Raw genomic sequence first — 72,089 nt, forward strand, 5'->3', positions numbered from 1 at the left:
TTTCGAATTGTTGATATCATCTATTTGAAATTAATAGATGATATCACCTATTCAAATTAAAATTAAATAGGAGATACCACTATTTGCGAATAGGTTATATCACTTATTTGAATTTGTGATTTTATCTATTCGTTTTGAATTGGTGATCAAGGGAAGAAATTCTGTGGATGATTTTCTCCGGTTCAGCCTTAGACTGAATTCAATCAAAGCGCAATTAACGCTTATCTTTATATTACCCATGAGAGTGATACGAGACAAATGATGTCAGCAGTGTTGAGGGAAGGATCCAAAACTTTTACAGATTTTAAAATTAAAGCTTTAAAACTTTATTTTCAGAGACTTTCTTTTTTTTTTTTTTTTGGTGGTGGTGGGGGGGGGGGGGGGCATGATTTCAATATCCCGTGCTCAATAATAATACTAATAATAAATTTAAAATGAAACATAATAAATTAATTAAGATGTGCTATTTCCTTAATTATTATATCATTATTGATCAATTTCAATTCAAAACTGTGAAAATATAACCTTTGGTGATTGAAATTCCCAACTTTTTCACAGCATTATGAGAAAATCTACCTGTCTAATACGTATTGAAAGTTATTTTTTCAATACGACACATTCTTAAATATCGATACGTATCGATCTATCGATATATTGATACAGCCCTAGATATCACCTATTTGCTTACTATAATGTTATGTCACCTATTGAAATAAATGATAAATGAATAGGTGATATCACCTATTCGAATTGATGATATAAAACCTATTTTATTTGAATACATCACACCAGAGCTTGAACAACATATTTCCATACACTATGTGAATTTCACTTCATCCAGAGGCACTTTATGAAAAGATTTAAGATATCCTCTTTGGTATTAAATCATAGATATCTACATGTATATCTTTTTGATTCGAATCTCTCACTTATTTCCTCATCACACTATATATCCGAAAAGACATCGCCTTTTAGATTGAAATTTGACTTCATAGTATTCTCACTCTCCATATCCAGAATTTCAGCTAGAATAATCTCAATATTTGGAGATTAATTTTGATTGAGTAAAAAAAAAATAAATAAATAAAAGAATCCTCTCATCATCAGTGGAAGACATGTTTATATGGCTTATTGGTGAAAGAGAGTGAACATGAAATTGATGCAGCTCAAGTTTTATAGCCTTCAATGATTACTTCAAACTAATAAGAGTAGAATAGAATAGAAATTATTATGAAAGCAGGACCCAAGTGGGATTAACATATAAACACAACGAAGTCTATATAATAAGTGTTTCATCGGTGATAATATTTTCCAATGTTCTTCAAATATCAAATATGTTGACATGTGTATTATTTTCATTATTACGGATTAAAATAATCATTATCATCATTAATACAAATACACCTGACAAACAATACATATACTTGATACATCCAAGAGTCGGTGCTAAAGGATATAGACACAAGTCCAATAAGTCAACGAAAGAAACTTTGTTTACTTGAAAAAAGCAGGTAATGTCCTTTAACAGTTGAATGTTGCGTAACGGAGAGAAAACCCTTGAGTTCCGTCGATGTATTTGTTGAAGCACGTCACGAATACCAAAAGGAAACATCATCAATTTAACTAGGATACTATCCAGTTCTTATCACAAGGGACAGTTCTTTCTCTCACAGACTCCGAGAATGTACAGTTTCACGTCTTTCAGCTCACGAGTTATTTCTCTTTACATACTCAACATTTTCTATTGTTTGCGTTCACCTGTATGGAAGGGAATTACCGCCAAAAGTCTATTTATCTTGCTTTTATTCTAAAACCCTTGAGTTCCGTCGATGTATTTGTTGAAGCACGTCACGAATACCAAAAGGAAACATCATCAATTTAACTAGGATACTATCCAGTTCTTATCACAAGGGACAGTTCTTTCTCTCACAGACTCCGAGAATGTACAGTTTCACGTCTTTCAGCTCACGAGTTATTTCTCTTTACATACTCAACATTTTCTATTGTTTGCGTTCACCTGTATGGAAGGGAATTACCGCCAAAAGTCTATTTATCTTGCTTTTATTCTTATTCTGCCTACTTCTTTATTCTTTGTTATTATTGTAACTATATGTCACTTTATTGTTTTCATATTCGTCTTTATTACATTTCACTTTCTACTTTTTTTCATTCTTCATTTCATCCTTATTTCTATGTTGCTTTATTCTTGTAAATACGTTCTTTTTTCTTTTAAATTGATATAGTTTCTTTAATAAATAATTATGATCATCTCTATTACAAATGTAAATTCAGTCACGCAAACCATGAAGCGCATTCACGAAGACTAATACAAGTACTGTGAATTTAAAGCAGCATTATAACGCTAGGTGGCAGGGTGTTCGCTGCGAGTGTTAGTAAAATTAGGTACGCAAACTCGGGCCGTGGTTATTCGAGATTTTTCAATTTTCTGCCTTAATACTCTATCAATCGAACCCAAATTTTCAGGTTATGTTAGTTATAGTTTTATTTGTATACACGGTAAAATTGCCCCGAAATGTTTAATATTTTAGATTTTCTCGAAGATATTTGATTTCCAAATTTGTAAAATGGGAAGGCAGTATCAAACTGACATTTTTAGTGGGCTTTTTTTTGACAAAAAGCTAATTTTATAAATTATTCTGATGTTAAACATTATGTTTAAACTATTGATAACTTCTTTCAAATGTGTTTTTGTTGCTTTAAATAACACGTTTTAAGAAAAATCTGGGTCATTAAAACCGGACCAATGATGAAAACTCCAAAATAATTGTTTTTTCTGTCACCTGAAAAATATACATTGTAACTCTATTCAAGTTATTTGTTGGATGATTGAATTTCAGTTTTATTGATATAAAAAATATTAAATATTTTGATAATTACTAGTATACCCTTATAAATTGAGTTGTTTTTCAGGACCCCTATATATTCTTCCACTGAAATGAAATTTCTTTATTTCAGGATAATAATTGTTCATGCACAGTCGCGTGATTCTGGGGACCGGGACTAGTCTGATTTCGGCCAACCCATAATGCTCTGCAAAGTAGTGCGGAACGTCATGGGTAGGCGTGGCCGGAACCAGGCTAGACCGGGGCATACTAGAAACTTTCCCCGGTTTTTATGAAAATATGTATTAATTTTTTGTATAGAAATAGCACTTTTCAATAAAGAAATAATATCTCTAGTAAGCACACAGTGTTTGGCATCAGAATAACTCAAAAAAATTATTTTGTCAATGTCTCGTTTGGCAAAAAATACGTAAAATGTCGGCTTGATATTGCCTACCCATCTTAGCAAATTGGAAATCAAAAATCGCCAAAAATAATCTTAAATATTGAGATTTTCAAAATATAATTACATGAATATAAATATTGGCAATTTTTACAGTAAATACAGATAAAACTTAGAGACGTAGCATTGTTTTTGAAATGGACAGCCAGAGAAAAAAAATAACTTACCTATAAATCTTGACAAGCAAAAAAAAAAAAAACAAAAACAAAAACAAACAAACAAACAAAAAACAAAAAAGAGGAAAATTCTTCAAACTCGAAAATTCTATTTGGGCGGAGGGGGGGGGGGGGGGTCCAACTTCTTTCAGTACCAAAATTTACTCATACATCACTATGTACATGGCCCTATTTGACTAAACTGCAACAGAAAGTGGGAGGGGGGGGGGGAACCAGACTTTCAGTGAACATTTTCAGTAGTAAAAAGTTATGGCTAGAAAAATGTTTGGTGGCCAGCCCCCCCCCCCCCCGCTACCGGTGTCATATAGTGAGACATCCCCCATAGTGAGTCTTCACCCCGGAAGTCTGGCTATATAGTGAGACTCCCCCCGGGGGGGGGGATGACTATATAGTGAACCTTCCGCCCTAAACGACCATAGTGAGACTTCCCCTTCCGTGTTTGGTTTGGATTTTATTTACATCGACGATGTATATATTGCATATTTAGGTAATGATCTTATATATTTATATAAAAAAAGATGCATAGTTTCAAATGAAACAATATAAAAGTGTGCATTATAAATTTATCGTGCACAGCAGATTATTGTATTGTTCCGAGACGATTCTTATCAAAAGAAAAAAGACATAATTAGTTTAACAGTAAAGAGGTCATTACCCATAGAAACGTGCAGAGTACCTATGTTTACCTGCAGGGTTAAGATGTTTTAATTATAAAAATCACTATTAAAATGTTTTATTTTATTTATTCATATATTTATTTATTCATTCATATAGGACGGAGAACTTTTATCCAAACACTGAAAACGTTAGAATAAAAACATTGTTTTACATTAAAAAAAATATTCGGAAACTAAATTAAAGGGGGAAGTTTCGCTATGAAGGGGGAAGACTGACTATATAGTGACCCCCCCCCCCCGCAAGATTGGCTATATATAGTGAGACTTCCCCTGGAGAAGCTAGTGTTCTGGGGGAAGTCTTACCATCTAGCCAGCCTTCAGGGGGAACGACACCGGGTACATGCCTGAATTTATAACAAACATCATTTGAAAATTTGGAATAGATTGATAAAGTATTAAGGCAGAAAATTGAAAAATCACGAATAACCCCGGCCCGGTTTGCGTACCCAATTTACCAACACTCGCAGCGAACACCCTGCCACCTAGCGTTATAATGCTGCATTAAATTCACAGTACTTGTATTCGTCTTCGTGAATGCGCTTCATGGTTTGCGTGACTGAATTTACATTTGTAATAGAGATGATCATAATTATTTATTAAAGAAACTATATCAATTTAAAAGAAAAAAGAACGTATTTACAAGAATAAAGCAACATAGAAATAAGGATGAAATGAAGAATGAAAAAAAGTAGAAAGTGAAATGTAATAAAGACGAATATGAAAACAATAAAGTGACATATAGTTACAATAATAACAAAGAATAAAGAAGTAGGCAGAATAAGAATAAAAGCAAGATAAATAGACTTTTGGCGGTAATTCCCTTCCATACACCTGGGCAGATTTGGCAATAGAATGGAAAAATGGATCTCCCAAACAGCAGGAAATTTTAAAGGTAGCATTAAAAAGGATCATTGTCATAGCAAGACATTTGTCAAAGCCCATGGGCCATCACGCTCACCTGAGTAATAAATAATTATTAAATGGTACCCAAGCGCCTAAATGCAGCCTTTAGGCCTACTGTAAGGCCTGTGTCTTTAGCAATTAATTAACAGTTTATCAAGTTTATTTTATTCGCCCAACTCAAAGCACTGGTACATTAATCACATATATACAAACTGGTCAGAGACACACAATACAAAAACATGACAGACAAATTAGAGAGGGGAAAATATATCAAGGAGGACGGACAGCATCAAGCTTTTTTTTTAGGATAAACATACATTGTATATATGGTAGTTTTTTCAGTTTTTTTTCGGTTTGAATTGATATTAGTTCCATAAATTTAATGGCATTGGGTCTTTGAGTCAGAATTATACTTGGCCAGGTAATCTCTTCTTACATTAACTAAAATTTTACATTCTGGGATATAATGAAATTCATCAGTGATTTGAGCATTAATACAAAGTGTACAATTTTTTTCGGAAAGCGGTTATAACATATTCCAGTTTCTACGGGTAGATGCGGGTTTCTACGCCTACGGGTCTACTTCATGGAATTACGCTTGATGTTTGATGACCTTCTTATTTCGCTTGTCAAAGAAGCTTTGTTTGGTAATGTCCTCCTAAACTGAAATTGCTTCCTTAAGGCCTGTTTACACTACATGAGAATACATCTCTCTTGATAGGACTTACAGTAGCCTTGTTGTGCTTGATGGGAAAATTGATAGCAAGATTTCTTTCTGTAAAACTGCTTCGGTCCAATCATATTCCATGAGAATAATATTTTAACAAACTTGAATCTACATTTCGTGCATGGGGATGCTTGCATTTTAATATTATACATTTATTGCATGAATGTTCGGGAAATATGAAGATTTATTCAGCCAAGAAAAATCATATTCGGAACCCGAGGGGAGTATGATTTTTTCTTGGCTGAATAAATAGAGAGAACATGACCAGGGTGTGATACAGATTTTGTCTTGCATTGTTGTTTTTATTATATATTTGAAATTAGTGTCAAAAAATCATATATAAACTTGTAAATTAATTACTGAATTTTTAATAATTGAATGTATTCTGTTTTTGTTGATTTTCTGTTTCTCATATTTTTTTTCCAAAGGCAATGCATTCAGCGATAAGAAATGAAATAATTATAAATTAAACAAATAATTATTTTGAATAACATAAAATGTCTCATGAAATAAAATTACAATTTGAATAAACTTTGGAAAGAAATAGGAAAAGATCCGAGGTACTCCGAATGAAAAAATACATGTTCCGGAAAGGTGTGATAAGGTGCTGAAACAGGGTGTGTAATACAGGACGCGTGTCTGTGTTCATATCAGGGATGCAAAAATCCTGTATTATATAACAAATATATAATAAATCTTCATATTTCCCGAACAGTCATGCAATAAATTGTTTATTATACCGAAACAAGCCAAGTCCTTAAAAATAAACACAAACTTTCAAATCCGGCACCGTTCTCAAATTCACTTTCAGTTAAAAAAAGTTACTGAAACACTTTACCGAAGTTTCTTGGTCAATTCACAGACAATTGCCTGTGTCTTCTTTTTTTATTTTAAGCATCCTTATTTGAAAGAAGATCACTAATTTCGTCGCTGCTTGAGAGATGTAATCTTTCTACTATTGTAATTTTAGTGACTGACGTTAGCTGCTCTCGGGAGTACGATAAGTATATTGCAGGAAAATGCAAGAGGTCTCCGAAGAGGTTGAATATGATGGACAGAGAAATATGAAGTTTTATGGCCCTGTCACGTGACTGTCTAGAACCAGTCACATAACGTATCACATAACGTGTTGTATAGAATAATAATAATGAGGTATATGATAAGATTAATTGTGACCCTCTGTTTTTGAGATTTAAATTTTTATGGATTTCTTTGTAAAATACTTGTTACCGTCCTATCCTTAAGGCAAAACATTTTATAATAATGCTTGAAAATAAATGTGATTAAGTGCAGCCTTTGTTTCAAAATATATGTCCCCTAAATTGTAAATATTCCCATGTTAAAAATGACCAGTAATGTGGCAAGGTCATAGACGGTTTAAAAAAATGGGGGGAAAAACCCTATACCACATAGGGAATGCTCGCTGTATACATTACTGGAAAATATTCCATGGACATTGGGAAGATAACATCACATAATATTATGGATTATCTCCCTCAAGCAAAGCTCTGATCCTTCGACTTATTTGGCCACAGTCTTTGGCAACCCTTTTTTCAGCTCTTCAAAGTTTTTCTTTTTATTTAAAATATTTCGGATTTCCAACGTTACTGATGAGACATAATTTGTCGAAATGCGCATCTGGTGCATCAAAATTGGTACTGTATAAGATTTATATTGTAACGAAGAAATATATAAATATTATTTATGACATTTATTTGCTAGATTTTCATATAATGTACATTATTCAATTTTTAAAAATCTTTTCAGCATTTATTCTCGACGAATACGCGTACGAGTATGATTATATTTGGTAAGCGAGATAACTCATACCGTCTTAGATCTATGGTGAGATAACTCCTGTCCGCCACTCTGCAAGCGGTATCAGATCGGCCTAGCCTCAACCGTTTGCGAGAGTAATACACAACATTTCTTTGTCGCAATATTATTTTGGTGTCGCTTTAATTCATTTTTCATGAAAAATAAGACAATTTATAGAACCTCGCAGATCACACACGTCTTATGAGTTTTCCGAAAATCATTTCTGACGTCATAAATTGACAGATAATTAGAAAATGACGTCATAAATCTCTATAATCAAGTGCTTACGAAATGTTGCTTAGACTAGCATTTATTCTTATCATTCTACAATGTTTGGAGAGTACATCGGACTTAAATATTCATGAACTTCGACTTGTTGCTGATCATTTGAGGTATGAAGACTGTTTGAAACTAATTACTGCCCTCCACCACGAGGAATTTTTTGTGGACAAGGATAAAATAGAACCAGAAAATTCAAACAAGTCATGTTTATATCTGCTGTTGAAATGGGACAGAACAGAGGGTCGCGGTAAAACCTTTTATGATCTTCCGTTGCGTCTCAGACAGTTGGGACATGCTTCTCTCGCTGGAAAGCTGTCCAAGATAGTCTATCACGAGAAAGCTCTCAATCTGAAGAGGACATTTACGGACGACCCATATAAGGAGATGATTCATAAAAACTCGTTCATGCTGGACAACGACAACGTAAAGCGGAAGGTTCAAGCAGAAGTAGAAGGGAGGTCAACAAACTTTACTGTGGTGTTCTGGATAGCCTGTGGGACTGTGTCTTTTTTAATATTTCTGAGAATTTCACTTCGGATTTTCTGTCCTGGAGCCTTTACTACTTTTTGGAAGAAATTAGCTCCTGACACAGTGAAGGAAGGTTGTGACTTTTGCTGTGGCGAAATAAACCGATTTACCGCCAGAATCAAAAAGCACTATAAACGTTACGTGATAGGAATTCACATAGAAGATGAAATTTTGGACGAAGAGGTGTAAAATGGTATTATTTGATATTAAAACATATTACATTCTTTAATCTTTATTCTTAATTTATGAACTGCGTTTTGTTGGAATTTGCTTTTGCAAGTAAGAGATACTTTTCTTCAATTTATTCTTTTTGTTCTGAAAATTCTATCGTCGTTTTTTCTCTCTCTCTCAGAGTTTGCATTTTTTTTCATTGAGCAGATGTTCTAGAACTTGCTCTGGATGTTCTCTCATATAATAATATCATAGAACACATTTATACCATCATAACATAAAGATATATTTTAATGACAATAAAATCGTACAGTTTATTTGATATATTAATGAAAATGTCAGAAAGATATTTGTTTTATATTCATATTACTTTAGATCCTGAATTGTCGCCAAAAGAAACACATGGGTGTCAACAATATTTGAATATTCTGTCTTAAATATATCATCATCTTCACAAAGTCAAGGTTTTGTGATCCCGTTTCTGACAAAATTCGCTATATATAAACTTACACATTACGTAATGGTTAATTATAAACCAACCAATGAGAACATCTCTTTCAAATCCATCGTTTTCAAGAGGCTCAAAGCCACACTGAGCACATCTTCTGTGATTGTAAGGAGGAGGATAGGATCTTCCAAACATTAATCTCCGATATTTGAGGTGACTAGTCATAAATTCTACAATATCGACACTTTCCTTTATAAACACGAGTCATATTTGTTTACAAAACTTACCTACAATGAAGACTTTTTTTTGGTTCCAGTCCTAGACCGGGAACAAACATCGTCGGATACCCACGGGTGATTTCGTCTTTTACTTATCACCCATGGGAAAATTCGCTGAAATATCGTCGTTTAATATGCAAATTCGTCGATTATAGACAATCAGAAATTTGGAACTCTCTTATTTTGAAAATATGTTGTTTTTTTTTTTAGTTTGTTATTTATGCTAATATCGTGACACCCATTAAAATGTGCGAATTTTGTTTCAAAACGACAAAAGACAAGTCATAAAGGTCACTGGCATCAAATACCAGTCAGGAATAATATAGGAGTACCTTTCTCGAACTGCCAATTGCACCGGTGAGTTAACACCGGTGAGTGTTAACTTCGGAAAAGCTTTTGTTATTACCGAACGTACGAGGGGTGATCAAAAAGTTACTAATTAAATTACTTCCATAAAAGAAATAAAATTAGGTTTCAATGTTTATTATTTTTTAAAGTAGTCCTCTCCAATTTTAATGCAATCTGCCACCTTTCTGCCCATGCGCAAATCACGTGATCTAGGCGGTCACGTGGCATGCTCCGTAGCGTTCTGATCACAGAAGTTGAAAGATTTTTCCGAGTCAAGATTACCATGAAGCGCATTGAAGTGGTAAAATTTTCCGTTTGAATGGAACGTTTTGGGCTTTATTTAGAACGTTAATTGTCATACAGGCACGTAGCGTCAGGAGGGGGGGGGCGCTGCCCCCCCCCCCCCCACTTTTTTCCAAACATAACTTTTTACTATTGAAAATGTTCATTGGAAGGCCGGTCCCCCCCCCCACTTTTTGTTGGAGTATAGTCAAGTAAGGGTAATTTAGTATGTACTGTATGGTTCGGTACTAAAAGAAGTTGGAACCTACACCCCCCTCCCCCCCACGAAATCGAAATAGGATTTTCGAGTTTGGACAGTTTTTTTTTTCTTTTGCTTGTCAAGTTCTTTTCAGGTAAGTTGAATTTTTTTTCTCTGGTTGCCCCCCCCCCCTTTCAAAAACGATGCTATGTCCCTGTCATATAATAACACGCCCATTTCTTTAGAAATGATAAAGCGGTCAAATGGTTCACTCAAACACCTGTAGAACAGGTATTCTATAAATACAGTGGCCAATCAAATCGACAGTCTACATAAATACCGAGTAAACACGTGTTCGACAGATATATGTGTTGTGGTAACTCCAATAAACGATAAATTCATAATTATGTACAAATATTCGTTGCAATACGTGTTTTACGGAAGCGGGGTCTCTAACTCTCTCCTCTAGCTTTATAAAATCTCCATTACAGTGTAACTCATATTGCTAGTCGCAGAGAGTGGGGGTATCCTAAAGCATGCATAACGACGAATATTCGTTTTTCGTTTCTAAAGAAATGGGCTTGTCGTTATGTAGCAATTGACGTTCGATAAGAAACACCCAAACTTTCCACTCAAACGACAAATTTTACCATTTCAATGCGCTTCATTGTATATTTCTTACCATGCAAGTCATTTTTTGTAACAAGAATAGTCCATTTATCACAAATGGCCAAATCTCGACAATAAGATGGGTGGATAAGGATATCTTTTCCCAGAATGAACATGGTAACCATCAAAACCCGACTCCTTTGTCTTGGGTGCGTCGTTTATCAATTGTGGATAAAGTATGGCGTCTTCTTTTTATCATATCTGATATGTTTAACGTCTAAAGTAAACGATATTTAAGGGATTCAATAATTATAGTATTGTTCAGATATTCAACTATTTTTCTAACTGTTATTGGGGATCTTTCTTAACAAACTGCTCAACTAAGGACAAATATCTTCCCCAGCTTACTTTCACTGGGCACCAGAACAAACATCATTTTTAACCATCTCCCTTCCTACATTAAAACAATCAATCCAATTAACGATTGAACTTCTGGCAAGTCTTTTGTTTTCATAAACATTGTACAAATTATAATAATGCTACTGCAAAGGAATTTCCAAGATATACGTTAAACTTTAAAGCCGTTCGTTGCTCGAGTACGACAGAAGCAACCATTTATCTACATGTTGACGTCATTTTCACATTGTGACGTCCCAAACATGGAGCAAACATAACGTTACATCTGCTATTTATAGAACGTGTTTATGACTATATGTGTGCCAAATTTCATTTTGATCTGAATTGTGGTTTTGTTAATATAGAGATAGTTCGTGGACTTTTTGATCACCCCTCGTACATACGTAACGTAAACTGTGATTCGTTGATGTAACGTAAACTGTGATTCGTTGATTTGCCATCTCGATTCTGTGCAGCAGCCAATCAAATGACCTGCGCATATTAATTAAATACGATTTTGCCCAGGGGTGATAGGTAAAAGACGAGATCACCCGCGGGTATCCGACGATGGGGCACAAATGGAATGGTAGCTTTCTAACCCGACTTTTAAATAGCAACTTTTGTCAAGGGTTTGTGAACAATATCGCAAAACCTTGACATTTTGAAGATGATATATTTTTAAATATTTACATTCAGAGTAATTTTCTTCATGAAATTCATTGGAAATCTAGAACATTTAATACCCTATAACACACGCGAAACCTTGTCACTGCGCGGTAGAATACCCAGTGGGAACTACATATGTATATATGCATTTTCAATTCACCAAAACGTATATTGTTTCAACTCAATTTAAATAAAAACAACTTTCCTATGAAATTGTTGTAAAAGTATAACAAATTATACGTTTAAAATAAATTTTCATCCCCCCATTTGCATTATTTAACGTTCCAACGTCAAACGGCTGTTACGTCTATTAGGCATACCAGTTCTGAATGGCGCTAAATTCATATAAATGAAGATTAACGAAATGAAACAATTAATAAGAGAGAAAATTAAAGAATGTAAATATAAACATTGAATTCTTATTTGTGGATGTCGTCGGTCCTATAACAGCACCTGTCCGTGCCGACAAATTATCATACCGCGTAAACGCGGTATTCAATTTGCCGGCACGACCAGGTGATGTTATAGGACCGACAACATCCAAAAATAAGATGATTCATATCTGACTTGTAAATACTTAGTGGACTAAGAAAAATGTGATATATTGCTATGTTTGTACTAAACAAGAGTACACGTATTGCATGCTTTAGATTTTTATGAGGGTTGAGTTGTCATGGCCATTTTTAGACTCTCTAAACCTCTGCGAAAAGATCACTGTATAAAAATATAGGGAAATCCCGGAAATGCATTAACTTGTAGGTGGATGTTGACCACCCAACATTCTCGTATTGAAACTATTATTGTACGTTTTTAGTAAGAATTTTACAAATAAACAATGTAACAATGTAGATCTATTTATATACATGTTCTAAGGAATGAGGTTTGAGTATCGGTAAAACGATTTTATGTATGTCTCTCACTGATGGTACACCTCGATTTTCCTTCCGTATATATACGTATATATATATATATATATATATATATAGATGTGTTGGAGACAGTGATTATGCGATTTACGGAAGAAAGTCCTGTGATACATGCAATAATTTATATATGCAGCAATATGAAAAATTTTAAGGAAAAACTAAGATCATATACTAGGCCAATACTATTTGATTTATGACCAATGGATGACGTGGTCGACTGTTTCATTCGAAACAATTCTGCAAATTATCTTAAACGACACAAATAGGGAAAGTTTTGGTATGCTCCATAAGTTATTGTCGTATTTCCATAAATCTGGGTTCTCGCTGTGGATGATGAACCAAGAAGATAACGAGAAGTGACAGCGCCCTCTGTGGATTGTTGTCAGATACCGTGACACTCGGAAACGTGCGTGCTTCTCCAGATCCAGAAGGAAGTTCCATAGACGTGTACACCATACTTTGCTTAACAAAATTACAATACCAAAGACTCCCACAAGTAAGCTCTGCCACAGACAGGGTTCTATGGAGAGTGCAATTGATTGAGACAGCCTCTCCGGGCTGATGAGCCTTTTGCTGTTGAATGGGGTCAGTCCTCACTAAGTTATCTCCTCTCCGCTGACATTCTCCAGAAGCATAACTTTAAAAACTAAAAAAAGCCTCAGCCTAAACACTTATTTCACCTCTATAAAAATGAGTTGTAGGTTTTCTATTTTGAATCTTGATAATCTGTAAAAAGTTAACTTTTACAAACATAAGAGTACATATATTCTTGCTTGGAAAACACATTAATTCGCCACCATTGCCCGCCAATCAAATGTTTTTCCCAAATCCAAAAATACTATACTTCTGTTGATGCGATGTTTAATGAAGGCGTAATTTAGTGTTTGTGTATGTGAATGGGAAAAAAAATGAGATTTAAAAAAGAATTTACATATCAGAAACATGGTTAGAGGAGAGAGTAAATGGGCTTTAAGTATGCATTCGGTCGGTGTTTGTAACTTACTTTTATCGTTTATCTCATTTTAAAATTGTATGCATGCATGCACTTTCAGAAATATTTGTTTTTAGACTTGATAGTATTGTATACATGCTTTGCACCTCATAATGCCGTATTTAATCTCATCTTTCTGTGTTTTTCCCCCGAACTTCCTCAAAAACTGCAACCCGTGACAGTAAAGTGCAAGTAAGCATACATTAAGGATAATAAACACAAATTTTTTTCTTCCAAAATTCAAATATCTTTGCTTAAATAGGTGCATCTCTCACCAAAGAAGTGATATGTATTTAGTTAAACAACTTTAATTTATATTTGGTGAGGCACATAATTTGGTGAAAATGAGAAAATGTAACTTAATTTACAGTTCAATGTAAATTTTGAACAATTCAGGAAATATATGATGTTTTGTATCTGTAAAGTTTCTGGGAATATTTTTCAAGAGTCTATACATTTTTACACAAATTTCCTAATTAGATTTTTATTGAAAGAAAATTGAAAAAAATAGCAATCTTCTGTATGGGAGATAAAGAAATTATGTTTATAGTATGTATCTTAAAATCAAAATCAGATCAAGATACTAGTATGTAGTACTAGTATGTAGCTCTGTACAACATTAAGTTTTGGTCAAACAAAAAGAATTAAAGATTTTATCTCAGTAATGTTGATTTTTTAAATGTTTTTTCAGGCAATATACTGTATAACTTTGACTATTGTGTAGATTATATTTTTGTGTGTTAACATATTTTGTTCCGGTAAAAAAAAATACATGTATTTGAATAAAAGTTAACGATAGAAATCAAGTAGGCTTTTGCTTATTTGGTTTTATTGAGTGCCGCTAACTAGTGACTATGCAAAGATTATAGGGAAAAGAGTACCAAATATTAACTCTATGCAAATCTTATGCTTTTTCATTACTTTACTATATCCTTAAAAACAAAGACATATAAAGGATTCCAGTAAATGTTCTACCAAGGCTCTTTCTTTACTCCTCACTAAAATATTAACAGCAATGAAGGAGAAACTTTAGGAGTACTGTGCAACAATATATTTGAGAAGTGGTGCGAATCAGATGTGGATTCTTTGGAAAATTTGAAATCACAAAATTTTACCAAAATCAAAACATCAAAACTTACGACTTTTCAACTCTATATACAACCATTCCTCAAGGAAAATTAAAATCCAGGCTTTTTGACATCATTGACATCTGCTTTTTCAATAAAAATGGAACTCGTAAATTTACTTACCTTGTCATTGGTCATTTGTAAAATTAAATTTGTTAAAAAACATCCTGATTGTACACACAAGTACAAGTCTGACGTTGATATTAAAGAGATGCTTGAGTTTCTGATTGACAATATCTATGTGGTTCTTGGAGACCAGATCTTCCAACAATCTGTTGGAAATCCCATGGGTACCAATTGCGCCCCGTTATTGTATTGTTGTACCTATTTTTGTATTCATATGAAGCAGAATTTATTCAAAATCTTATACATGAGATGTAGAAAACACTTGCTGTGACCTTCAACTCGACATTAAGATATATCGACGACGTATTATCAATTAACAATAGTAATTTCCATTCATACGTCGATATGATATATCCCAGTGAGCTTGAAATAAAAGATACCCCAGAGTCTGGCACATCTGTTTCATATTTGGATATTTCACTAGAAAAGACGTTAATGGTAATCTAACAACTAAGCTTTATGATAAACGTGATGACTTCAACTTTTCAATCGTCAACTTCCCTTACTTATGCAGAAATATACCATTATATACCATTACATACCAATATATTATTATCACTTGCCAAGTCCGTCGGATGGGACGTAAAACGGTGCCCCGTGTCAAGGATTACAACCCCCTTGGCACGCTAAAGATCGTTTCTCTGGTTTTCGAAAAAGAGTAGGCTCAATGGGGGCCGCCAGAGAAATCCAAAAACTTACAAAACCTTTCATACAGTATTTAAATTCATACCGCCGAAATATGGCTGAAATATTGCCGATTCGGCGTTAAACAACAATAATCAATCATCAATCATATTATCACCTGCATACGGGATTTATATCTCTCAGTTGATTCGATGTGCAAGAGCATGCTTTACGTATGAACAATTTCTAAAACAGGATGAGTTATTGTCAAACAAGTTGATGAAGCAAGAATATCAACAGTCTCGTTTAAAGTCATCATTTCGTAAGTTCTGTGGTCGATACAATGACCTTGACAGCAAATACAATCTATCATTAAGTCAAATGCTGACTGACGTTTTTCATACTAATTGTTAGACCATTATTAAAGCTGAACACGATTCGTAAATAGGCATACGCCATTTTCGATATTACAATCTAAGATATCAGCACCGGGGTATACTCTTCGCATTCGTTACACCTGACTGCTTTATTATCACGGGTATCAGCGTGGAATGCCGACCCGTGTTCCTGCTGCTTATCTTGCATTACTTTTGTTTACATTTTATTGCAGTTACGTATACTTGTGTTTGTTTGTATACTGCACTGACCTGTGCAACTGGTATAAATCTCTTAGGTATCTTACTCTCCTGCATTAGAAGAAACAGTTATTTTTGTCGCTACCAAGTGCTGTATAGCATACGTCCGTCTACACCGGTGACAATTGATTACACTGAACAGTACCAAGTGAGCGGCTCTGTACATAGGGGTCCTCAGATATAGCGAGAGTCCATTCGAATATGGCGGAAGCTTCTTTTTACGAAGCGTGTTCAGCTTTAACACACTGAATTGTCTACGGATTTTTCCGTTATTTCCCGATCATGACAAGGAGCACACGACGGGTGTGACCGATCGGCAGGGGATGCTCACTCCTCCATAGCGCCTGATCCCACCTCTGATATTTTAGAGGTCCGTGTTTGCTCTGCCCCCTGATTTGTATTGTTTGAATAAACTTTTGAGCTTGAATACTGTTCGCTATCTCCATACTTCATTTCAGACAAATCCTTGGCACCGTTTGGAACATTCTAAGCACTTATAAAAAATAAAGTCTCCAATGCAAGACATCACATATCACCTCTAATTTCATTTCATGATTATTAGCATTGGTGTCTAAGGATGAATTAAAAGAAATTCGATTTCTCTAAAAATGTATTTATTTTTGTACTTTTATGGTGTACAAATGTCAGCTTTTTACATGACCGTTTGAATTATATTTAGATGCATTGAATGAAAATTGTTGCATGAAAAGATGTCAATTTCAAGCTTCATTCTGTGACTTTATAGATTAAATAACAATATTCTGGCTGAAGAGGGCTTATCCTTAATATATTGATAGATTAATAAGATTGAGAAGAAACCGACTCTTGAGAATATAATTTTACGAAAGTGGAAACTTTCTATGGAGAATATTTTTTTTCAATCAAAACCAGAAATGCAATTTTTTTAATCATAAAAATCGGACCAAACGACTTTAACAGAAAGTAGCATTATTTTTTTTAAATCTGATCTTCTAGAAGAATTGATTTATGGGGAACTTTGCAATTTAAATGCACAGCAGCGCAAGATTCGCAAGTCATGAGGACATTTGACAAACTCTGTGTTTGGGCGGTTGTGAAGTTCTATCAATCCTAGGAAGGATCAATATAGCCATATCACGTATACACAAGCAACTGAAAAAATTAATCAAGATTTACTAAGAAACAATACTCGTTCCTAATGTATTATTAATGTTGCCTTAAGAACGATGATTAATTTTCACACTAGGACCTTGGGGTTGCTTTTTAGGGTATCAGTATTATTAGTTTCGACAAGTGTTTGGGATCAGAGAAGGGAAGATGAGAGGTCAATATTTTAGTATTCTCATAATTAGGAGAGCTTAGTATCACACGTCCATTGTCTCTCCATTCACTGGTGATATGTGGAGGTTCTAGTTATGGGCACTCTAGATTTGACTTGTCGTATTATCTGGTATTAGAAGATTGGACGCCACTTAGGTTACGGACGCTGGTCAATGCGGCGGAATACTTGAAATTAGTTCATCTCTAGTGCTTTTATTTAATTTCCGTCTCAAGACATACAGATAAAGCAATTGAAGTCAATCAGGATGAAAATAACTGAATTGTATTTTGTCATAAATATATACTCATGTGTATCAATTTCTCTCATAATTGTGTTATGTATATATGCTTTGATTCATGTATAGTTTTTTAAGCAAAAACCTGAAGTCAGCACTCTTGGTCAAATAATTCGTCTGTCTGTTGATGTTTGGCATAATCTACTTGTCATTTTGTTTTAAAGCTTATGTTGAAGCATTTTAGGAAATATTCATCCTCGTGTATGTAAGTAATTGAAATTCGTACGTGTGACTTTTAACACAACGTTGGATGATGTTCCTAAAAAAGTAACCAAAAGACCAGTAAAAAAAAAATAAATAAAAAAAGGACAGAAAGAAAGGGCTTCATTATACATTGAATTCACGAACCCAAAGGCCCTGAAAGATACACATTCTTAATTTTTTTTAATTATTTATATATTTTATTTTATTTATTTATTTATTTATTTATTTATTTATTTATTTATTTATTTATTTTATTTTATTTTATTTTATTATTTTTTTTATGTTTTGCTTTTCATTATTCGAATTGCAAATATAGGGCAACATGTGTTTTGTTGGACCAATGAGTCAAGGGGATGGAACCACATATAATGTTGTAAATTTTGAATTTACTGGGTGAAGGTAAATATAAAATTTAAAAAGTGATAAATATATAATTTTGTAGTTACCTCCAACCAATAAATTTCAAATTTACAAATTAATGCACATGCAGATAAAAGATAAAAATCCAAAGATCTGTCAACAAATCTATTGTCACCAATGTTGGTGCGTTTGTATTATGCATGCGCATTTTTTGTACTACTTAGCACAACAAGTCGTGAAGATGTTATGTACTCCGTGCCTATCATGCTTATTATAGAAATGTCAATGAGATATAATGTCATGGCCATCAATTCAACTCAATTTCACTGATTGGCCCAACACAGAATAAATTTAAATGTAACGTGAAATTCGATTTCCGAAATTTAAGTTTTGAAATAAGTAGACTATGGACAACTAAATATCTGTATGTGAGTTTTTCTTATATTACACAAATTTGTATTATCATAAAATGTAAACTATATGTAGATCTTTGAAATTTGTATTTCTATGGGAAAGATTTTTTTTAACCTTATTTGATTTTACATTAAATTATATTCAACTCCACAGAATGCACGTACGGGTTGTTTACACCCATTTGCTTTCTTCACTAAAAGAAGCAATCGTAAATGATAAGTTATTTCCGGGTGTCATTTTTTACATAGTATATTCTTGAGTGTTTCAGTAGTGGAAAAAAATTAAGTATGCCATATTATTTTTGAGAAAATATTCTCCGAGAGGTGACAATTGGCATTCTAAGGGTTAAGCCTACATATCCTTTGTTAATATTTAAAATATCAGTATCACAAAGCGAAAGATTTATGAACAAACACTATGCACCCGGCGGCAACAAAGTTCGAAAAAGCTATTTTTAGCGTATAGGTCACAGTCAAGGTCACAAGGTCATTGACTGCTCTAAACAAGATTCTGAAAAGCTTGAAAAAGTACAATTAACCGACTTTGGAATTATAACAGGACATCCTATTTTTGTGTCTAGAGAAGCACTTTATTCTGAAACTGGTTGGGAAACCTTAAAAACCATGCGATATATTACAAAAATGACTACTACATATATGTTCAAAATTCACACGGGAAGAGTACCTGAATATTTGCATGATATTGTTCCCAAAAAGCGTGAACATGTATTCGTATACAATACCCGTAACAAAAAAAAGATTATATTGTTCCAAGGTGCAGATTAGAATTATTTAGAAACGCATTTGTGCCTGATGCTGCAAACAATGGAATTTACTGAAAACAGAGGTCAGAGAAGCCATCTCAATCAAAACATTCCGAAAAAAACCTATTAACAAAAATTAAAAATCCACCATCATACTTCTCTTTTGGTAAGCGATACACCAATATCATTCATACTAAGTTAAGACATTACTGTATACTAAATTATGATCTAAAGAAACGAAACATTATAAATAGTCCCTTATGTTTATGGGGAAAAAATGAAGATGTGTACCATTTCTTTTTGCATGCAAAAATTATTCTAATGCAAGAAGTACTCTTTTTAATCGCTTGTTCATTCTGGAACTGGTTACTGTTGATATAAATCTATTATTATGTGGTGATGTTAATTTGCCTTTACAGATAAATAACAGCATATTTGCTGCTGTTTATAAATTTATTGACAAAACATGTATATTTTCTAGTTGATATGTCATTTAATTGCTTCTTCACTTGTATTAATTGTATTATTTTTCTTAAAATTTGCATGACATATTTTACATGTGTCATGCAAAATTTTTATTTTTGTCAATTTTCACTTTTTTTCGTCACGTTGTCGCTTTAATATTTAAACTTTACCAATTTTGTCACAAATTGAACTCAAACAAAAGCTGCCGTTTTTTCGGGTGTAACTGTACTCTCAAATACCTTCAGAGATAAGGACAAATAATTACCCCGTTACCTGTTTGTAATATGCAAAGTACATTTAGATATACATAGATATATGTATGAGTCAGTTTTATTGAAATTCCAAACATAGTGCAAATAAAAAAATTATTTCCGAGATAGCTCCGGTATCCCAATTATTAATGTTGATTAATTTCGGGCAATATTTTTAAAGGTTTCCTGGACTCCAATTACAGCGTCTGCTGCCTTAACGCACATTTTGATGGGGGATAGTGCAATATTCCATTTATATAGAAGTTTATTTCACAAATTAGGAGCAGAGTCTTACAAATTGCCGTTTTCTTATATCGATATCATCACAAAATAAGGTCAACCCACCCCGTAATTCCATTAGAATTTTATTTCTATAACAGCAACGGAAGATCAAAGCACTAGATACATATGAATGATGTAAAAGTAGGACATAGAGGAAGTGGTGACATCGAACACATTTTTTTTGCGTTTTTACAATTCTTTAAAGCTTTGAATTTCAATAAATTGGAAGGTAAAATAAGGTGGATGACCGAGAAAGACCAAAAAGAATATTTCATTCATGAAATTCCCGTCACATGATGTTAAATGATGACTGACATATGCAGTGACTATTTTACATATACTGCTTTACCCATTCACATCACGTCAAGCTGTTCCAGCGTTTTTGAGGAGGAAAACCGCTACCCGGAAAGACCCAGGTTACACGTGCCTGTGCTTTTGTTCCAGGATTTGGTCAGATTTTATTCACCTGTTTTCCCTGTCTACGCATCAAATATCATTGTTGTCCTTAATTCCTTTTCCTGCTACCTGTTCAAATGTCGTTTTAAAAAACACAATATGTCTGTCTATAGTTATTATCATTATGATATAACTTTTGAAAAGTAAACAAAAAACTCCTCAGTTCTCAACAAGGAAATGTTATATGAATTCTAAGGATCTTTTTAAGTCACACTTGACACTAATGGAGTGAATTAAAGAGTTCCCAGAATTTTCCCCATTAACGAATTAAGAAGCACTAAATTTTAACACACTTTGTTACAACAACCTAATATTTGAATCTGTAGACAATCATTTTCTAGGAATTACAAAAAGTCTTATTAATTATTAAAGGGTCGATAGTATTAATAAAACACTTTTTCAGAATTGTACCCCCCTCCCAAAAAAGAAGATTGTTTCCTTTTTTATAAATATGTCCCTGCTGTTTCTGCCTTGTATTTCGCAATTTTTTTTATTATTGCCAATAAACAGCAGATTACACGACAATAATTGTGGCTGAACTTCTCAAATTTACTCTTGGACTATGTTGTCAAGGTATACATTGGTAAGACACGGGTCTAGGAAGGGTCTAGTAGCAGAACTGTAGCTCTCCGAAAAAAAAGTATTGGCAGACCGGAGAGCTACATTGCCACCCATAGATTTATTGCGCACAGAATGTTGTGTTTGGTCCTGGTTTCATTTAATCAAATTCTTACCTCAATTGCACAAATGCTCGAAAATTCCTTATACTCTTGTAGTTATTATTTGCACGAAGCGTGTTGGGCCGAATTGTCTACCACCCAAAATGGCAGTATAAATAGGCGAAGGGGGCTATTACTAATTAGCAATGATTTTAGGAAAATAGTGTAAAAATATGCTAGGAACACGCGGTTAGTAATATTTTGATATTGCAGTTTTAATATACGGAGATATAAATCGAGAAACAACGCATTTTTTGTATGGAATAAATAAACACTTTTTTCAATGGGTGGCACTGTAGCTCTCTGGTCGTCCATCCCGATTTTTCAGACCAGCGAGCTACAGATCTGCATCTAGGAATGTTCTAAAGCAAATACATTTTGTCTTTCGTGCCTTTTCGAAAAATTGGCTAAAATCTAGTATTCTTGCATTGCTTCATGTCACATTGTTTGTGTGGTTTTCTGTTTTTAATATTGGTTTGTTTGGTGCATGTTTGATAACCGTTTCGTTCTAAGAACAGGACCGAACAGCGACGCAATATTTGAATAAATTTTGCAGTTTCGAATTCATCTCCCTTAAAGGGTGATGTGTCTCTCGACGATCCGCTTTGTAGAAATGGTATCCCTGTAGCATATTGCAGTACTTAAGCTGTATATGGCCCGTGAGAATTTCATGCTCATGAAAAAAGTGTGCTTCTGAATTATGCAGCAGACATTATTCTTAACTCGTAAAACAATTTTGTAGGGGAAAACAACTAGATATCAACCCATGCTCTTTGGAATTCAAATTTCAATCTGTATTTCTAACACCAACACATCTGATGATTAACATCAATAATATAAACAATGCATATTTGTGATCAAATACAACTAAATGTTGATTAATTATATTTGCAGATGAGTATGAAAATCAATATGGTGTCTGAGTATATCTCTTAAATGAAATATCACACGATTTCAGGAAGTAAGTTTCATTTTCTCCAGTTTTTGTATATCGTTTATTTGCGTCACTTCCGAGTCTCTGTACAAATGAGAGCGCAGAGTTTCTAACTCGTTGTCCGAACTCGATCCGGAGTTTCTGGAACGAGAAAACATCGGATGTCCGAATATCTTTTTGAAAATCTTGAGTAACACTTTGCGGAATCGTCTACCCACAGCTGTGTAGATTAAAAAGTTCACCGACGAGTTGGTCACAAAAAGAGTATTTCCAAAAGCTATCCACTCAAGAAACACGATGGGGTCGAATAAGAAGTCAAACTGTGAGAAAAGTCCTGGAGTCTGACAACAAATGAAAACTATCACAATTAAAACAAGGACAAGGCTAAGATTAGCCTCATTGTCATCTTGAATATTTGTACCTTTTCTTCTTGCACGCATGCGCATTAGTTCCATAATTATTAAACAGTTGAGCACAGCTAAAAGTGTCAGGGGAACAATGTAAATTAAGACAGCATACATCCACACCATATACACTTTTGTATAAAATGTTGTTTTACCAAATTCAGTGTCCCGGAGCAGGTAGCACTGCCGAGTGTCATTAGGGGAACATGATGGTTTAGACCTGCTTGCGAAACACCTTGGAATGTTGTAAAGTATAGATATTCCACATATAGCAATCAGAATAATCCATGTTCTTCGCTTCGTGCATATTTTAGCTGCTTTGAATGGATGACAAATAGAAATATATCGCTCCACGCTTACAGAAACCGTTATCCACACGTTGCATTGTTGGATGACCATCACTATGTAAGTCACTGGGGTATATAAGTTAGGATATATCACATCTTTAAAGTACCACAATTCTGGGTGGAAGAAAGACAATGTAAATGGTGCTACAGTAAGTGCCACAACCACAATGATCCCCGTATCCGTCAACACAAGCGCCCGCAAGAACAAGATCGTTGTTGAATGCATTTCCCGTCGCCACAGTACAATCATAGTTAGAATGTTTCCAAAAACTCCAAAGACTGCCAAAATCGGAAGGACAATTCCATTGACGACATACTGTATATAGAATGCTCTCTGGAGCGCGGTGTCATTTCCGGCGCTGTCCTGTAGAAAAGTTGCGTCGCCATACGACAAGTTGAGGGCAAAGTTAATCTCGTAGACTACCATGGCGATAGCGTCTACTGAGAAGGTTCAGTTCTTAAAACCATGATGTTTGGGTTCCTGGAAAGAAATGAATGAAACTATCAATCTAAACTATCTCAATGTTCTGTACAGCTCTAAATAAATAGGTAATCAAATTTAATTTCATCACAGGTAATCATTTTTGAAAATTCCTTTGTATTAGCGGGAAGATTGTGAACTTGGTAAACAGGGATATGTGGTATAAAGTGATGTTTTCCAGGAGGGCGCACACTGTGACCAGAATCAGAGAGACACAGAGTTACTTCATAAAAATCACCCCTGTCTTACAAATATAACGATTTGTTGGCAAAATACTATTGCAGAACATGGTTATTCTGCACGGAAGAAACAACCGTGTTCCATGTAAAGATGGCCATATGCTATAGCGCACAAATTAAGGCATGAGGTGTGAACTTGAAATTGGAAGACATATAGCAGTGTCCGACCTGCTTTAGAGCGTCATAATGCCAGTTTTCCAATATTTCTCAGAAATTATACAGAAAGTATTCCTAAGAGTACTGCTTAAGAATTCTGCCTGGGGACACGAGTGAAATGGTGCACTAATTTATAAAGTCGGAGGTGGGGATCAATGAATAAATCATTTTCATCAGTATTAAATATTCCCTTTAAGATAAGAATTCATCAGATTATTTTGTTTACACAACGCCTATTTCCAGCAAAACCCAATTCATTTTTTTTTCATTTAAGATATAAATGTATTAGCAATATCTGGTGTAGAATTCACAACATGCAGATCACAACATGTTAAATATTCTTTAGATTGTGATTTATTTTGAAAAGATTACCAATCGTAGATTGAAGGAACAAAATGTAGGGACATATTTTTTGTGATAAAAGCTTGGTTTGTTTATTAAGATGGCGGGGTTCTCGGTCTGTGTTTGGCATCCTTTTTGCGGTTGTCCTCCAATCTTTCTTCGTACTTCTAATGCATCACTAATTTGTCGATTAAGCTGAACCATTTTCAGAATTTGATTCACGCCGAGTTTTAATCATTTCTGTCTTAACTTTATCGTTCTTTGACAGAAACCTCATTTCCCCTTCAAATCTACACGGAGTACGACCCCAAGCAACGACTGGTCTCGATTCGTGATGCGATGTCGCTGGGAGGGGGATCAAAATAAACAGTTCATAGATAAATAGTATATATATATATATCAGCAAACATGTGTTTTAGATTTTTATCAAAATAAACATGTTTACATAACATTTTATTAGAATGTACACTTTTAGACAAGGATCTTAATCCCCTGATTTCTGATTAACGAGTACCTGCCTGAAAATTAGTCTTTCTTAAAATACGACATTCCTTTTAAACCCAGAAGGGTTTCAGACTGATGTTAATTTTTGCTCTACTTTATTAAAATACATCTATAAATCTCCTGGATTAAAATCTCAAGCAAGACACCACGTGACAAGCATGTAGCTTGCGAGTCGTGGACATAATGTTGATCTTTCTTATCCAAACTTATCCAAACATCTTGTGATAATGCAGTGTTACATACTTTTAAGAGGTTTTTGATAACCAAGATCAAAAGTTTATCATGTTAAAGTATACACTGTAAGTAATTAATAGAGATAATGTCAGAAGCTGTGAAAATCAGAGACATATAAGCCCCGGTATTCCTGACCCGTATCTCACTCAGTAACGGATAAAAACATCTTTATCGCGAGGGGATAGGGATCGAAAACGTTAATTTCTGACAAAGATACTGATCACTTCTCTAAATGTCAGCTAGTCTCAGCATATTTGCGGGAAAGAATTCTTCTGAACACGAGATGCACATCAATCAGTAAGAAGACTGTTCATCGGTCATGGGTAATATATATACATGTATGTCGATGAAACATCATCATAATTTACGCCAAATTTCCTCGGATTTATTATTTCATGTCTTATATCAATGTAACTGAAAAATGTTGTTGCAATATATTTGATATAAATCCAGAGTATAAGTAGCGTAGACTAGGGGTTGGTGGACAGCTGATGGAAGACAGAACTCAACTGAACCACTGAGCGAGCCAATCACAAGCCGCCTGGGAACGCGCATCACAGCGCACGGTCCTACAAAACCATCGTCTCCAAATTAATTTTGATTCAGCATTTTTTATTGTCCTATCAAAGCTTTGGGAATTTGCGTAATGCTAACGTAGGGATCTAAATATGGTTTTTCATTATCTAAAACATACATATTAGTGTCACGTCAGGCGAATCTTTGGTCAAGTCTGTCTCTCTCATGACAGTGATAGTTCTGTACTTAATGTACTGTGTTACCTGAGTGATCATGTGTCCCGTACCCCGTTTACAGTCACGTGGTATAGGGAAACATGGTCATTTACCAAGGTTAACCTTGATATTTTTATGCATATTTTTAATTTCACAAGAAGTACGAATCAAGGATGAAAAGAGCAACTCGTAAATCTGACATGCTGTAGTAACCATGTAAAATGCTAAGTGTTCTGAACGAAGCATGTCTGCATTTGTTAGTATTTTCAGAAATTTATATGATGTTTATGTCTTCAATTCATTTTGGTTTTGAAAGAGAAATAATTATTCACGTATTTTCCCCTCAAATGTTATTGTTGTGTAAATAATTCAAATATATTTTAATTACATTTTTTTTTACCACGCACTAAAGTAATTAACGTTTGTTTTCAATTCAAAGTTTACAATGAAGGTTTAAAATCTCCCAAAATTTAAAATTCGTTATGCAAAATTCTTTGTATGAAAAAGACATCTGCCAAATAACAGGCAATTCCACATTCAATTTAAAAAAAAATGGTTTTAATTGCCTTAGTTTCAACTGTATAACAAACTATATAACGAGGGACATTGTAAGGACATACATTAACATTTTGAATTCTACGCAAAAATCTCTCGAAAGTTAGAAAACTTTCAGCGTAATATTACACGTTTAGAGCCACAAGGACAAAAGTCCACTGCCCTGTCGGTAGTACATCTACCTAACGTCACGATTTTGTTATCGTTATCAAATCCACAATATGTATACAAGCATACAATACTCCAAAATTATCTTTTTTAAAAAAAAGGTAGAGAAATTTATGGGGAAAATCCAGGCATTTTTGAAAGCATACATTAATATAAATATTCTATGACAGAGAGGAACAAAATTATCTATTCTGTTCATTAACACTGATGGATCACTAATCTTATTTCCATCCCATGTGATTTATCTCTCAAACGAAGCCAAGAAAAAGATAAACAAATTAAAACTTATCTCCCTCCATGTAAAGAATTTCTGACCAGAGACAAAGGGGTCAGAAAAGCTTTTCAAAAATTCCAGTAGCTAACCAACAACAAAACCAACAGAGAGAGAAAAACAAATCCAGTTATCTGATGATTCTTAAATCGGAAAACTATGTTTAGGGAAAGAATCAGTCCGATAGCAAGAAAATCACGATGATCTGTACAAACTTTATAATTTTACGCGATTTAAAGCAATATTTGTTGGTCACTTACCAGAATTTTTGTCGGCATTCCGACTAAAACATACACCTCTCTGTGCATGAATAACAAGTTAATTCCTCAGATCTTTGTAAACTTTTGATTATCGCTTAGAAAGGAAAACAAGAAACGTGCAATATGATTATTTCGATGAATCCACCAAACTTTCTCCGCGTAAAATACACCCTAAGTAAGAAACTTATTATCAGATGAAAAATCCTTGAACCCCCACTTCAGTAATACCAATTATACACTGTACGACATGGTGTTACTTATAAAACAGAATTCGTTGTTTGAGGAGTTTATGTAGGTGCGGCCTATTCGGACCATTGTCCATTGATTATTATACTCAACAGACCTGCGCGGACCAAGCCGTTTTAAACTCTTCTGCAGCTGTCCAGGCATAATTCTGCCTTGTTAAACTTCATTAACAAACAGAATAAAATTAATTGTTACGGAACAAGTTTCATTTACACGCATTAGTTTAAAATGCATTTAAATCATCTCGAGTTACGAATATAAACAATTGAAATTTTCATTTACAGTTTTTACTCAATGAAAGAAAAAATTATTACCAGATCTTTTTAATGCAACGAACAGTAAAAAGTTTTGTACTGTTTAACACTCACCTATGTCACAGAAATCCAAAAAAAAAGTCACAGAAGAAAGTCGGCTTTGTGAGTATACATAGATCAAGTCAATTAAAAATTACTATGCATTTACACACAACGACTGTAAACAATTGTCATTTTCCGGCCAGGAGCGTTTTTAGGCTGTGTGATGGGAAGTCGAGAGGTTGCCATGTTTTATATACCGCTATCGATTCTGTATATTCCCAGATAGAGCACCGCCAAACTTAGAGTCCCATTAAAAACCTACTCACGTGGACCAAACTTTCAGTTTGTGGAATTAAAGTTTACACGATTAAAACTTATTTACGCAATGGACATCCTCCACTCTCAAATTAAATATTGATTAGGGGGTTGGTTTAACGTTTGAATCAACACATTGTACACTAATCATCTAAAGAAATATATCATCTCCTCAGATCTATGACGTTTTTGTCCCGAGGGTCCTGCCATCCCTTTTATAATACCAAACTCAATGAAATTTAGACTCAGACTCAAAAAAGAATTTTTGAAAGCTTCGACTGTGCTTATCCCAAATGTTGCTTTAGCACATTTTTCATTTCTATTTTAAGAAGAATTCGAAAGCTAAGTAAGAACTTCTTACTCGCCTGTTTTAATCAGAGTGATATTTCTGTGATAACACTATAGCATATTTTATCGCCTCAAATTGCTTTTTAAAAATTCGTTTCATTGAGACGTTGTGATAATCAAGAACTGTAAAAGAATAACATACATATAAATTGCCAGGAGTTTACAAAAACAGACATGGTTAATGCCTCTTGTACTACATCGCAGATAGCCCAAAAATCAAAATGACCGACACTGGCTCTTTCAAAAGATTTTCGAAAAATTCAATTCACTTAGGAATTTGCCTTTAATTTTTTTAAAGAAAATTTACTTAGTATTTGTATTTGTTTTGTAGATTAATACGATTTAATATGACGTATTCACGTAGAACAAAAAAGTGCTTTTACATAGGTGTACGGTGCGATAGTTTTTATGAAACCTTCATATCTCTCGGCCATTAGCATAATAACCAATATTGTTCTGCAATCAATGGGACTTATGTGCGGATTAAGACCCGGCTTTTGTTTCCCCTAAGTGGACCTGTAAAAGGAGAGCTTGCAGTGGGACAGTGCCTCCTAGTGCCGGCGGAAGTACCAGGGCTTTTAATCTCGGAATACGATACCCCTCTGACCATATCACTTCACATCGGGAAAATATCGCTCCGCAATATGACGACTGTATTTCTTCAGGATAGTTATGTTATTGGATTTCATGAGTGGATAGATAATACTGCGATTTTCCACTTGGGTTATATAAAGGTCATTTTCAAGCATTTAGGACCTTCGTCACAAGGAAATAATCTAAGGGAGCCAGCGAGTGGACATAGAGTCGGACCGTCAGTAGTTTATGTGGATGTCATGGCTTATCGCATCAGTTGCCCGCTGGCGACCTGACCAATCGAAAATGAACTTCAGAAAGAAAACGTCCAAAGTCTTCTGATTTTGCTAAGATAATGTTAATCTACGCAGGTCCCTGTTGAATTTATTTACAATGCCAAATGACTCGAGAAAACTGTGGTCAATATTTGTTTAAAGATTTGGTTTAATTTAATTTAGTGAAATAAGTAGCCAAATAATTTTTCTTTAGACAAGTGAGGTCCAGCAGTCTGTGATACGTCATTTAAATCTCCAAAGTTTATAAGATTACAAAACTGTATAAACGTAATAACACAACATCCAAAAAGATCTATAGACATAACTGTTTGAAAATTTTGAAACCCATCTCCTTCTATCAAATTGTTTTAAATCAAGATGCACGAAATTGTGTCCAAAACAAACAACTAAGGTTTGAATTGATAATATTATTCTGTTTGTAATTGTTTTGTAGCCGACACACATCAATTCTGAAAAAATGCTTTGCTTCATTCTAGGATGTTTAATCTTCAGACGGTAAGATACGACAGGTGTTTGAAAGCTTGGAAGGGGGTTTAGAGGGAAAAACTTAAACAATCTTTGAATTTTCAATGTCCTTAGTTCGTGCATCCAAATTTGAGTCTCTTCATTTCATTCCTAGTTACCACAAGCTAAAACTGCAATAACCAAGACGTACCCTAGAACAATACCCATGAACAAAAATGGGCGGACATCATGGAAACATAGCATTTGTGTATTTAACACCAGGAATCGGACAGTACACAAAATAAACAGGAAGTATAGAGGAACTTCGTGGCAATTTTTAGAAAACAGATAAATCTCACTCAGATAAAGAAGCGTTCTCTAGATGCCCAATAGACCATACTCACCAATTACCCAAACCCAACTTACTGACAATTCATTCTATAAAAAGCAATCTTTTTTTCTATTTTCTGCAATTTCAATCAGACTGCGCGCAATTTGAGACGCCATGCATAGTACGATATATTAAGTTCTAATTGCTTCATTTTCACATCAATTTTTAAAGAAACAGAGGTTAAATTTTCTCCTATCAAAGATATAAGTGGTTTCAACAAGCTTGTACTTGTAGTTTATGGTGATGGTTATGGAGAAAATGGCAATGAATGGGAGCCGAGCAATATACATCTTCATTACTTGCCGGCTGATCAACAGTCGTTACTGAGGAATGCTCGGATTTAACTTTTGTTTTTTTAATGTCAAAAAGCAGGTGCTCTCTGTTAATACCAGTACTCCAGAAGTAGCAGTTTATATTTTCCTATCTTAAACTGTCATATGCTGATTTCTCATAAATTACGAATATTACCGTCGCCAAGAAAAACGTGAAAAGGTAAACCCAGCCAACAGATATTTTAACGATTAATTAGATTTATCCGTATATCAGAAGGCTTATCAAGATGGTCGTCTATATGGTGCCCAACTTTTTGTATCAATGAGATGTGACAAGACTATAAGTGTCGCTAGTTTGTAAGTGAATGAAAATTTAAATACAAATGAATTATTTTTTAAGGAAAAGATGTCATTTCACAGAAAGAGATTTGTACCCAAGTTGTTAATGAAACAATTAGAGGGTGGTTTATGTAATTCTGAAATATCTGGTAAATAGATTTGAATTTCAATGCATGTTTTCTCTTTTTGTTCTGATTGATATGAACATATTTCCTTAGAACCTTCATTATTTATCTATTTGTCATACGTTAACGCCAATCAATTCCAATTATAAAGTCATCTTGTGATTTAGTTTGATCGATTCACCAACTTATGCAAGAATGTGACTTGATCGCGGAGGTGAATTGTCAAACAAGAAAATTATCAAATATAGTACAGGTAGGATTATACCACAGATATACAAGGAAACCACATGTAAGTTCTCCCCCTGACAAGACCGGGCCCCAACAAGGTAATCTACAGTCCCGGATTCCTTTTCAGGCATATGACACTTTTTATTCATGTATATTATCTGACGAACATATATTATGCAAAGATCGATGTGTAACACTTCTAAAAAAAAAATCTGTTATTGACAGCTTGACAGTGTGTGAACTGAGCCACAGAGGTAACGTTAATTAGATACAAAGGGCAAAGATAAAGAAAAGGAATTTCTAATTCAATTTCACCACTGAAAAAGAAAACAATGAAGGTCTCAGAGATTTAAAACAAGTTTACCATTGTAAAATAGCGTATGGCTGATTAAACTTTTTAAAATCTTCAAAATCGTTTTTGTTTGGAGAAAAGCAAAAATACTTCGAAACCTTAAAAAAAATATTTTAAAACATGTTCTGAATTTTATCATCTTTATCAAAACTATGTTATTGATGAATTTGTATTCAAATATTCCTACTAAGAATGGCCGGTGTATCCTTATCTCAGATGTGTATAATATTAATTTAACTGCACCTATAATTATTAATTAGCTGTCATGCCAAATGTATTCTGCTTACCTGGGCTAAAATTACATTTTATGTTAGATATCTATCAGTGATTGGCAACTCTTACCTAATCTTTGGCGATTCAGTCCAACATAATGGGACTGTCGAGTTTGCGTGGATTGCAAACGTTATGTTGTCACGTGACAGTATACAGACTGAGACATGTGAAGATAGAGGGAAAGCTTATTGAAGTTTACATACAAGTGAAAGTGATCATCCCCCCCAATGACCACTTATTTTAAGGCCTGTCGATTACAGGTTATGACTTCTGAGTTATTTTTCCGTTGGGATCCGGAAATATATTACCCGACATGCTCATTTCCTCTTCTTTCGGTTTATTATTTCTCATCTTCCTCTATTGGACATTGCTTTAACTTCGGGCTATAGCTCTACATATATTGGAAAATATCGTTCGCTCTGCCTGCTTTTATTTGATATGTTCTGTTCTAATTTACATGAAACGGGACATCTCGTGCTTGATTGCAATTTGTGTGTGTATGTATCTAATTCTGATCCATTGATGCCAAAAACTCTAACCTCAATTGTTCTTAACTTTCAAGGGTACCCCTCAAGCGACTTTCTTACAGATTTGTAACTACTAATCAACTAATGGAAAATAGTTATAATTATTATTAGCTAACTCTCCAAGGAACATGTATGTAAACAGATATGACTTGCAGAATTAAAAATGCCATGCTATATAGACAGTTGTCTGTCATCGAAGCAGACACTCTCGTTTTTTAATCATGGAACAAAAACCTTGACTGCCAGCTTTATTTGGACTGACCAGACCAAAAAAATACCTTAATTGTTACCGTATTCACTTAGGTCTATCACGAATAAAAGAATAAGTTCTACTGTTAAGAGCATTATCAACCCATGTTTCCTTCTGTGCATCTAAACAATCATGGGTCTGAGAACTTCCGATTCAGAGTGGACGTTGGGAATCTTTAATTTGATTGGTAGCGTGTTGGCGTGGGTTAGGTGATGTGGTGAGTAATGGCGGCACACCCTGTCAGACTAACCGTGTTTATGGCGGCTACTGACGTCGTCCGGGTCACAGACCTGATGACTGTCCGTCACAAGCCCTCACAATTCTTTATTTAAGTAAAGTGATAGTCACCATGCAACTGAATGTTTTCTCATTTGATAAATACCAGACTAGAACTGTCACATTATCCATGGTTCAATCAGGACGATATTTCATAATTTGTCGATAAAAAAATGCTGTTTTGTATAATTTGTATGGAATAGTCATAGTCTTCTTACATAATCTGTTTGTTTTTCGTTCTTTATGCGTGGTATAAGAAGTTGAAACAAATTGTGTTATCATCTTTCAGCGGTTTTTAATCCCCAAATATAACTGATTTTTAAGGACAATTACATTAAACGTAAAACTTGATACAAATTGGTACTTAAAGTGAAATGATCATATTTCGATGGAGAAAAAAAATTGGCTTACAAATATACTAATTTAAGTTAATTAAAATACTGCGTGGGATGATCTACTTTACCAGTATATAAAATCAAAACAATTCCGGCAAGCACATAAGAAGAGCATCACGAGACAGGAACAAAATCAGAGATATATTTAATTTAAACATATCATCAAGGCATTTCAGCAAGTTTTATCGTCTTTCAGCCGCGTGTCACGCGCGCGTCATTCAATCCCTTTTGCTAAAAAAATATTCATGAAATATTTGATGAATATTTCTAAGCATGTATTGTGATTATAATGATAGTTTTCTTGAGATGATTATCTATTTTTATGTAAGATATCTCAGTGATCTGCATGGTTGATTCCACCCGAAACATCCGTTCAAATTTAATCATTAATTCGCGCTCAACTGAAGCGACTACTTGTTCCTATAACCTTTTCACACCATTAAAGGTGTTTTATATATACTAGATTTTTTTTCTATATTTAATTAATTATATACACAATATAATATTAAATTGCTAAAAGTTTCTTTTAATGCACAAAAACTTTGGTATTTTCAAAGTTCACTCGTCAATGAATGTTACGAGAAATTTTGATTTGCACGAATTCCATGAGAACGTTATTCATTCATGAAGTTTTCGAATTTTGTGTATTTCTTCCGTAGAAAAGCTGATAAGGAATAAAAAAAAATATGTGATTAACACTTCCTGATTTTCCACTGGTGTAGAAAGTTTTAATTCTAATATCAATTTCAGTTGCATAGTTTAAAAAAAATGCTAATTTGCAGACCAACCAATTTTAATGTGTTTATACAATGAGAAGTATAAAAAAGATTCTTGACTTAGAAACTGTATACAATATTAATTTAAAAATCAAAAGTAATTATATTAACCACAGTAAAGAATGTTTCTATGAATCGGAATTTAATGTATGTAACATGGGTATGTGTGATATTTTGAAATGGAATCAATTTTAAAGGGTAAAAATTTAGGATGTTAAAACATCTGATTGAAAAAAAAATGCCAAAAATGGCTGCAAGAAAACTGAATTCCTACAGTAAATGTGAGGAGTCATTTATTCATGCTTAACATCTTTGTTTCAATTAAAGATATTGCACTACAAGTTTATTCAATAATTTTTTACGCCATGTATAGCGCCGTAGGTTTGCGGGACCTATACTAACTTCTATAAATAGGAAAAGCTTTGGTGTGACAAAGAGGAAAATCATCTAAGGAGAGTAGTTTACAGAACATTTGTGACAGACACTGGATCCTTTCCTGCACCGAAATAATTACCTTTATTTGGATTGACAATGGAACAAAAGTAAACAAGCATGATTTTTAAACAATAAGAACGCGACAAATTGTCTCTTCAACCACAAATAGCAACTCCGTATAGAAGTCATTAGAACGGAGATGAATTACGTTTTTCACCTTCAATAACATAAAAATATTTTAATTAACATATGATTGTCATTGCCAAGTTTACATTTTGTGCTTATTCGACAGTGAAAATGATGGCAATAATTAGTATGACGGTTTACTGGTAGTCTGTGCATTTCTAACACATTACAGCTCCTTCAAATTGCAGGCCAACCTATATACATTTCTATATGGATAATGATGGTTAAATAGACATACTTACCGTCGAGAAGTTCCCCTAACAGATTCCGTGCAACAGTTAACATCAGTACATGTATATGGCAAAAAGTCATGAATTTATTCACGACAATGTAGACATTAATTAGCGCCACCTAAGTCATCACCAAAGCACACTTTATCTTGCAAAAAATTACTGATAGTACGAAATTTTCACTTTTTAAAATTATTTTTTTATATATAAAAATAGCTCGCTAAAAAGTGGGAAATCTTATCTTGCAAATCTACTTAAAAATCTGAGAAGTTTATCTTTTTTCTCAGCCATGTGTACATTATAATCGGGAACCTGCACGAGTGTTCAAAGACGAGATCGAAGTGACTTTAACAGATGTTTTCTTCAAGACTTCACTGGACGTTTAAAAACCGATAAAGATGATTTAATGAACGGTTGCGATAACCGTCAATGTCTTTTAATCAACCTGTAACAAAATCGTTACCGAGAAACTGATAACAGTTTTGTAACTGCATGAAGATCTGCTTTCCCGGACCGAATTACACTAGACATGTTAGCGGGTTCTATCATTCCAATTCGTTTTCTCGACATCGCTGTGATTACCGTTTTACTGCAATCAGACATTTCGTGGTTTGTTGTATTTCAATGAAATTCAATATCTTATTTCTATTTAAAAAAAAAGAAGAGAAGAATCAAAGTGAAGCAGTTTTCTTTAATTGTCTAAATTATGGAATAATCTGTGTCAAGTTTCAATGACACTCATTAAAAAACATTAAATTTATTTTCTTGCTACAATTTTTTTTTTACGTTTATATTAATGTTAAAAAAATTTCATGTATAATTGCTATCTCTAACTCCTTTTGCATCACGAATCATTTTTTTTCCCGAGAGGCTAAGTTGTTCATGAATTTAAAATGTTGTAAAAATTACAATCATTGCAAAGTGATGTCAATCTTTGAAACTTTGAAACCAAAAACAATAAATTTGAAATAAATTTGATTGTATGACCTACGCAGAGTGCAAATGCTTCATACAAGAAAGAAATGAAGGATTTATAGTCATTACGTATGCCACAATAAAAACACAAGTAAGTGCTCAGTGTTGCAAAGTCAACCTTTTTGTTTGTTTAAGACGTGTACTACTTACCTCAGATCTGCAAAATACCGATGACCTTGCTGATTTTCTTTCTTCACCCTCAAGATATTTTTTTCAGTTCAAACGGTTTGATAACATAGGTAAACCAAATTATAAATTTAAAAAGTCCAACCAAAAGGGTAGTGTTTCAAAGTTTAGAACAAGACTTCCTGAACCCTCTTGTTACACTATTATAAGTGTACAAATTATATCACTGAAGAGTAAAAAAAAGTGACGTTGAACCTTCGCAACGCATCGTGCAGCTGTAATTGTGTGATGCAAAGGTGTCACTTAGATAAGAACTTGATTAAACTGTTGAGTTACTCATAACCGGAAGTGAATATGCGTTCTCCAGCTTCAGGAACAATCTCTGGATTTTACTTCGATGTCATAGTAACTGTAGGTATACAGCACGAATACTGGTGCAGATGTCGCCAATGAAAGTAATGTAGACAGCCATTGATATTCTAGAACATAACAGTTTGTCACAGATGTCTTTAACTTTAAATCACCTCTAAAGTATGCAATTAATAAGCTACTCAAAATGTTTTATTGTTTTGAGTGAAAGGTATACAAAGATTCGAGAAAGATTTCAAAGCAAGTCGTTTGTTTTAAGAAACAATAAAATTTGACCGAATATATTTGTATGTCAAAGTGTTTCAGATTACAACAAGAAAATGACAGCGAGTGAACAATATTCCGAATGGCTTATATAAAGGCTGTTGTCATTTGAGAAGAGAAAACATAGATTGATTAGGATAGTGCCTAATGACATGAACCCAATCATTGCCGTTGTGTTTCTCATCTCCCCCGCCCTTGATATTCTCTACCTGACTTACATAACAAATCCTTTACTTCCTCTTCAGAAAGAATAAAATATTTAAAAGATGTCAAAATTAGATGATGCCTATTTATCATTGTTTTGACAGCACCTCACGGTTTCCGTCTCATTGAAGACGGTGTTTGAAATAATTCAGAAGATAATCATCAGACACGGGAACGAGTGATTCTGACAAACGCAGCCAAAGAATTTCCGATGGTAGTAAACCTCCTTTGGCACGATCCCCCATTTGTGATATGCAAATTATTTTAAAACAAATGTCTTTGCATGACGTCATTTACCACCCATTCCATGTAAATGTGCCTTTAAAAGTTTATAATGACATGTTATCCGTAAAAAATTCACTGCTGATTTTTCTTTAAGATTGAATAACAAATGAGGATGATTTAATGGTTGGCCAATTTCCTCCTTACTTCAAAGACTCATGCTCCATTAGATAATCTGTCAGTGTCGTTTCGTTTAACTTGGTAGTAAAAACAAATACAAGCAATTAAAGCTATAGGGGTGACTTTGTAAATATACTAGTAAGTAGCCCAGATACACATAAATGCATTTAGAAATTCCCTAATGTACAGTTTTCTATATCTCACTTCATATCTCTGTATTTTATTTAGAACTGTCCAGGAAGCTATTTATGGAATGAATACAAAGATACAATCCACGTTACATAATCCTATTTAACTAGATGAGGAAATATATTAATGAAAAAATGAATGAGTTTTAGAAAGCACTTGCAAATTAAAAGGGAACACATACCAAGATTGGCCAAAAATATGGAAAGGCTGGAAAAGATAGCAATTTTAGCATTATATTTATTAAGCTCGCAGCTCTCATTTTATTGAACATTTTACATCCGGGGAGGGTTACTTAAAGCTTTGAGATATCTTTTTTCTCTTTTAGATGAATATGAAATACTTTTTTCCCTCAAATACACCAGGTTTCATGACCATAAACTATGAACAGACTTAAGTCAAAATTCAAATTCAATATAAATTTAAAATCATTTTTATAATTAAACAAAACTTTCATCATGGGTTTGTATTCAAGTATTATACAAACTGGCAAAGTTAGAATATGTGCATGAAATAAATCAAGACATTTCAGAATTAATATTCTGAGTAAGTCTATTCTCAGTTTATGGTCTTGAAGCCAGCAATATTAAACTAAATTGAGATCAATAACAGCTATAATAGTTGTGATTAAGCATTGTTATTTTAGTTTGTATACTTTTTATGGTATACGAATACTTACCTAATCACAGCCAGAGTTTGGTGTACATTCATCAGAATATTGTGGATTGTGTGAACAACGGTCAATGATTCTGATTACAAAAGCAGTTCTTTAATGATGTCCCATTGTTGTAATTGATCATAGAGAGATCTATATTCAACATTGGGTCTGGATGACATGGAAAGGACCTTAACCTTAGAAAGAAATCTAAATGATAGACTTTATCGAAGAACAACTTGGCCATTAGACTTTTCATCAACCAGAAAAAATGACCGAGATATCTGAAATCGCAATGCATTGTATCAATAAGCAAGACTAAGTAAAAAATTACAGCGAACTCGTAATGCATTGACTAAGTAAAAGTTACAGAGAATTCGTAATGCATTGTATCAATAAGCAAAACTAAGTAAAAGTTACAGCGAACTCGTATTGCATTGTACTATAGTATCAATAAGGAAAACTAAGTAAAAGTTGCAGCGTATACTCTGCTGTCCAGGAGATGCAACTAGAATTGTCTTAAGGAAATGTTACTGTAACTGTCTAGTATGGTACGGTAGCTGTCTAAGATATATAACTGCAAAGCTGTCAAAAGTATATATAACTATAGCTTGGGATATATATCTGTAGCTGCCTAGGATATATAACTGTAGCTGTCTAGGATATGTAACTGTAGCTGTCTAGAAAATGTAACTGTACATAGCTGTCTAGGATATATAACTGTAGCTGTCTAGGATATGTAGCTGTCTAGGATACGTAACTGTAGCTGTCTAGGGTATGTAACTGTAGCTGTCTAGGATATGTAACTGTAGCTTTCTAGAAAATGTAACTATAGCCGTCTAGATATATAACTGTAGCTGTCTAGGATATGTAACTGTAGCTGTCTAGGGTATGTAACTGTAGCTGTCTAGGGTATGTATCTGTAGCTTTCTAGAAAATGTAACTATAGCTGTCTAGATATATAACTGTAGCTGTCTAGGATATGTAACTGTAGCTGTCTAGGGTATGTAACTGTAGCTTTCTAGAAAATGTAACTATAGCTGTCTAGATATATAACTGTAGCTGTCTAGGATATGTAACTGTAGCTGTCTAGGGTATGTAACTGTAGCTGTCTAGGGTATGTATCTATAGCTGTCTAGGATATGTTACTGTAGCTGTCTAGGATATGTAACTGTAGCTGTCTAGGATATGTTACTGAAGCTGTCTAGGATATGTTACTGTAGCTGTCTAGGATATGTTACTGTAGCTGTCTAGGATATGTTACTGTAGCTGTCTAGGATATGTAACTGTAGCTGTCTAGGATATATAACTGTAGCTGTCTAGGATATGTTACTGTAGCTGTCTAGGATATGTAACTGAAGCTGTCTAGGGTATATAACTGAAGCTGTCTAGAATATATAACTGAAGCTGTCTAGGATATGTAACTGTAGCTGTCTAGAATATATAACTGAAGCTGTCTGGGATATATAACTGTAGCTGTCTAGGATATGTAACTGTAGCTGTCTAGGGTATGTAACTGTAGCTGTCTAGGATATGTAACTGTAGCTGTCTAGGATATGTAACTGTAGCTTTCTAGAAAATGAAACTGTAGCTGTCTAGGATATATAGCTGTAGCTGTCTAGAATATGTAACTGTAGCTGTTTAGGATATATAACTGAAGCTGTCTAGAATATGTAACTGTAGCTGTTTAGGATATATAACTGAAGCTGTCTAGAATATTTAACTGTAGCTGTTTAGGATATATAACTGAAGCTGTCTAGAATATGTAACTGTAGCTGTCTAGGATATATAACTGAAGCTGTCTAGGATATGTAACTGTAGTTGTCAATGAGAGATGTATTTGTAGCTGGCAACAATGCATTGAAACGAAAGTGATAGTACGTCTTGATCTGAAAACAATCAGTTCGGGGAAACGGGAAACACTTAATCTACAATGAAGTCTGCTTTGTCTCTCATTGTGAAAATTGATAACATGGGTAGGTAGAATCATCCATTATTAATTGTAGATGTTAATACTATGGTTTCAATTTCTGTCTTTCTCTGGCTTATTAAGTTTTAATTCTAAAGATTGAATACGATAATAGAATCACTGTCGGAAGCACATGGTTGAGTCTGCGGTCTCTTCCGTCATCCGCGATACCAATACTGTTTGACCATGTTCCCAATATGATGCAATTCGTTTTTGTCCAAATATGAAAATCTGACCAATGATGTCAGTAGGTCGATTCAAGAACTCTTTTGTTCAGAAAAATAATACGTTTCTGGTGTCTTTAAAAGGTTCTGAGTTGAAGTGAAGCAACAACTCTTTACAAAAGTTGACAGGAAACAATGGCCTATCAATCTGCTATCACTGTTTTCCAAAGAAAAGAAAATCTTATTTCTTGGGCACAGCCATTACCAAACAGTTTGTATTACCTCCAAAGTACAAAAGTTTTTAATGATTAAATTGCTTCTATAAGTAAACATGCAATATTCAGGAAGATGAGCGAATGCACAGAGAAACAAAATCTGGTCACCGACTAATGAAAGCAAAGAAAGGAAACAAAAAAATTGACAATGACTTCAGACAATGACAATGCAGATGAATAATTTTTCAACTACATCCTTTGTTGTGATTATTCGTTTATAAAATAAATTGTAGGAAAGGATGGCAAGACAGATATTTAAAATACAGTGACTGCCGTTTATTTTTCCTTCTTTATTTGGGTACAAACATAAATAGTTCATCCAAATATTTGCTTCTTTACATAAATACTGGATATTGAATTTACAAGGAACTATTTCATAACTGCTACTCAATTACTTACTTTTCGGATAAAATATCAATCATTTTCCCATTATTTACTTTTGAGATACAAGTCAGTATTTTAAGAGAGGGTCATAACTTTCAATTTCCACCATGGAAGAGTTATAATTCTTCGTGCCCTCTTTTGTGAAAAAGTCGAAAAATGTACAAATCTCGCCGGATTTCTGGGACAATCGTAACAACACGTAATATGTTGAATGGCGATGAAAAAAACGCCTGACAATCATGCAAATGAGACTCTGTATTGTTGTGGACTTTACATGCATCAGAAGTAGAAACGACAACGATATCAATTTGCAATTTATATCTTTTACAGGAAGTTTTTGACAAGTGTTGACGGTCCATCTCCAAATACAATATACATGCCTCGAAAATGTCGTGATTTTTATCAATGGATAAGAAATTCAGGGCTTTCGCACTCTCACATATGTCTATTGGTTCTCCTATTCTTAAATGGGAATGACAAATACATATAACATTCCAAATCGGATTGAGATGTTTTGTATTCTCCGCTACGTCTTGGTTGTCCCAGTCAGACGACCAAACGCGCCTCTAATTTGAAGAGTTCCAGTAATGGAAATCGAAAATAATAATATTTTGATTAAAAATCTGATTGAATCTATGCAATAGAAAAGAGTGAAGAAATTCAAAAGACAAACATGCTAAATCAAACAAAAGAAAGTAATCTGAAGATTTTTCTACTCAAATAAAAGATATCGGCAAAGCATTTTGATTTTTTCCCTTTTTGCATTATATATACACAAACTACTGTTACTTAGACTGCGTCAGATTAATTGGGACCTTGTTAAATTCGGACAATGCTATAAGGTACCTCGATTATAAATCTAATACAGAGCACAGGAACTTGGGGACGTGACCCCCCCCCCCCCCCGTGTTCCGTACCCCAAAGATTCTTTGACTTTTTTTTTAAATAAAAGAGAACTCTTTTAGTATCAGAGAGTGTGAATTTTTAAAAAGGCAAGTTTTAGATTAAATTTTGGATTTTTCAGTTGTAATACTTTGTGAATATGTCATAGAAAAATATTTTATTTTAAAAAAGTCAAAGAACCCTTGGGGTACGGAACACGGGGGGGGGGGGGGGTCTCGTCCCCAAGCACCTGTGATACAGAGTGGATCTAATATTTTGTTTGCAATGTTTCTTTTTTTAATTTCACGATAATTGTAAATATTTGAAATTCTCATAGTATTATAACCCTATGAAAATCTACAACAGTTGTGAAGTTTATAAAATCATGATCTTTATAAATTAACCCCGTCTTTCTGCACCGTATACTATCAGTACTTTGATTTAAATATTTTAGTACAAGAAAGACAGTAAGGGATGATTTAGTATGCATTACTTTTTCTACCCTTTATTCGTCCGAGAATTCTGACGAGGGAAGTAATTCTAAAATGTTCTAGAACTATTATTAATCATATGTACTTGATTTCATGCGAAATTCATGCCTCGCCAGAAGTAAGTATTCTCCGAAATTTTGTCACGAACAAATACACAGATGTTGAATTATCACAGATATATACAGCTGTTGCGATGTAATAGCGAAGTGCATGTATCTGAGTTATGATAAATCATATTTAAATATCATGAAAGTTCGATACATTTATTCTGTTATGATAAATCAAGTAAAGCTTTCTACTGTCACTCCCTACGGTTACTGATCATTTTTTGCAATTTATGTCTGTGCATCTCCAATCAATCATGAAGAATGTCGGACGGTTCAATCGCTCGTGAACATAGAGGGCAAGTGGTGAAGCACCTGTCTATATAGGACAGAGCATTTACAGGGTTTGATTCTTTGTCTGGCCCAGAGCCGTATAGCGGAGGACTTGTTGTTACAAAGATTGACCCATGTCAGAAAATATGACTCAATACTAAAAGGTAATATCATGGTCAAATCACTCAAATGATAACCGTCTTCTTTAATATTACGTAGAGGTATATGTATATACTCTGTACCCAGTATATATTTCCTATAAAAGTTATTTAGTCTGCGGCTCTTTGGTTGTCAAGGCACATTAATAGTAACGAATGTAGAGATATTAGTTACTCGTTATTAGTTCATTAGAAAGTTATTCAATTTTTTTTTAAACAAAAGGATAATTACAAGATCTTTCAATAGTTTATTTACAAAAATACTAATCGCATATTAGTATACGTTTCATTATATACAAGATGGCATCTTCAAACGATTCCGTTTCAGCGGGGCTTTCTAATTCTTTTTCTTCTGAAACAAATAACACAGATCTGTGCATGTGTGTGTGTAATAAAGATTGTGCAGATAGTTCCGACATGTTAAAAACAGTGTGACAATTTCCCATATCTCTTTTTTTTTTGCCCACAACAAAAATAAATAAATACATAAAAATAAAACTACGAAACTATATTTCTACAAACAATGGAATGTACATGGATTAGTTTTACAGGGACTTAGATTTACAGAAACAGCTTGACACTTGCTTAAATGTTTCTTTCCTTTTTCTTCTTTTTTTTACTACCAATCCACGTAAATATAAGCATTAAATCTTAGCTACATGTACAATCAGTAGACGGAAGGAATAAAATGTCATTTGAACATTTTCATGCTAGTGAGGGGAAATGTCATTGTAACCTCCCATCTACGTAAACCAAAGTTACATAGCAAATATTTCTTGTATCCTGGACCTTTTATTGGTCTGACCTTCAGAAATAGCAATGAATTCCTTAGGCCTGGTCTGTTTGTACTTTTTAGGTTATAACCCCATAACCACTCAAACAAGAACATGGTGCAGATAGAAAGATTGTTACAATAAAATTTTTCTGAATTGTTATTTTAATGCTCTTATAATCTTCACTACGATCAGACAAGACAAAATAAAGTGATCCATGAATTTTCTAAAAGAATGAAAACACGAAATCAATATAAAGTAAATTGATTAGTTTTTCACAATCAGCTGTCTTCAATATATCTTCATTTTACAGGGAGTAATTCATTTAACAATGTTCTAAACCTCATACCGACAAGTTACACGTTTCAATTTTAGTCATTCGAATGCACAAATATTTTAACAAGAATTCAGAGTAGCTAGAACAGATGCATTATTCATTAATCTAGTGATTTAATTAAATAGTTGATTTCTTCATTAACAATTCTAGAAATAAAGTGCTGAACGCTACAATGACCTTTGCAGATGTCAAAAATACAAGGTTGATTGAGGAAAGCGCTATCAACCAAATACACGGGCCATTTGACATAATTATATCCATGCATGTTGCACGAGATTCTCATTCTTCTCTTTAAGAGCAGATGATACAAACAAAATTTCTTCAAAATCATTAAAAAAAACTGAAGCCATTGTTTACATAAGTAAAATAAATAAAATTAGCCGCATAGATTTTAATTTTTCATTCCAAGTTTCTCGATACTGTCCTGTGAAGTGATAAAAAGTTGTATAGATTTACGAGGGTGACAGCAAACAAGAAGAATTTTGAACATCCTATAATTTCTTAATATTTTCAAAATATTTACAACCAAAATAGTTCCAAAAAGATGTATCAATCCAGACATCCATTTTTTTTTTGTTTGTTTGTGTCATATGTCCTTAAATATGCCTACCTTAATGTGTCATGGTCAAAATTATATTCAACGATCGAACTACTGATTGATTTATTTGCTCACTGATGCATTGACGTGTATATACGTGCTAATTGGCCATACAAGTCAAAACTCGCTGATAATTAGGTTGTACTGGTAATATAGTAAGAAGTATCATCTAATAGTAATTAACTAGTAAAGTCTTGTAGTCAAAGACAACTGTTTCCGTTCTCACTGGAAGTTAAGTCAATGATTGATTAAAGTACGTAGACTATACAGAAATTCTGTAAGTAGTTGTTTACTCAAATAAATGAAGTAGTCACTCGATACAAAGTCAGTGTTTATATCTTAAATCATGTACTCCTTAATTACTGAGTAAGTGCTTTATTCTTAAATTAAGTACTCAATGGTTAATGAGTCAGTGCTTTATTCTTAAATTAAGTACTCACTGGTTACTGAGTCAGTGCATTAATTCTTAACTTAAGTACATTTACTTAATGGCTACGGAGTCAGTGCTTTGTTCTTGAATTAAATAATCACTGGTTACAGAGTCGTGTTTAATTCTGAAGTACTCACTGGTTACTGAGGCAGTGCATTAATTCTTAACTTAAGTACATTTACTTAATGGCTACGGAGTCAGTGCTTTGTTCTTGAATTAAATAATCACTGGTTACAGAGTCGTGTTTAATTCTGAAGTACTCACTGGTTACTGAGGCAGTGCTTAGTTATTCACTGGTTACTTAGTTAGTGCTTAATTATTCACTGGTAACTGACTCAGTGCTTAGTTTTTCACTGGTAACTGAGTGACTTAATTTTTGAAATATAATTATTCACTGACTACAAAGTCATGTTTAATTCTTAAATCAAGTATTCGTTGGTTACTGAATAAGTTCTTAATATTATTCACTGGTTATTGAGCCTTAAAGTGCTTAATGTTTACAGATTGGAAGCATTATTATCTGAGATTTACGAGAATAGACATTTATCATCGGGCAGAGAACCAGATTTAAGAAATATATCAATGATATACCTGACAAGTCATTCCTTATATTAAAACTGGTTCCCTAAAACAGATAAACCTACAAGAATTGCATGAAAACCAGCATTTAAATCACGGTTTAGTAGCATGTTGTTGTTATAAAAACCCCATCGCAATCCCCCCTTTTTTATTTTCTTTATTAAATTATTTTTTATTGAATTTATTTATTTTCTTCAATGAACGTTCATTCAGACGCAGATCGTAAATATATAGAGTCTTTTTACCATTTGTAACTCACTGTGGAACATGTAATTTTAAGTCTGGCGTCCGGGGAACTGCACAATATGATTATAATTATAAACAAAAATATTATAAGAAGGCTTGAGCCTCTGCTATGAAACTTTAAAACTAGGCTTATGAATTTAATATTTGCAGAGTGAAAAGGATCAATCTAAACGGAAGTGATGTTGCTTAAATCAAAATTGCAGTCTAAAATCAATGTTCTTTGTTCATACTCTTCGGAGATTTGCGTACAATAGCAAATATCTTTCTGTTGATTGGAGAATCAACTAAAGTGTATATCTGGCAATCTTTCAAAAGTGACTGTGACCTTGTGCACTGAAGCTCACATCAACTGAGTGTTTGACTGGAAATCGTGAGGAAATATTTTGCCAGTGGATATGTGATTGTCAAACTGAAATACAAGTACATGCATGATAATGTAAAACTCTTACTTAAAACTGTGTATTACGCATCTGGAAACCCAAAACTGTGAAAGAGGAACAAGGATAAGAAGAGATATATCACAAAAAAGTCACATGTAAATCTTTTGATCTGTTTTCATACTCAATGAACAACCAATGATATTTCCAATGAGCAACATGGGTAAGGCTCGCTGCAACTGCAAACTTAAATCGCTGTTACCACAACCTATGAACCAGAACATGGGGGCTTGTCTTCCGGATTATTAAATATAAAATAAATTAATAAAATTTTGAATCTACTTTAAATACGATTAACAAGTTGTTAACAATAAAGATTCTGACACTTTCAGACAATTTACAATGTTTAAAAAAAACGTCCCACACCTAAAAAAACGTCCCACACCTATATACAGTAACTCTACAAGGGAAGAAAAAAATACCCCCACGGGACCCACTTCAGCACCTATTACTGGACTATATTAATTCATTTTGTTGTCATGGTTCTTTTCAGTACAGTGATGATTTTCTTAATTTTGATGTGTCTGTCAGTCGTCAACACGCGTTCATCAACGGAACACGGATTCAATTTCTTCGATTTGGAGGATCATCTCTCCGAAATCGACCTGGAAGGAACGAAGATGTATTGCGCAAGCTCAAGGAGATTACAAAATTAAAATATTTTGGGTCCAATTTCTATTTCAGGATTTTAAAGAGTCATTTGGTCGAAAATTAGTTAATCAACAAACAGAAAGAGAAAAAAAAAGATAAGATTTAAAAATTTCAGTTAGGTACAATGTTAATGATATTCAGAGCAAAAGACCGTTTTCTCCCGATCTACTGGTATCATAAAAAAATCGGGTCCATTATTATTACCTGATATATACATGTAGTACAGTATAAACTGAAAAAAATTAAATAGTTTTATTGTTTAAGTGGCTCTGGAGAAGAATTTGAAAACAAGCTTATGCTTTTCTGATCTACATGTACTTGTATACAGAGTTTACCGAGACACCCGACAATTTGGTTAAACTGAACTTGGGCCTTCAGCTCAGATGATATTATAACTCCATATACTACGAATAAAGTTACAATCAAAGAACTACTAATTCTACTACTTATTTTATCAACAATAATCCACCTACAGCCTCTCAAATGACTGAAATAACTTTTTCAAACCTTCATTTTTATCTAGCTCAGACTCCAACTCCATTTCAAACCCCCCTCTGTGTCCCCATTCAGTAAAGTATCCGATGCCAACCAATATATTTCTTCTGACAGACTATCATTTAGTTAGGAGAACGATTAGTTTCTTTACTAAGTGTCGAACATAAGATGCCCCTATAACAGAATAATACATGTGTAGCGTGTTGAGCGTTAAGTGACGTCACAAAAGAAATACTCCTACACCTCTTAGAGTGAAGTAGAAAGCCTCTCAGCTGATTTCTTACTTCCGCATAAACAATTAACTGCTTCCCCAATTTGTTGCAGAAGATTTCATTTTTGTGATGAGCAGTTAGAACTGCATATTTGCTTTAAAAAGAGGAAAATTTCAGTAATGAAGATGTTTCTTATACATTATTCACCGCAAAACCATGGGCTGTCAGTTTTAATTTTCTTGGCAAAGATTATAAATTCTTTAAAAGCAGCAGGATTGTATCACTTTCACAGAAAAAAAGAGTGTAGTTGAAACTATTTCTTAATACTTGCATAAACCGTTTGCCTTTAGTCGTTAAATATGTACCATGCATGGCTGAATGACAAAGAAGACATATCTCATATTTACCAATCTACAGTATGATCATAGCATTTAATCTGTTCATAATACCAGGTGTCATTCCTTTATCATAACGCCGTATAATAGTCTGTATTAAGAGAAGCCGGATGATAACACTTAGTGATCCCGGGCTTTTGAAGAGGAAGTTCTAAACATGCACGCTTATCGTCAAAAAGTCTTAAAAACCTAGCTTAAATTTCATCATAAATCACAAAAATTCGGAATTTAAATAATACGTCTGGCGAGTAATTCTGGATAAAGGCAACTAATTTTTTTTCTCCTAGAAAAAAAAAATTGAGGTCTCTAACAAGCGCTAAATGCTCTGTGGACTGACCTGATCAATTATTAGATGAATATGACGTGACCTCCCTCAATATACCGGTAACGTAATCCGGTTACTCCGAGAGCACGCCGGCCAGAGATCGGATCCCTGGCCGATAAGCATTCGACGTATCATTAGATAACCGCTGTATTAAGTCGATCCTGTGGGTTTTGTTGTAAGTGATTAGAAGTGCAGATCCATCTCTAATTTAAACAAGCTCAGAATTTTTTTTCTGTTATGTATATATATATATATATATTGAATTCCAATTTATAATAGACACGAAACATCATTTGATATATCTTGAGTTTAAATCATAGCTCTGTTTTAAAGAAATTCTCATTTTTCATCATACATCAATCTTATCTTTTTACTAAGGGCGAATCCTTGACATACATTTGAATTTTTTAAATGATGGAGAGAGAGAGAGAGAGAGAGAGAGAGAGAGAGAGAGAGAGAGAGAGAATTGTACAACCTACCTAAATGAGTCTCGTTATATCCCGTCTCTGCAATACACTCTTTACTTTTTCCGTATTTGTTGAGATGCTTGTAAAGTGCAGAGCCGACGAATTTTACACAACCCTGTTTAATACACAAGACTATAACTAACTGACACACATGGCTGCCTGAGGACACTCATCGACTTTGACGAAGTAACAAGTCATTCAGCGAAAGGCGTTACAAACTCTTACAGCAATTTACACGACACACACCCCGGTACAGTACAACCCCGCTCTGGCTTACATCTCTTTAATGCCTCTCCTACTCACTGGAGAAATGAGCTACAGAAGGCGACGAGTCTCCCTGGCGGTGCTATCACTTACAGCACAAAATAATGGGGATGTTGCTTTATTTAAATCGGCACAAAAAGTATTAATTAATTTTTTTAAATTGAGAAACACGGACGAAAACTGGTTTAAAAATAAAACCCAGTCTACTAAACTTTTGAATAACTTACAAAAATACCATAAATTATAAATTTGAAGCAGGATGACAATAAAAAAAATCCATTGTATTGACTTAAAGCATCAAAATATTCAATAAAACACAAGGAAATTTAGGTTCTAATTGTTGATCCTTTATGTTGAATCATTTATCAAGCATGTATATAATTTCCTCGTGTATTTCGTTTCAAAAAGTCACCTATTGATAGATTTTTTATGCCATTGGCCGTTAGATTGTTTAAAAAACCGAATGACAAACTGGGGGTATAAAAAAATTAAGGTATGAAACTTCTCATATAGTGTACCCAATTTCTCCATTGAAATACCAATAAATCAAATGATTTAAAATTGTACTTTCTATTATTCCTATCTATTCACATATAAACAATCTACATTACTGTCCACTATATAAAAAAAAAAATGAATTTTCAATTTCAATTTGTATATGACAATTGTCATATACCAAATTTAAATTGAAAATTCGAAATTTCTGTAGAGGACATTACTACCAAAGTTCATTTCGAAATTCCATATACTTCCGATATGCTGAAATCAATTATAAAATTGACTAATTTTTCATTACTCCTCTGATCATACACAAGATTATGCACATACTATGTTCGCCTTCTGTATACATGTGAATGTCCAGGGCCAAAGGTTATTTCGAGTAAATATGTAACTTTTGGAATTGATTTCAGCATATCTTGGAAATATACTGAATTTCGGAATGAAATTTGGTAGTATTGTAGATTGTTTATATGTGAATAGATAGGATTAATAGAAAGTATAATTTTGAATCAATTGATTTGTTAGTTTTTCATTGGCGAACTATGGTACCCTGAGAAGCTCCACACCTTTATTTTCTATACCCTCAGTTTGTCAGTCGGAGACCTGTGATGTAAGAAAATGAAATAATACATCTTTTGAACAATCATCATGGGGGTAATATTTGTTGATACCATTCTATTAATAATTATTATTAAACAATGAAATGACTCTGGAACCCTTTCAAATCTAAGAAATTATAAGTAAAAGGGCGTTGCACGATGCTCAGTTTATAGCATATGTGTTGATTTTAAACTCGAGACCCGAGAGTGGTTAGTTCTAACGTGTATACTGATAAAAATGCAGACATCTCTTCACAATCTTTACTTATTACTTCAAGATTTCAGAATTTTCGTCATTTGGTGACTTTGATATTTCAATGAAATAGCACTTCGAAATGGCGTGAAAATACTGCATATCTTATAGTATCTAAAGGTATATTTACAGGGAATAAGACGGTTTCCATGATTATTGAAGCAATAAATACCATTTCATAATCCAATATAAAATAGGATAGGTAGGTGCTTTTTTTAAGGTGGTAGTGGGATCGGGTTGGAGATTCAATTTGTATTAAACATAATTAGGGTATTTGTAAAATACAAAATGAGAATCAAGAAACGAAAAACAACTAAAAAAAGAAAACAATGACCTCAAAAGGTCAACCAAAGGGGTAGCTTTTGTCTTGATTTAATTTTGTTAGAAAACAGATACTGAGTGAAATTAAAACATTTACTTAGGTCAAATTTATCAGTGATCTGGCACTGCTAACTTATAAAGTCTTGACATGTAATAAAGTAGTGCTTGTCCCACAATTGGGCCCAGCATGCCTTGCGGTGCGTGGCATTCTGTATTTACAGAAATTGTGCCAGTGTTTGGAATAAGTTTCAAAGTTGTTCTGCAACTCTTCCTTCATTTATGCATACAATGATATACACATCTATAATACAATATTTAATGCATTTAATTTTGCTTTAAATGTTTCTTTTTCACACAAGTATAAATATAAACGATAAAATGTCTTTGTTAGTACGGGAATTATTGTCGCAGCTATTGCAGAAAAAAGTTACATAACCCGCTTACGTGGGTTATGTATTTTTTCTGCAACAGCTGCGACATTAATTCCCGTACTAACAACCAAAGAAAGCATTTTGTTGTTTAAATATGTATTTATACAACTGTTTATCAATAAAAATATTTATAGCAAGGAAAGCTATTATAACATTGACATTAAATTTCACATATAGTATACATGTATTACCAGAATTACTAAATCATAAAGTCCGAGTTTTTCTTTAATGCTTTTTATGATCAGTTTGTAATAATGATTTAATATTGTGTGTCACAATAATTTTTCAGTTTCAAATGTCTCATCTCTCTTTAAAATACATTTAGGGTTGAGGAAGATTGTCTTGGACATTGTGGAAGTTTGCACATACCGAACAAGAAATAAATATAGGTTAAATCAAAGACCAACCTAGACCTGAAGTGTAGGAATACTTCACCTCTCCCTAAAAGGAAATTTGGGAGAAGTTTTGAAAATTAAGGGAGGGGCTTTATATACCTATGATTAACTACTTTAACGTCCCCATCCCCCTCTTTTTTTTTTAAATTAAAAAAACATAAATAAATTGGGAGATGAGTTTAATTTTGTAATTAAATATATTTCAAATTACTTAGAGAAAATCAACATGCAGCAAACCATATGGTTGAACATTCTTAAGTTTTATTACCGGAAAAAAAAATTAACAGACATACTGTTTTTTGTGATTTTTTTTTTTTTTTGAAATGTTTATTTGTAGTAACATTAAGTAAAACAAATGAATAATACATTTTCTTGATTAGGTTTATATTATTGATAAAAAAAAGAAAAAAAAGGGGGGGGGCATATTGATGACATTTTCTCTGCGTTTTGGGATATATCTTTATTCGTGACGCATTTATGTACAGTAAGCTCATTGACAAGTAATATGATTACTGTAATTGTTTTCAAGATCAGTATAGCATTTAGGTGCCTTAAATGACATGAAAGTAATTTAATAATTAATTACAAAATATCAATTCTCAGATATGGGTTGCATCACTAATTTGACATGATCTTATGTTGATTCCTGCTGAGATTTTTAGGATTGCTACTGTAAAATGGCTTTACGGGGAGTTTTATTTACATCTTCCTCTAATTAATTTGAAAAGGGTAATTTTGTGATTCTATTAAACATGAAAGTGATGAAACAACAACGGGCACTGATTTCTTGCAGCTAACAAGTACGCCATTATAATTTTGTAAATATAGAGACAGTTACGGAAACTCGTAATTTTCCGGGAAAAAAGTATAGGGTTTGGAATTTAGGAGAACAAATAGGGTTAGTCGGAAAACCGGTAATGCATTTGGGGGGAGGGTGCTTATATACATAAGGGGGGGGGGGTCACAAAGATAAGATGAACATCAGGTTCATGAAGTTGCAAGGGAATCTTGTGATTGCATGATTATTGTTTTGTTTTGACGTTCGATGAAAATCATGAAGTGTGTGTTGTTTACGGTTCCCCTTGCTCCCCCCATTCGGTTCCTACGGCCATGAGACTTCAGCAGAAAATCAAGATGGTTCATAGCATTACCAAAAATCAAGTCTGAAGCATGTGAACTGTTTTATGATAAATTATGCAAAAAACATGTACTTTAATATGTGTATGATATAAATATGTAAATTTGCATATATATGATGTATGATATTATTTGTGCAGAATTTATGTACATGTATATGTATAAAAACTATCTGGTTTATTCCTTTTTTATGTCTTTCTCCTATCAATCATGCAACTCTTTCTCTCTTGTGTGTATGTACATTGTATTACATGTATATGACTATATATAAATGTTAATTTACAATGTACTTTCTTTTTGCCCCATGAGGGCCCTTAATTGGTAAATAAACTAATTGAATTGAATATTAAGTAATCACATCGTTGCAAACCAAGGGTTCGAAGTCTATTCTTTTCTTTTCTTTTTTTTTTTTTTTTTTTTTTTTTTTTTTTGGTTGAAAAAAAACCCCGTGTTTGTGACGATGAACATTACTCTCTGCTTAATTCAAAGTTTATTACCATCAATTATTGTAATATTCTGATCATAAATCATTTATAATTTTAATTCTCACAAAGATTGGCGCTATTATTGAATGATGATATTTACTTGGCTCTAAGAAAGGAACCGAACTATAGCCAGGTTTTACTAAATAGCAAGTTAACCTATGGTTTCATTTTGCACCTTAAACAATTTCGAACAGTTATTTGCCCTTGATGAAAATAAGAAAATTTTAATTTTCTCAAAATATCTGCAATTAATGATTCATTTTATTTCATAGAGTTTATGCATATATTCAACCCAGAGATTAGTATGAAATTCAAATTACTTTTTACACTATCTTAATTAAAACATACTCTTTCTATACACTTCTATGTTAAATTGAAGGTGCAATTAAACGAAAAATAATCAAAATTTTGTAAATTCCTATGGTGGAGTAATTTTATTTGGTAACTTCTTCAAAATGTTATACCATGATTACAAAATTCGCATTGTTCTTTTATTGAGTATAAAATATGGTCGTTATACATTGAATAGCTTAACTATGAAAACGTTTCATAATTAAAATATTTATTTCAAAAGATTGAAAAAAAAAACACTGCGTGGGAAGTCGAATATTCTTGTTCGAAAGTAAACGTAAACAATTGTTAGGTTTTACTAATTGAATGAAAAGTCATTGAATTGAAACACTGAAATGGTGAAGATAACAAACAGTGATCAATCTCAGAAATCCCGTAAACAAAATTGTGAACAGGGCACAAACACGGACCAGAGGTAGTACCAGGAGTAGTAAGTATCCCCTGTCGACCGGTCACATTCATCGTGAGCCCCCTGTGTTGATCAGCTAAACGGAATAATCTGTAGTTAGAATTAGTATTAAAATTGGCTTATAATTGATTCTATTAAACATTTCAAAGTACAATCCATGGTAGATTGTATTTGCAAACAGTGTCATTATAACGACTAGAAAATTTGCGAAATGTTGACTTGAAACGAGATTGTAGGAAACCCTATTACATCAACTTATTTGTCAGTAGTCGGTAAGAATTGATTGTACCCAGTCCATGCTCTTGCGTACCAAATCAGTTGGTAGACATAAACACAGTAGAATATTACTAAATAAATCGGGGGAGTTGACGATGGAGACATCTTGTTTGTCTTATAGTTCAATTGTTAGTTTGCCATTCACGTCAGTAAAACATCCTAATATGAAACAGATGTAACAGACTCTGTGATGTCTGTTGTCTGTTATTTAGAGTTCATTTGGGTATGTTGAGTCGAGGCATGACTGAAAGTAAAATTAATGAAACATCGTCGATATATCTGAATATCGAATTGAAGGTCATAACAAGAGTTTTCTTCTCATGTAGAAGTTTTTTAATAAATTTTACTTCATAAGAATATAAAAACAGGTCGGCTGATAAAGGAGCACAATTTTTGACTATTAGAATTTCAACAGAATTGGGAACTAGTCTCCAAAGACTACATAAACAGATATCAATGGGGAATTTCAGCATCTTTTATTATCAATAACTTCAAAGTTCTTGAACCAGACTCATTTTTAACAAAGTAATTTTGTAAATGACCAATCACAAGATGTGAAAATTTCTTAGTTCCATATTTATTGAAGAAACAGTTGTCCATGATGTTCAAAAAGCCTGCTGGATTTTAACTTATCGGTAACTTAATAGTTGTTTAAAGTGTTGAAAAATCATATGTTTTGCGTTATTGATTTTGGAAAGATTTTGTTATTTCAGATTTTCTAAAAGTTCTTAAGAGTTTTTTGAAAATCCACTTTTAATTTACACCACACCTTGTATACATATTGTAACAGTACGCCTGAAGTTTCTACTTCACAGCAGTTAATATTGTTATAAAGAGTAAAGATAGGAGCTTAGTAGAACATTTGCTGGACCGTACAATGTATCTTTGCATGTAAGGATTTTTATGAAGTTTAGGAATCCAGTATAGGTCGGATAAATCAAATTCACTTGACTGGAATGTTGAAAACATTTAAATTTGAAATGTAACTTTGAAGAATTTTTTCCTTGGAAAGGAAACACTGAGTATGAATTGGATTTGCTGACCAATTTCTTCTGTATAATTTAGTTACAATAATGAGCTTTACAAAGATTATATCGTTACAGGCCTTGTCAGCTGGAACCATACATATTGTTCATCCTAATTCTTCTTACTTTAAGTACACTGAAAGCGGAAAGAAAGAATAACTATACGAAGTGCAGGTTGAAGACTTCTTCAGATATGGTGGAATAAACAACTCTTTCGTGATTAAGAACGCTACTAATTTTCATCTACACCTTTGTTTGCATATTTAAGGTAAAGGAACCGACCGAGTGATTAGGAATTAGTTGTAACTTAAAGAGCCTGTGCTTGGCAATGTCCAAAATCACAAACACTAACCTGTATTCCGGTGTTGAAGAATCCAAATACATAGACTTGATTATGGTCACTGTAAAAGTGTGATGTAGACCTATAATTGTTTATTGAGTAGGTAATTTAAGCGAGTCAAATAAGACATCATGTACATATTTAAATGATCGTTGTCCGCGACTACGCCTACTTATTGGTTGCATTTTTAACTCACCTGAGCCAAAGGCTCAAGTGAGCTTTTCTGATCACATTTTGTCCAGCGTCCGTCTGTCTGTCCGTCAACTTTTGCTCATTTTTGACTTCTCACGAACCATTGGCCAAATTTTGAACAATCTTTCCACAAAGTATCCTTGGATAAAGGGGATTCAAGTTAAATCAAATGAAGGGCTACACCATCTTCCAAGGGGAGATAATTAAGAATTTGTGAAAAATTAATGGCATCCTTTAAATTTTTTTCTTCTCAGGAACCACTGTGCTAGGAAATATAAAACTTATGTGGAACCATCCTTAGGTATGGTAGAATCAAGTTTGTTCAAATCATCACCCCCGGGGGCAGGGTGGGGCCTGAATGGGGGATCAAATTTTTAAATAAGAATGCATAGGAAAAAATCTTTAAAAATCTTCTTCTCAAGAACAGCAAAGGCATGCTTAGCCATATTTTTTGGAAGCATCCTCAGGTAGTGTAAACTCAGATTTGTTCAAATCATGACCCCTGGGGATAGGGTGGGGACACACTGGGGGATCAAATTTTTAAATTAGAATACATATGAAAAATCTTTTTAAAAATTTTTTCTCAACAACAGCAAAGCCATGATTCGTCTTTTTTTTTTTTTTACATTGAAGCTTCCTCAGTAGTGTAGAGGCAAGTTAGTTCAAATCATGACCCTCGGAGGTAGGGTGGAGTCTCGATGCTTGATCAAACTTTTTAATTTGAAACACATAGGAAAAATCTTTAAAAATCTTCTTTTCAAGAACAGCAAAGCCATGATAGAAGCATCCTCAGGTAATGTAGATTCAAATTTGTTCAAATCATCACCCCCTACCCCCACCCCCGGAGTATAGAGGAGCCATTAATAACAGGGGATCATAGTTATACAAAAGGGATATAAAGGATATATAAATAAAAATTTTCTTTTCAAGAACAGCAAAGCCATTATTAGTCATATTAATTCAGAAGCATCCTCAGGTAGTGTAAATTCAAGTCTGATCAAATCACCCCCCCCCCCAACCACTTTCATATTTAAACTAACTGATTTCTGCTTTTCCTAGCCAAAGTACTCAGGTGAGTGATGTCTCCCAAGGGCCTCTTGTTTTAGAAGTCCCATCACATTCACATTTCACACTGGTTGCAATCATATGGAAACACAGTGTTTAGTTTTCTGATCCAGTATTCTCGTTGTCTACAGAAGGAAGTACTTAAAGTAGGGCTATATGTAGGATGGTGATTCTTTCCCCAAATTTTTCTCATGGAAAGGTTAGAATGGTCTGGGGAATTGAAATGTTGATAAAAATGTTGATGGCCCCCATGTTTATTCTAATCCTATGCCCTGAATTCTCTTGTTCTGTGAATTCTGCCTTCTCCATTATAAATGAGTCCACAAAGATTGCAAAGACAACATTAGATTCAGAATTCAGATTTTCCCAAGTTTTGATGTGAAGACTATGTCCAGTCAGGTTGCTTTTAAAGATAGTCTTCTAAAATAATGTTTATAAACTTTTTATTTGGTCACGATCAAAGCCGTCGGAACGTGTGTATGGGGACTGGAGGGGAGTCATTTTTGAACCATTTGTTTAAGGTAACGCTGCTAGATTTTGTTTATTTAGTACATGTACTTTGAAAGATTGACTTCAAGAATGCATCAGAACCAACCGAAATAGTAACAAGTTATAAAAATATTCTTGCTCAGACGAGAACCCTGCCAAGTCCCCCCCCCCCCTCACAAACCCATTATAGAAACCTGGTGACTGCTCTGACGATCATTTAACTATTCTCGAAGAACAATTTTCACCGAATCCGAAGGACGAGGTGAATACTGTTATTTGCAAAAATCTACATATTTATGTAAACTTCTCTAAAATAGCCATATTATTGTGTTTACTAAATATAAGTCAACATTTCAAACGTTTAAATAGAATTAAGCAAAGGGCCATTACTGTGTCAGGTAGTCACTTTATATTTGATACTTCCAGCGTACAGTACGTAGAACTGTAGCCTGGTCCCCTGTCCCTGTTATGCTTCGTATACTCCGCGTCACTAGGCAAGGATGAGCCAGGGAACGAGGCTAGTAGAACTGATGTTTCCTTGTAATACACCTCCCCCTTCCCATGTTACAGTTCAGGCCCGCAGAACGCGGGGGGGGGGGGGGAGGGGGGCTTTTTTCTGAGTATGGTATTTCAATAATTTTGCTATGGTAAATTTTCCTTTAGATGCTGGTTGCACCCCCCCCCCCCCCTTTTTGATGTTGCAAGGTCGAGCACTTCCAAATTGCAGGATTTGGACAATGAATTAGCTTTTTTTAAAAAACTTATTTATTTATTTTTTGCTTGTCAGATTTTGTTGGGAAGTCCCCCCCCCCCCCCATTTGAAACCGTTGCTACTGGCCTGCAGTTTACAAACAAATCCTTCTGTATGTTTGAAATGCATAATGTGAATATCTCAATGGCATAGAAATTATACTTTAAAAGAGCTACAATATTATTATTTGAAAATGTTTATGCATAAGATACCTTTTATATGTAACTTAATGCCACCCCTTGTGTGGTTGGTACAATCATGCTAATGACAACAGTACGAAGAAATTATACGAGCGTTGAATAAATAGTTTTTTCTACAAGATGTTTCTTTTGTTAAATGCTGTGATCTAAGAGGTAAATGAAAGTTAGACCCAATTTAGATTTAAATGTCTTATTTTACGTATAAATAGTTGAAATTACCAAGTCTCTAATGAAACTGTATCTCTAAGGTTCTGATCTTAAAATACTGGTTGTGTTGAAAAATTGTTTCAAGTGTAATTCTCGTCATTTATTTTTCGGCCAGGGACCCGTTTTACAAAAGAACTTACGACTAAGACCAAAAACTTAAGTTGATTGTAAAATTTTGCAAAATTAACGATTCTGTTTAAAATTGCTATTGTAAACGTATCTTACTACATCCTTTTAAAAAGATTAAAACCATTTTCAATATAATGTTAATTAAAAAGTTATATGAAGAATTAAATATTGGTCTTAGTCGTAAGTTCTTTTGTAAAACGGGCCCCAGAATATTTTCTCTGAAAAACCTTCCACCTATAAATAAGACAAAGAAGGAACAGCCTGTGAGAATACATGTAAGTTTTAGTCGTAAATCAAAATCTACCACGGATTATTTTACTTTAATTACATGTATTTCAGTGACAGCTGCTATAACGTTAACGTTCTTTGAAAGAAAAAGAAAATCTATAAATATTATAAAATACCTCGATGTTATCTACATTTGAACCAGGTTTTAATCAAATCACACCACAACCGTGGGAGGAATAGCATTATAAATAGTTTTAGTGTCATTTCTGTTTAACTTTAATTATTAGTAGCATCACAACACAATTCGCTGAAAATCAAAATAGAAATTCACTTTTAAGCATCCTGATATTCTCTACATTCATATCTTACCAATAAATGTAGAAAACAAAACATATCTTTCAACTCCATTTTTCTAAAGAAAAATAATAAAATTTCACAGAATTGTGTAACTTTATGCAATGTATTTTTGTGGAACCAAACTGCAGGGAGAGAAGTAATTTCAAATGATAGAGCATACATTTTGTCTTTACCTTATCGATACTCTTAAAAAGATTATGCAGAATCGTCATCTCTATGTAGTCTACTATGTACCAATTTTATCAAATCAACACTGTAGGGGCAAAGTTTTTCAAAAATGTTTCCAGAGAAACAAAAGTAATAAATAGACATTCAGATAGACAGATGGACTGCGTACAACTTGCCAGTGTACAATTTCTGGCCTTTGATCAATGCAGCTTAAACATGAAAAATAAGAATTCCTCTCATAATTACCAACACATATGCTACCTTATGATATCATGATTAATTTTCTCTCTCTCTTTTTTTTTTAAATGTTTTTCACATAAAGTTACCATTATTTTACATTTCTCCTTCACCCTTTAAATTATCAAAATAAACAGACATGAATTTAGTTTTAAAATCCAACAAGACAAGAACATTCATAATTAACAAGAAATATTTCTTAAATATATGATAAAGCTCGTTGAATTTTGACAAAAGTATTAAAGTATTGCGATATTATTCATGAGAACGGATCTATTATAAAGATCAAATGGAAAAATATATCAAATCAGAACCCGATATTTCCGATTTTATAAAGAAAAGAAAACTTACTCCGAGCTATTTCAAATTTTTTATTGCGTTAAATTTCCCAAGGACAGCCCCCACCCCAGCCCAACCATCCTGAAAAATAATAATGTTTCAGAAATGATTTTAATATGAAAGATAAGGAACCCGTATGCCTTAAAACTAATAATTTTTAAAAAATATTTACCATTACATTTACATGTACTGTATGTTCACAGCAATCTGCATTAATATTTGATAGATGAAGCAAAAAAAAAAAATCAACTTGGGAAAATAAGAAATAAAATCCCAAGACTTCACTCAAAGAACATTTATAGAGTAAACTTTTTCATCTGGCTACCATGAATCTCTATAGCAAGCAAGCGGCAGACAGGCCACGTGATGCTCTTTGAATTTTGTCCACAACTTACACATCGAACACCGTCTCTGACCTTAACCTTATAAACCTCAAATACACAGGACACTTTTCTGGTAATCTACCACCTCTTTGCCAAGTTTGAGATTAGTTGTTCAAATGGTACTCTACTCATCCTGTGCATTACATTGTTAAGGACTCGTAGTAACTTTGACCTTAATCATTGACATATTGACCCTATTGGTTGATTCTTGATTTCAATTCATAGTGTAAGTATGATTCTCTTTAATAAATTATATTGCTCCTTCGGTCGACTACCACATGCGTAGAAATTTTAAGACTAAATAGCCTATTGCTACTCTACATATTGTGTCCACTACATTGATAAGACGATATTCTAACTTTGCCATTGACCTTTTGACCTTTGTACCCTGGTCACCCTGCACCTTTATCAGGGTTCGACACTAACGTTAGTCCGTTAGTCTCAGACTAACACATTTTCATTCGGACTAATAAAATCTGTGGCTAATTAGTCCGAACGGACCAATAAAAATTTCTGGAAAACAATATGAATAAATTACCAATGTCCGATTCTCGACAACTTTTACTGGAAAACCCTGCGTGTATTTTTAGATTTCTAGTTTTTGGCGGGTAGTTACGCAATTCCGCGTCAGTTTAATTTGTCGACTGATGGATATGAAGTAAAAGGTTTTTAGATCATGATTTAGTATGACACTTTAAAGAAAGATGCTGGACGTTTTGGATGTAATGTAAAGTAAAAAAGATCGGGAATACGATCGTACTTGCTGATATCGAGATATCAGCGAATCTGTGGAATAATATATTTCACGTAAATACTTTGTTTATTTCAAAAAAAGTATAAAACGTACATCAATTGTCAAGTTAAATTAATGTTAAAAAAATTTGTTTCTTTTTCTTTTTTGACGGACTCATAAAATCGCGTGCGGACTAGTAAAAGTAATGAAGAACTAGTCCGGCCGGACTAAAGCCTTAAAAAGTTAGTGTCGAACCCTTCTTTATGACTGACAGATAAAATAATAACCACCCGTGCACAGACTCACATAAAGATCAGCTACTTTATCCCCGTGTAACCATTTTGAGACAAATCTCACATTTGTATTTTGTCAACAGAAAACTAGTATTCTCAACCACTTCTTAACAAGAAGTCTGTACAGACAAGCTTAATTTGCCACTTATGAGAAAGTGAAGAGATGGGGCAAAACTCTCATCAAAGTCGGTAACATTCTAACTCTCCCTTTCTAAAATAAAACATTCTCATCAATCTATAATATGTTCTAGTTTCCTGGAGAATTGTAACAAAGGTTCCCATGGTCAAGGGATACTGGTAATTCTCTATTTTGATTAATGAACTAAAAATGGTTAAAAGGATACCTAATTTAAAATAATGTTCCATATGATTGCCTTCTGACAAATATTTCAAACATAAATGGCTTTTCTTCTGAGTGGGTCATCATTATTTTTTATTCATTGGATTATTGGATCCTCATTTGAGCGGATGCAAGGTCTAAATCGATTTGGGGTTTAAAAGAGTACATCGTATTGGATGCTAAACATTTAAATTTTAAAGGAAATCTGATTCGCAAATTGAAACCTATGATGACATATTTCTGCCCCCTACGCGCAAATTACATGTATGTCAGCATGCAAGAAAAGTATGTCAATATGCAAGATAAGTATATCTTCATAAGTTACCAATCTTTTTAGAATCTGATTTTAACAAGGTAAAATTACTTACTAACGCCAGCATCTGACAGCATACATGCAAGACGCAACATAATTATGTTGACATGCGACTTATTTATGTCAACATGCGAGTCAACATACTTATCTCGCATGTTGACATAAATATCTTGCAGGCTAACATAATTATCTCGCATGTTGTTATAAGTTAATTGCATGTCAATATTAATAAGTCGCATGTCTACATAATTATATCGCAACATAAATAAGTCGCATGTCAGTATAAATAAGTTGCATCTATGGTGTCAGATACTGGCGTTAAATAAGTAATTTACCCATATAAAAATCAGATTCTCTTAAAAGATTTGTATGGTGGCATTTTTCTGCCCCCTACATGCAAGATAAATTATGCTAACATGCAACATATTTATGTAGACATGCGACTTATTTATGTCAACATGCAAAATAATTATCTTGACATGCAAGTTACCAATCTCTTTAGAGAATCTAATTTTAATATTGGTAAACTTACTTACTAACGCCATTATATGACATCATACAAGCAAGATACAACAGGATTATATTGGCATGTGACTTATTTATGTTAACATGCTAGATAATTATGTAGACATGCAACTTATTATGTCAACATGCAAGATAACTATGTTAACATACGAGTAAATTATGTCAACATGCGAGATATGTATGTTAACATGCAACTTATTATCTTGCATGTTGACATAAATACCTTGCATATTAAAATATAACTCGCATGTTGACGGAAATAAGTCGCATGTTGACAGAAATGTTGCAAGATGACATAAATAAGTTGCATATTCACATAAATAAGTTGCATGTTAACATAATTATCTTGCATGTTAACATAAATAGGTCGGATGTCAACATAATACTGTTGCAGCTTGCTTGTATGATGTTGTATACTGGCGTTAGTAAGTAATTTTAACAACATTAAAATTAGATTATCAAAAAGATTGGTAACTTGCATGTCAAGATAATTATTTTGCATGTTGACATAGTTATCTTGCATGTTGACATAATTTTCTTGCATGTTTACATAATTTATCTTGCATGTAGGGGGCAGAAATATGCCACCATAGATTTGTAACTTACATGTCAATATAATTACATTACACGTAGACATAATTATCTTGCATGTTGATGTACTTTTGTTGCATGTTAACATAATAAATCTTGCATGTAGGGGGTAGAAAATACGGCAACCATAAAAACCATTCTTTAATTAAAATGCAGTCATGAAAAGTGCACTTCGTAAATGTATACGTTAAGGAAGCTCTAAACACTGCTCATTGAAGAGTTCCATTTCCAAGGTAGTTTTATGCAGTTACAGTGATCTGCCCTTTGATGGAAAATGGAATAAACAGATATTTACAGTGAATGGCACAACTTGTAATAGATTTAAGTAGTGTTGTCAATGAGTACCCGGTTAACCGGGTAACTATCGAACGATGCGAGTATCAGTTAGGAAAACTGCTACTCGGTTACTCGTGTATATAAAATTTTACATGTTAACATGTTTAAATCAGCAGGAAAAAATGTAATTTTGTTTTTATATTTCCTTATTTTATTTACCGTTATTTAACGATAGACTCGATCGAGCGTTTTACAAATACAATCAATTTGTTTTGATACGTATTTCACAGTTTATCTAATTGGTGGCTTTCATTGCTAGGGGGTATACACGTTTTGAAGGCTTGAGTTAATTATAATTACTTCACACGAATCTGCGCTGGTCCGCAGTACAAGATTAAAGAGAACGCCGCCATATGCATCAAAATAATTTTGAAATGACTGAATTTGAATCCGTAAGGTGTAAAATATTTGAAATGGATTTAACATATACGGATGGGACAACAAATATGCTAAGACTGAAATTTAACTCTGAAACAAGAGATATATTATAAAGGACATGCCGCAAAGCAGCATACTATTAAGGGATGTTCGAGAAAAATTATTTAGAAGCTATTTAATACTGTGAGTTTATTATTAAGAATAAAGTTCAAAAGCAGTGCATTTGTATTTTATATATACCGGTATACAAATGATAAGATTTATATAGAAATGGCAACGACGTTACATATACAAAATGAATTTCAGGTACCATTGAACATATATACCGCGAAAAAGGATGATTTGAGATCTATAGAAAAACCGTCAAAGTAACCGGTTACTCGATCGGAAAAGTAAGCGAGTAACCGGTTACTAAAAATCGTCCGCTTTGACAACACTAGATTTAAGTATTCCTAACATTATATTAGACCAAGATAAAGCAATTGAAAACATTATTTGCAAGGAATTCCCCAGTGTGATAAAACAACAGTGATTTTTGTTCACTAATACTTCCTTGTATTTAAATATTTTTCCGCGAGAAATATGACTTGTTGAGAATGAAATAGATAAACTCAGTATGTACACCTTTATATGATATAATTTTCTCAAAGTTCGAAAAAAAATTTTCTCATGAGTGTTTAGAGCTTCCTAAAACGATAAAACACACTAATTGTTGATATCAATTATAATATCTGACTATATAGCCCCCCCTTTTTTTGATCGGTAACAAAGCCCTTTATTTGGCAACAAAAAGGCTTTGATAGCTGAGGGGTGGGTGGTCGTGGTAGGAGGGGGGAGGGGCTTGATCTTCTCTAGTTAATGGCTACTATCCTGATCCATGGGCCATTTTGCTTTCCGTGATATGATCAAATCACATTAAATCATCTGAATAAATGATAAGTTGTTCGTAATTCAATGAAATTTATATTATCTCGTACAGAAACTTGTAGAGCAGAATATTGTGTTTTAGCAGAAAAGAAGTGTTATTTGAAACCTAGTCTGTAACTTGTTTGAATGTAATGTATTTATATCTAAAAGGCATATCACATGATGTTTCATACATATAGTTATTTATTATAAATTTAGCTAGAAGCGTGGCATCGTCTATCTTTTTTCAAAATACTAAACGCTGGAACTGCACTTTCCTAGTTGATTTACGCCCACGGTGTGAATATATACGCTGCACTTTTATATATATTCACATTAAATATGATTTAGATTCCAGTTTCTTATTCCCTTGAGACGGCGGCACGCCATCTGCTCTAGAATGTATCGGGACCATGGAAATAGGGAACCAAAAAGACCTAGTTCATTGACGATGTGTTCTTCCAGAGAGTGGGCCAAATATCAATCCCACAATTGTATATATGTGAAATAATCTGGCGTTTATCAAAAGATGGGGGCGTCGAAAAGACAGTTTATCTTCATGACTGATCATTTATTTTTTCATGGATCATAAATAAATATTGCAAGGTTTCTCCAAGATATCGGTATGACTAAAAAAATATGACACAACAGAAGTAGTACCGCATTTGACAATCCTCCCCCCCCCCCTCTCTCTGTAATTGTAAGGGTTATACCAGCGCATGATAAATTACTTTAAAAAAGCCAACATGTTACAATGAGTTAAACTTCAGCATGTACAAGGAACGTACATCTAAAAGGTGACTTTTGGAAGTTATATGGGCCTTGTCTATTGTCATTATTGAGACATCATTAGGCAAAACAACATTTTCTGTAAAGAAAAGAAATAATGATACACCTTATCAATTTCTCATAAGGGATGAATAATAGCATGATAACGAAAAATCTTCTTGTAAACTTTCTGGTTAATGTAATTCTAGATCTAAGGACAGGTGCTAAAAGAAGCATGGAGATTCAATTCATGGAAGGAGTATTCTCTTTAGAGAAGTGGACAGGCTTTCGCCTACATCCACTTCTCTTCGCAAGCCTTCATGTTTTGATTCTGGAAAACGTGTAGATCTCGAACCGGTGACGGCCTACATTTCAACTGACATTTCGTCTAAAATACGTCTGAATGTACGTAATAGACGTGTTATATTAACAATTTTAACATAAATACACACAATTGTCACAAGAAAACTGACCGTTACGTATTGTTAATCCATTTTCACAAGTTCTCCATCCCGGATTTAAACTAATACCACAGCTTATTAGAAAAAATGAAAATTTTAAGTCGGATAATTTGGAAAAATTGGCGAAGACGTATTTTAATGTTCAAAAAAGTTTTTGACAATTCACTTTTGATTTACCATATTATTCAAAATTGATATAATTACCTATACTTATTTTTACTATTTTAATACAATTAAAGTGTAAATTTGAGCTTAAAAAAATACTTCATTACTTCCTCATTGACAATACTAAAAAAATCTTTTCTTTTATTTTAAACGATATTAACTCTACCTTTCCCGAGAAATGAAAAAAGATTTAAAACAAAGATCAAAAGAATTGAACGTAACTTGAGGAAATACTGTCTCGTTAGTTTAAACAGAGAAGACGATTTCTCTCGTTTCATTATTATTTTGTAAAAATAGTTTCCATTTTTATCCCAATTAGAGATTTTTGAATACTTCAAGAGTTACTTGCACATAATTTAAATCCGGGATGGAGTACTTGTGAAAATGGATTAACAATACTTAAAGGTCAGTTTTCTTGTGACAATTGTATGTATTTATGTTAAAATTGTTTTAATATAACACGTCAATTATGTACATTCAGACGTATTTTAGACGAAATGTCAGCTGAAGTGTAGGCCGTCACCGGTTCGAGATTTACACGTTTTCCAGAATTAAAACATGAAGGCTTGCGAAGAGAAGTGGATGTAGGCGAAAGCCTGTCCTCTTCTCTAAAGAGAATAGGAAGGCAGGTTTATCCAGAAGCAAAGCATTCTGGAAAGGTCTATAATTGGAAAAAAATGTTCTGTGATGCACTCTGTATTGCAAATGCTCAATAGGAGGGCATATATTGTACATTTAAACCGGATTCTTTACATATCGCATCGGAAATCTAATGTTAACGATAAAATTGGACCTCACAGGCCCTTTAAAGATATTAATACAATATTTCCGAGTTAAAATTGATAAATAATGAACACCAAAGTTTCAATATCCTTTTGATATCACGTATCTTTTCCAAGTAGACTATCTTTGCGAAGTAAAATTTTTATTTAATGTAAATGTATTTCCCAATTTCTCTGAAATCCACACACCCTCACACGCCCTCACACACACACACACACACACACTGGGCTGGTTGTGCAAAACGACTAAAAATGATCGAATGACAGGACAACAAATGCACATCTATACGCGTTAGAAAATCTAGTAGATCTATAAATTTAGGTTTATATATTTACAAATATATGAACCCATTTAATTTCACCCTCTCCGACTGAAAAACGAATGTTTTAATTATTCATTCGCTTATCCGGGTTTGATGTTCTGTATACATGCTCTTTAAAGCAAAATTTCTATGATCATAAATACACTAGGAAAAATCCTATATTCACTGCAATACATGTGCAATGGGCTTTACTAAATTTCAAATTTGTTCCTCGATGGTTTGGACAATTAAACTCACAATATTTGTAGGTTCCAAACAAAATAGTGCATTGGATTGTTTCAACACCTGGACTGAGATAAAAATAGTTTAATTTTTTGTCATATTCATTTTCTAAATCTATGAAATGATAATCTACCTTCCTCATCCATTTCAATTTTTTGTTATTCTATTTTCTTTGTTAAACTTGCATTATTAATGGTTTTTTTTGTCGATTTCTCCAGCTTGCCATCCAAAATTCTTCACGGTCCAAACTTCAGTAAGGAATTCAGCAATAAGACACGTTTATTAACATTCACTATTAATGTTTGTTTTTCCTCATTAAAATAATGGCTTCTAAATTTAGTGTCCTCAAACGTTAATCATTTTTTGATCCACTAAGAGAAAGTGTGTGTTTTAATGGATGTTTTAGGTTATTTTTTTATCTGGACAAAATCCCAGTGAGAGAGGAGGCATGCACCGTAAGATATCTGAGTTTGGGACGGTTACAAAGTGTTATCACCATTGAAAACATAATGCACAGTGTCTATTTTCTTTTCATCTCTGTTTTACAAAAACATTAAGTAGCAAGTTTTTCAAATGACTAGCAGTCAATTATTTTAGCGGAATGCACACTTTAAACAGTTTGTTCACTAGTATAATTATCTCTGTTGCTGCACAAAACATGTTTACTTCATTTCTTGCCATAAACTAAGAAACATAAACTTTCTCCTAATATCAGATGTTAATTGGTAAAGGATACTTTGAATTAGCTTGTGTTTGTTAGACTTTGTCAACATATCATCCTTCGCGTGAAAGTTTAGAGATAAACGGTTGTTAACACACAAGTAGATTATTTCTGTTATGTGCATGAATCATCGATAAAACAAAAAAAAATGTTTACGTGAAAAACAATTTGCAGAAAATAATGCAGAGATTGCGATAATTGAATACTTTGAGGTGCTAAAGATGACCAAATTATCTTCCAAGAAAGATATTCTTACTATATCGATAATACTACATTAAAGTGCAGTTTTATCTTAAATTAAACCAGTTTTTCCTGTGTTTAAAGTAGAAAGCATAATCAAAGTTTACAAGCTGGTTCTTTGTATTTTTTCTTTCACAGAAAAAAGTAACCTCTTTCATAAACGAGAGTAATATCCTCGCGAATCGAAGCTAGTTCTAGTTATCACGGTCTCCGCTAGTCAGAGTACTCACAAGTCAGTCATTTTTGGATTTTCCTAAAATTCACCAGTATTGTTCTGATATGTTGGGCACTTTGAGGAATGCACCGGTATAACACACGTAAATGTTACATAAGTACCACCAATTAGTCGTACTTGGGACAAAATGTGAAAGCAGCAGAGAAACCATTTTTTATGTTTTTGACTTCAGGTCCTCACCGTATATCTGCTTGCGACAATCAGGTGATGAGCTGAATGTAATTATGTCCAAACAAGTATCTCCCCTAAATCGTCCATATCTATGGTTTGCCATTGATGTCAGAACAACTTAATTGGTCATATATATTTAAGCAATATATTGCAAAACACAAACAAAAATTCTAAATATAGATTGATGACAATATTGAAACAATTTAAACGCTATTATTTTTGTCTTTTAGGCCCAACCGTGTTTTGACGCAGCGATTCAATTTTGTTGTGTAATTTTGCAAGATGAAGCGACCAGTTAGCGAAGTTTGTTATGAAAAACAAAATAGATTCTGGAAACATCTACGATTTTTTTCAGCATACACTTACGTCAGTTTGAACTTATCTCAATAAGTTGCTCTGAAAAATGTCAAAGTAACCTAATGAAAGTCTCATAAAGGACGGTTAGAGGGATGGTTGTTATCTTTTAATACCCATTGTACTGATTTACAAGTGAATTATATTCCTTGTGTAATAGAGATCAATAACAATCACTCAAAACAGAACCATTCCATTAATCAAAGTCCGTCATATAACTTCCCAGTCTTCACAAAATAGGCTTTTGCTCAAAATCTTGTTAAAGAAACGAATGTCCCACAATAGCAGTAGGTGTAATAATTCCTGCACAAATTGCAATGTTTGGGACATGAAATCAATATTTAAGCTAGCTAGGGTAAATCTGTTAAGAGAAATAACGGGACGAATTAAAGCTACTCGCATTTTACGACAACCGAAATAAAGACAATTTAAGATACATATATTATCCCTTATCTTAGTTGTTTTCTTGGGTCTTTTTACATGTAAAATCTCATTAATCTGCTCTGTGTAATAATTACAGCAAGCGCAGCGAAATATAGATAATGTAGAGCGATTTATTCTGCGGTCCAAACTAATTATCGATGTAATTACCCTGCATCTTTTCCCCCTGATCCGGTTGCATGTTTCAAGGCAATGTTTTTAGATATGTTGAAAACAGAAATTCATCACTGGCGAAATCAAGTGATCTGTTGTAATTATGTTTATATAAAATGATACATATATTTATTCTTGAAATATATGGGTCCATCATACATCATAATGGAAACTTCTGAGCAAAATTAATTAAATATGGCGAAAAATGATTTGTAGAAAAAATAGCTTGATCATCAGCCTAGATCGGGTGAGTCCACGTCCTTTACCCATCAAAGGCACGTGGCCTAAGGCTCAGAGTGCTGCCGGTACATTGGCGAACTTTGCTGGTTATAACTGATAGATAACGAGCAGATCAATAGAGTAAAATTACATCAGATGGTCGTTTTAGATCATGATAAAGATCTGTATATAATAAATGTTGGAGAAATAATAAGAAAGAGACAAATATCTACAAAGAGCGATCAGTAGAACCTATTTAAGCAACAAAAAAGAAAGCTATTTATTGCTGTAAATGTCTCAGAAACTATGGAACGAGAAAATGACTATTGGAAAACCATTTTATCTACATTACGACTGTCTTCCTAGAACTTGGCATGTATATTATACCAATAAACAATAGACGACCAGCAAACAATATCCTGCCCTCTACAATCAAACGCGACCATAAATTGTTGAGAAATAAATTTCCCCAGCGAAAATCGTCTCTTCTAACCGACCGACCAAATTGATCTTTAACCCAACGTCCATGCAGATTTAGTTGTGATTTTTTTCTTCTTTTATTGTTTTTGATCGAAAACTCCAACAACAGATGCCACGAAAATTGTATTGCTATACAATAAATAATTTTAAAATGTTTCTCAAGATTCAGACATTAAGATTGGCTTCGGCATTATCCACCCTAGTCAATTGTACAGACTTTCTACTCTTTGTTGAAATGTATTGAAAGGTGCAGAGGCTACAGTCGCAATGCTGGTGTTATAGATGACTTTTGAATTCGATGCAAATTGATTATTTTAAAATATCATATACTAAAAGTTTGCAAACTAATGACCCAGAAATACTCTCACCCCCCCCCCCCCCCAATAGAATTAATTAATACTCCTGAACAAATCGAACAGTATACACTGTCAGAGACCGTAAAATTAGATCACTATTATTAACATCACTATAGTTAATACCTGTCTAATACTTGTATGCGATAACCTGTTCTTCATTGTCAAGTTGCTATTTTCAGTATACCATAAAATGATTTAAAGACCAGAAATCTAAATGCTCATATTGAACATTATCATCGTAATTATGTTCCCCAAACGAAGTTTGGGAACATATTGTTTTTACTCTGTTTCTTATTATTATTATTATTATTAAGGTCTTCCGTCTCCAACGGAAGACCTTATTGTTTTCGTTCGGTTTCTTTTTCCCTATTATTATTATTATTCTTACCGATTTTGTGCACGCAAGTTCTCGGTAACGTCTTGGCCGATTTTCATGAAACTTTCAGATCTGATAGGTATTGATCTCAACCTTATTGGAAATTTTTTTCGTTGATGACGTCACTTTCCATCTCGAGATATTTAGGATTTTCTGATTTTCAGAGGGTCGGCTTGTCCTGGAAACTCCTCCGAAATCACTTAAGACATTGAGTCAAGATTTTCAGTGAAGGTAGGGGAAGGTTTGTAGATTTGCAGGCAGGTGTCCAAATCTCTCTAGCGCAAAAGGCGCCGAAGCTCGGTAGGGCTCAAAAAATGTCTCAGAAACATCTCACAAAATTTAACATGTTTCCTTTCATATCTTCATACATGTTAAGAATTTGTTAAAACATATAGAAGAAAAGTTGTGCAGAAAGAGACGACCTTTCATTTGATATCAAGAAAAAGGGACTGACCCCTCAAATTAGGGGCTGAGAGGGGCCATAAATCTTTCATCTTTAATTCTTTCACGATGAATAATTTGTAATACATTACTGAAGCAAAGATGTTTACCTTAATGATTTAATATAATAATGATAATAATAATACTTTATTTAAAGAGGGTAACCCGATTAGTGCAATGCACTAGTCTTCCTCGGGGCCCTCTAAACATATTAATAATAATACAATTACATGTATGAAAACATTGTACACTAATTAAATAATACAACATGATGGAAAAATACAAGTACAATTATAAGTTTAGGACATGGAATTACGTTACTTAAACAGTGTTGCGGCAAGTTATAATAAATTTTTCCACATTTTTACGAAATGTGTTTACAGTTGGTGAAAAACGTATATACAAAGGTAATTTGTTCCATAAATGAACACCGGAATAATGAAAAGAATTTTTAAAT

The 72,089-nt window shown here is 33.5% G+C and overlaps 1 protein-coding gene across 5 annotated transcripts; it reads right to left on the reverse strand.

Annotated features, from left to right (window-relative positions):
• Positions 1-22,524: 22,524 nt before the first annotated feature.
• On the reverse strand, positions 22,525-48,955 carry LOC133204451 (FMRFamide receptor-like). 5 transcript variants are annotated; one of them, XM_061340178.1, is made up of 2 exons: positions 48,790-48,955; positions 22,525-23,918 (listed from the first exon to the last, which is right to left on the reverse strand). In XM_061340178.1, exon 2 carries the CDS (start codon positions 23,862-23,864, stop codon positions 22,707-22,709), a length of 1,158 nt encoding a protein of 385 aa, XP_061196162.1. In that variant the 5' UTR covers positions 23,865-23,918; positions 48,790-48,955; the 3' UTR covers positions 22,525-22,706. The 5 variants fall into 5 exon arrangements, with proteins under 5 accessions (XP_061196162.1, XP_061196166.1, XP_061196164.1 ...); XM_061340182.1 differs by lacking the exon at positions 48,790-48,955 and adding an exon at positions 36,077-36,095; XM_061340180.1 differs by lacking the exon at positions 48,790-48,955 and adding an exon at positions 34,964-35,053.
• Positions 48,956-72,089: the final 23,134 nt, after the last annotated feature.

This window comes from Saccostrea echinata, unplaced genomic scaffold (assembly GCF_033153115.1).
Source record: "Saccostrea echinata isolate AGI-Se365-2 ecotype Australia unplaced genomic scaffold, CSIRO_AGI_Sech_v1 ptg000053l, whole genome shotgun sequence".
In the NCBI taxonomy this organism is placed as follows: Eukaryota; Metazoa; Mollusca; class Bivalvia; order Ostreida; family Ostreidae; genus Saccostrea; species Saccostrea echinata.

Coding starts and splice junctions, on each gene's coding strand:
- LOC133204451 (XM_061340178.1), bottom strand. CDS start 23,864: ATGGTAGTCTACGAGATTAACTTTGCCCTCAACTTGTCGTATGGCGAC.